We start from the raw sequence: 72,089 nt of genomic DNA, 5'->3' as shown, positions 1-72,089 counted from the left end.
TATATTCATTTTGTCTTTTTTTTTTAATTTAATTATAATGTTTATTTGGATTTTAATTAATTTTTAAGATTTTTATAAATCATTTTAGTGTTTTTATAATATATAATTATTTTTTATTTTTTTATATTCAAATAATATTTTATAATAAATAATTAATATTAAAATAATATATTCCAATATTTTAAAAAAAATATTATTATTATTATTATTTATCTAGTGATTACATTCACAATTTTTATAATTTATCTCATTAATTTTGTCAGTGATATATAATTTCATTTTTTATATTTTTTTAGTTCATTCCAATTTTTTTTTTTTTTTTTACAAATCTAATTTAATTCTTACATGAATGAACAATTGGTATTCTATAAAAACATATATAAAAAAATACCTTCAATAAAAAATAATAACTATTCTTTTTATTAATCAATTGTTATTTTATCAATTAATATTTAATAATAAATGTCTTCTTATAATCATGTCTCAAATTTGATAGCGGTAATTACTTATTTGGTTGGACTATTAATTATTTGATGGGTCATAAATTGAATTTAAAATATTTTTATTATATTTAATTGTATAAAAACTTACTAAATTTATTTTATTCAACCCTACCAAAATAATATTAAACTTATTTAAAATAATTCCAAGCCCACCCGAACCCGAACCGAAATTCCTAGGTCCATCCCTAATTCTAGCATCGAATTTTCTCAAGTGGTGATTACATAATTCAAAAGAGAATTTTGTGATACCCAAAGATAGGAGGGAGCCGAAACTAATGGCCTTGACTAAGGATGACAATTTGAAACTGTCCCGCGAAAACCGAACTGAATTGCCCCGTTTGAGATGGTTTTTCCCCGAAATCGAACGAGGATGGGACGGGATGATATTTGTATCCCCGCCCCACACTGATTTCACCCCGATTCTACCCCGAACACCATAAACATAATTAAATATATTAAATTACCAATATATTTATTTATTCACTATATTTTATAAGGGTAGTAAAGTTATTTCTTTATAATAATATAAGATTTTAATATATTATAATATATATTATATTAAAAAATTGTTTATATAATTTTATTTTATAATATTTATTTTTTTATTTTTTTATTAACGGTGCCCCGCAGGATTCCCCGAAACCGAAAAAAACCAAACGGGATGGGGACGGTAGTAAAAAATCCCCGAAATTAAAACGGGGCGGGGATGGTAAATCATTCCCCGCCCCGAACCTCTCCATTGCCATCTCTAGCTTGACAACCTCTTTCGAAATGTCCAAGAATTTTCGAACGAGTTTGTAAAGGCCATTTGAAAAAGTCCGAATATTTAAAATAGGTGATTTCCTTGCACGAATATAAGAAGTGAGGTGGATAAAGCTTCTTTTTAGATACCTTCACACGGTAAAAGAAAGACGATGAAAATTTATTTTTAAAAATTATTACTGAATAAACTTTTAAAGGATATTATTTTGAAAAGATGACAATCCAATTTTGAGAGCATGACAATTATTACCTTTCAACTTTTTAGACAAATTCTTCTTCACTTTCTTCCTCTTATATACCTTCAAATTAAAAAATAATAATTTTAATAAAGATGACAATGCAGATTAAGGCCATCTCCAACCCTTAATCTCATTCTCACACCCAAAATGCAGTAAACGTCACATTAAACGGTATTTCATCTCCAACCCAAAAACTCATTTTTAAACTCAAAAAAATATTCTTAGAATATTTATTTTCTTACCAACTTTTTAACATTTTTAATACTATCTACATATTTATAAATTTTACAAATTAAACTCTAACATTTTTTCCATTTAATTAAAAGAAATTATAATAAAATTAATTATACATTAATAATTTATATATATTAAAAATAAAATTAAACATCATTACTTAAACGAAAATTATAATCACTTGAACAAGAAAATTACATCAAAATAAACATTACTAAAAATTAAAAAAGTACTTTGTACACATAAAATAGACAATGTATCAATTCTTGGAATTGGTGTACTCCTCCAATAGATGATCAATTAATGCATTACGAAGTGCAATATGAGCTTCTTTATCTCTTATTTTTTCGTACTGAGATTTGAAATCTTGAAATCGACTATTTTCCTCTTGAAATCTTTATCAATTAATGTAGTCTAAAATGTCTTTTATTTTTAATTTGTAGTTTGTAATGTTATTTTCCTACTTTGTAATTTATTTTAATGTATTTTTAATCTTCTTTTTTTGTTAATTTTATTAATTATTATAAATTTAGGATACATAAAAAAATATATATAAGAAAAAAATAATTAAATATATTTAAAAATATAAAACTAATATATAAATATATTATATAAATATATTAAAAAACAAAATTAATATATTAAAAAATTATATAAAAAATAAAATAAATTATACAAACAAAATTAATATATAAATAAATTATATAAAAAAATAAAATTAAACCTATAACTTTAAACTAAGTTTATAAATATTAAAATACATCAAGAACTGAAATATATATAAAATAACATTTTGGTGGATGAACATTGGAAACGCATATATGCGTTTTCCATGAGAGAAAAATGGATAAAAACCCATTATGCGTATGAGTTTGATGGTGAGTTGAAGTTTCCAAACTCAAAATGGGTATGCATATATACCGTTGAATTGGAGACGGTTTAAGAAACATGAACTATAAAACTTTCCAACCGAAAAATTTATGTTGGTGTAAATGTCACATCAAACAGTAATTCTTTTTCAACCGAAAAACTCATTCTCAAACCCAAAAAAATATTCTTATAATATTATTCTTTACATCAACTTTTATAACTTTTTAATATCACCCCATATATTTTACAATGTTATAAATTACACCACGATATTTTAATATAACCCCATTATTTTAAATTTGATTGTAAATTAATTATAAAAATTCATTAAAAATTCAAAAATTATAATACCCAAATTAAATAAAAAATTATTCTTACAAATAAAAAGAAGATAAATTTTCGAATGTTATATTATAATTTTTGAACATTATTATAATATTTTTTAATATTATTATAAATTTTTGTTATATAAAAAATATTATATAAATGAATTAAATTATATAAATAAGTTTAATGTATAAAATGAACCTACATTAAGCTTAGGAGTTAAATTTTTAAAAAAAGTTTAGAGTTTCATGAACAATGCTAACACAATTATGCGTTTGTAGGTGGAAGGTAATGCAACCAATGCAATTGCTTAGACCCTCCACTTTTTAAAGCCCCAAATTTTAAATTTTGAGTATATAATATTATTAATTATATATTATAAAATATTATATAATATTATATTTTTTATATATTTATTTCCTTATAATAGGATTAAGTTTTTCTCTTATATATATAATAATATTTTTTTTCTCTCTCAATATTATATAATAATATATTACTTATTTTTCTCTCTATATTATATATAATATAATAATATATCTCGCATTTTTATTTAATTATATTTTAATCCCTTTTCATCTCTAATTTTAAAATTTTATTATTATAAATTCAACCCTAACCTAATTGTGAAAATCATCTTTGAAATTACATTTTAATACTTTTAAATTTATTTATTTTTATTCCTATTTTATCTTCATAAATTATCATATTTTTTTAATTATAGAAACATTATACATAATATATCACAAATATTATCAAAGGAGACTTCAAAATTACCAAAAACATATCAATACGATCAAAAATATTTTTTTCTTTGTTGAAATCAATGTTCTAGTTATATATTTAATTTGCATATCAATATGTTTTTGTAATAAACTATTATATTTATTTTAATTTTGGGGGCAACAAAATTTGAATTTGCATTGTGCCTCCTAACTATCCCGGCCGATCATGTTTGTAGGAGAGGGAAATGGGGGAAATCCCATTTTGGATTTGAGTATTGGTATCGGTTGGAGGAAAAGGAGGTTTTGGATTTGGGTATTAGCATCGGTCGGAGATGCTCTAATGTGTTTTAAACTGAATGTAATATTTTGTGTTGAAAAAAAAATGTAGTAAAGAATTAATTAACTTAGAATAAATTATTGGGGAAAATGAAGTAAAGAGTTAATTAACTTAGAAATAAACGGAAATTATAAAATATTAAACAATTGAATTTTGATTATGTTTAAATATGAATGAAGCTAAGTTTGTCTAATTGTTTCTATGCAGGTGCATCAGACTTTGGTAACTTAGATGTGGTCTAATTAGGCTAATTAGACGTGTTGCGAAGTTAGACATTGAGGTCTAACTCCATTAGACATAGTAGTCTAATAGGAAACGTAGTTAGACATTGGTGTCTAACTCCTTCAGACAAGTATGAAGTGATACGTAGTTAGATGATGCAGTCTAACAGATATGTAGTTAGATGTTGCAGTCTAACTGAAAAAATGCGCAATTAGACGTTGCAGTCTAACTCCATTAGACTTGGTGGTCTAATGGAACACGCTATTAGACGTTGACGTCTAACTCCCTTAGACTAGGCAGTCTAATAGAGAACGTCTAATGCATCGCTTTAGAAGCCATTTGAAGTTAGCATACGTCTACCCACGATCAACTAGCTATTTGCTACTCTACTCCACTCACTCCTGTGCAGTCTGACAACTAATTACATCCAATGAACGAACGCCACGTACGCAAATGTCCTTCCAACGATTTGTCCAGTACAAGACAATATCAGAGAGGATATTCGGCGCACTACTAGTTCTGTACGACCATGATCCATCTGCTCAGAGTCTGTTGTACTCTTGTCCTATGGGTGGCCTTCCAATGGACGATTGCCACGTGTCCGTGAAGAAGATTCGACTGTTGGTGTCCTTTACTACAAATAGATGCTCAAGGTCAATGGTCGAATCACTGGTCAACTTACTGAATCACTCTTGCCTTACTGATTTCTTACATCATTCAAGTTCAAGAGAGAAAGAATCAAAGCACTATCTAGCTATGAGAATATTGTTCATAATATTGTAAGTTGAACAAAGGTTGTTCTGTTCAATAGAGTATTAGATAGTTTAGTAAACTGTATTTGATTCAAAGATTTTACTGAAATCCTTCCGGTTGTGGAAGAAGGGGTGATATAGGAGGATTTGCTCTGAACATCCATAAGCAACCCCCCATGTTCTTTACTTTCTGTCATTCATCTTTCATTGGTTCAAAACTTCAAATTCGATAAATACTTCCGCACTTAAAACCGTTTCAAGAGTTCGAAGAATTTGTGAAGAATATAAACAGATTTTAACTTCTAATAGAGTTAAAATCGAATTGTTTGTCATAAGCTGTTATCAATAGTCAGACCTTAGTCTCTATTGTTAGCAGCGATCCTATCAAGTGGTATCAGAGAAAGGTCTTCTATTCTCAAGCCTCTAAAGAACCTAAATCATGTTGAAAGATGCTAGCTCCTCCAAGATCCCCATGTTTTCGAAAGAGTTCGTGCTCATCTTGCTTCCTTACATGAGGACATGTGGAGTGTTGTTACCGAAAGACCTATCAATATTGAGAAAGACAAATCGTAATGGACAAGTGAAGATAAGAGGAAGAACAACCTCAACAACTTGGCCATGGATATCTTGTATAGATCCCTTGACGACAACATGTTCAACTATATCATATCTTGTGAGTCTGCCAAAGAAATTTAGGATAGACTCACTCAACTCTGTGAAGGCAACGAGTAAACAAAAGAGAACAAGATTACAGTTGCCACACAACAGTTTGATAACTTTAAGATGCATCTTAGAGAGACGATGACTGAGTTACCACCCTATCCTTTCTGGGCAAGACCTACAACAACAAAGAGGTTTCTCTAAAGGTCAAGCGAGCTTGTCCAAGGGAGTGAGACATCAAGACTATGGCGATGAGGGAGTCTAAAGACCTCAATAAGATGGAGCTCTTCGACTTGCTTGTCGATCTAAAGACTTATGATTTCGAGTTGAACTCTAAGAATGAAGAGGAGCACCCCACATCCGCCATCATAACCAAGGCTTTGGTGACTACCGAGGAGTCACCAGTTACCACTGAAGTAAAGACAGCTGCTCAACAACGATGCAATGGCTCTTCTCGTGAAGAAATTCGGCAAATTCATGAAGAAGAGCAATCATATCTCAAGCTCTTCAAATAATACCAATAATGATAAATCTAAAGCTAAAGCTAACGTTAAATGTTTTAACTGTGGTATTTTAGGTCATTACAAATCAGAGTGCAAAAAGCCAAAGCATGATGAGAAGAAGAAATACAATGAAAATGAGTTAAAAGCCCTCATGGCAGCTGAAAGCAAGGCCAAGTGGATACAAAGCGACTCAAATTATTCATCATCCAGCGACAGTGATGATGAAGAGATTGCTTGTTTTATGGCAAGAGAAGAGGAAGATTCTGAGGAATTTGAGGTATTAGATTTCTCTTCTGAAAAATTTTCACGAGATGAATTAGTGGCTGCACTAAATGACATGGTCTCGGAGTACAAAAAGTTATCAGAATCTCAAAATAAAACAAGTTCAAAATCCGAAACTGATGAATATATTTTTTTCTCAAACCTCTGAGACAAAAGTTTTTGAAAACATGAATGAGATATCATCTGAGAATGAGACGCTCAAGGAAAAGATTCAAACTCTTTCTTCTGAGAACCAACGTTTAACCTATATTGTCAGTTCTTTGACAAGGTCTGAAGAAGCTGTCAAGTTTCAGATTAGTCTATTGAGGTCTTTGGATGCAAATCCGGTCTTGGATTTGACAACAATGACTCAGACAAGACCTATAAGAAGTTAAACTCAGCAAATGACAAGCTTAAGCCAATAAACTTTGTCAAAGGGAGTTTAACTAATACTAGAATTGATCCAAGCTGTGAGGATCAAACTTTAAATGATGAATTAATTTATGTTCCTCCAACTATGAGCTGGCTGAAACCTAGGTTAGAAGTAGCCAGCAAGTCTGGTACATCAAAATGACAAAAAGTCAATGAGTTTTAAACAAAAATCATCCTTTAAGGTTAAGGGATCGGCTTCTAGCAGGAAGACATCTGCTAAGCCTAAATCATACGCATTAATCACAACACAAAATGAGAAATCCATCAAGATAACTCAAATATGGATTCCTAAGGGACTGATTGACCGAGGACCCAATTGAATATGGGTACCAAAAGATGTAAATATATTTTTATGTAGGTGATACAGAGTAACTGCATGGAGGAAGCGTGGAGCACACTCTTTTGAGAACATGCTCCAGAAGATCAAAAATTGGCACATTTGTCATTTCCACAGCTAAGTGTTTCTTCCTTAAAATATATTTTGGTCTTTAGGACCTCAAAACATTTATTTATTCATTCTATAAATATGCATAAATTGAGGGGGTAAATTTAATGTTTAAAATGTTTAAACTATATGCACACAGACGAAAGTTTTAATCGGTCTATTAGACGAGGATGTCTAAAAGAAAAGCAAGTACTTAGACATACATTTGCTTACACAATCCGTGCTTCTAAGGTGGATTGTCTTGGTTTAAACCTACGCGGTTAGACGATGAAGTGTAATAGACGCTTAAACGTTTATAAGACTAGCGTAGTTAGACGCTAACGTCTAAACAGACACACGCCTAATACGTGATGTGCATGCGTAATTAGACGTCTACGTCTAATAGACGCCTAGACATCTATAAGACAAGCGTGATTAGACGTCTGTGTCAAATAGACTCATGCGTCTAATAGACGTCTATTCATCTTAAATGCCAGAATGTAGAAGCAAATGACACGTCTAACTACGTGTGCAGTTAGACGCTTCATCTTCAGACAAATTAAGGATAGTTGTCTTTATGCGCTGTCATCTAATTTTCCCGCTCAAACATTAAAACAGTCATTTATTAATGACTTGAAGACGCGTGTATTTCAATGTCAAGGAAAATAACTAATATATCCTTAAATATTAAATTATCATTGGTTTAAACCTAGTTAATGATGACTACCTTTGGAAAAGACGTCTAATATTAATTCGTGGGTCCTTTGTGTCAAAAGTGACGGTTAAGACATGTGACTTTTCAGATTCTTTTTAAGGACATCGTGCATGTGTTTGAAGATTTTACGCTCACAAGTTTCTTAAGAACACTAGTTTTTCTCTAACTTTTCTCTAAGAAATTGTATTCATCTTCTTCATCTATTCGCAAATGGCTAACAAGAAACCTATCACTCTTGGTCACAACACCTTGTAGGTGGATTTCGCATCGGTTTACACCATTGATCAATATGATATTGTTTATATGTTCCGTTCTCTAGAGTATCCCGGTCTCAGAAAGTACCTTGGCGGACCGTTCATCTTCTACAAGAAGAAAGTCCGGGAGTTCTTGAAGACGGGGAATGTGGTCGGAGAACTGATTACGGCGACAATACACAAAACTTCTATCTCCTTCAATGAATCTTCCTATGCTGAGTTTCTAGAACTTCCTTCGGAGGGTCATACCTTCAATTTAGCGCTTCCAGCAAAAACCATCTCCGAAATGCATATTGCTTTTTTCAACGATGGCTCTTTTATCAGGCTAAACAAGAAGATGAAGGCCTTAAAGCCACATTTTATTATGTTGAACAATATCATGGAGAAGGCTCTTCAAGGTGGAGCAGGCTCATTCGACCTATACAGCCAGGATCACTTCGACTACATGACGGTCATTTCTAAAGGTATGCAAATCAACTAGGCATCTACCTTATTCTCTAATCTATGCCAGTTGATTTACTCAAGGAACAAGGAGAGTGTGGGCTTCTCAGCCCAACTCGGATAGTTTATGAAACATTTGGGTGTGTCTATGGGCGAGGGTGAGACTATTAACCCGAGTCGCATATTCACCAATTTTTATGTGAAGAGCACTCTTGCGAGAATGAAGCTCTCGAAGGACATGGCTTTTGGCTCATCCAGCCAACAAACAGGTTGTTAGTCGGTCACTCGATCTAAGCGACAGGTTACTTCCGTTTAGTGTACGGGGGCTAAAAGAACCAAATCTATAACGGAGTTTGCGGCTAGCACGAATAGCCAAAAGAGCTCTCTAAAGAAGGATTCTGGAGTAGTTGACTCTAGTGCAAGACAAGGTCTTCCTCCCCTTGCTACTATCCCTATTCAATCCCTTTCTCCATCACACAGCCCGTTGAAGAAGCCGACTAAGTCTTCTAGTCCTGACGCTGATTAGTCTAAGGCGTCTAAAGCATCTAAGGCGTATAAGGCGTCTAAGCCGTCGAAGAAGTCTACTAAGGTAACTTCTTCCTCTCCTCTGGCCTCAGTGCCTATTTTTGATGTTCATGTAATGGAACAAGCTAAGGCCAACTGTTGAGCTAGTTGGTTCAAATAGTGAAATTATTGACAGGGTTGTGTCGCCTCTCCTCCCCGAAGAATCAGTAGCGATTGAGGCTATTGGTAATGCTGTGATTTTTACTAAAATAGAGCAGGCTATTGCTCCAACTCCTGCTGCGTCCAAGGATCTTTCTTCTCATTCCAAAGATAAAGAACCAGAACGCTCTTTATAAGTTATTGTGCATGTCAGCCCAATTCATACTGCTCTAGCTTACTCTCGGGCTGTATCCTCTACTGCTCACTCTTCAGAAGAAGCTTCTACTGGAGGAGCAAACTTCTGCAACTCCATGTTGGATGCAATGCATTCTTTACATCAGAATATGTTGGACATGCAGTCCAGACTATCTAATATTGAGAAGGGATCAATATATAGCAAAGAAGAAGTGTCTTCTATTCTGGCTACTCAAAAGGTATTGGAGAAGACTATGAAGAGAAATACTTATGAAGTCAACGTCGTTAACTCTACGTACAAGAAGTTTGAGAAGAATTTCTTCCATAGACAATCGGAGCAGTATGCTGAATCAAAGACTTTCACCCTAGAGCTTCATCAAAATGTTTTATCTACAATAGATCTTTTGCGAGAACAAATGATGGAGGTGTTCAATGCAATTAATAGAGCTGAAGCCAAGCGAATGGAGCAAGCTGACTCATTTGCAAGGTCTATTCAAGTTGTTGAAGTGGCTGAGGCCGCTGCTGCTAAAGAAAGAGATGTTATTGTATCTTATAATGTTAAAAAGGGGGAAGGTAGCTCAAGAGGTGGATCTACTAGAGGAACCCGATTGAAATCAAAACGCAAAGCTTCTGAAGAGAACGTAGAAGAGAACGAAGAACATTGCAAACCAGCAAAGAGAGGTGGTCCAGGTCGTGGAAGCGACAGAGGTGGTGGAAGTGGAGGCGGACGAGGTTCTATCACTTGATTCCATGACCTCCTAACGGGCAACTCTCTACTAGAAGGCAAAGTTGATCCAAACGTAAAAAGGGAAGGACCATAAATCTCTTTCTTTGTTTTTCATATTTTAAAACTTATGTTGGAATATTTTGGTGAACTACAATGATTTCTATCGTATTTGATGGGTGTTTACATTGCTTTATTAAGATTGCATGGTTTTAACATCATCAAAAAGGGAAATTTTTAGATTAAATCATGAATTCATCTGATTTTGATAATTTAGCTTAAATAATCAAAAAGGAGAAATTGTTGGGAAAAATGAAGTAAAAAGTTAATTAACTTAGAATAAATTGTTGGGAAAATGAAGTAAAGTTTTAATTAACTTAAAAATAAACGGAATTTATGAAATATTAAACAACTGAATTTTGATGATGTTTAAATATGAATGAACCTAAGTTTGTCTAATTGTTTCTATGCAGGTGCATCAGACTTTGCTAACTTAGACGTGGTCTAAGCATGCTAATTAGACGTGTTGCGAAGTTAGACGTTGAGGTCTAACTCCATTAGACGTGGTAGTCTAATGTGAAATGTAGTTAGACATTGACGTCTAACTTCTTTAGACAAGTCTGAAGTGATACGTAGTTAGATGGTGTAGTCTAATAGATACGTAGTTTTTTTTTTGGGGAAAACGACTTAGCGTCATTTCATTAAAAATTCCCAAAAACGGGAAAAAAAACCACGAGTTTAAGAGATCATTCTAGACAGGCCTAGAATGATTTTGAAGTCGTAACATTCTGAATAAAAGCTAAAAACGTAAATGAATTATCTGTTTACAATGCTTTCAATTCTAGTGAGTTTAAAAAACGGTAAATTCCAGTTCCTGCAGATATTCCAGTTCTGCTCCGTGCTTGGAATTCCTCTCCACGTTCCCGCGAGGGCGCTGCAATCCGATACAATATCTTTCCATAACTCGTCAATGCTCCTGCGGGTTCTGTCATATACCCTTGCATTCCGTTCTTGCCAAATGTTATACACCACTGCTCCAAAGCCGCACTTGAACACGCTTGTTGCAAATCTATTTCCCTTGGCTTTGAGTAGTGCCTCTTCTTTGATTTCATTCCATTCGCTCGGGAAACTGATCAGCTTCAGGCTTTTATAGAATCTGTCCCAAAGCTCCGAAGCAATACAACAGCTCCCGAATAGGTGATCTATGGTTTCTTCATTTCCTATGCATAGAAGACAGCTCGCGTCCGGGATGCTCATATACTTACTGATACAATCACGTGTGTTGAGTCTTTCCCAGAAGGCGAGCCATAGGATGAACTGGTGTCGAGGGATAATCTTCGTTGACCATACAAGAGGAGCCCATTCTACTTTCTGCGCTTTTTCCCGGATTACCTCCCATATTTTCTTCAATATCAGCTTCCCATTGTCCTCAGCTTTCCATTCATGAATATCCGGTCTGTCGTGTAGTTGTATGTTACTTATATGATCAAGTATCCTCTTTCCTTCTGGAATTCTTCTCAAGAGCAAGTTCCAATTCCCGTATTTGATGTCTCTGATTTTCGCTTTTGCGCAGTCCCTTCTGATACGAGTATTTTGAAACTGCTCCTTGTCGATGATGGGCTGGTTTTCAAACCAAGGGTCGTGCCAGAATAGAGTGCCTTTCCCGTCCCCTAGTCGGATGTCATAAAGATCTGCAATATCGCTTCTTAGTTTAAGAATCATTTTTAGAGACCAGCTCATACCTTCGTGAATTTTGCAGGTCCAGATGCTGGTTTCGTGTTTCATAAATCTCGTATGCACCCATTTGATCCATAGTGACTCCTGATTGCGCTCCAAATCCCACAGATGCTTGAAGGTTAGAGCCTTGTTCCACTCGATACAGTTCTTCAAGTCGACGCCTCCTTCGTCCTTCGGTTTGCATAGAGCGGTCCATTTGACTTTCTTTCCTCCTCTTCCACTATTACCCCAGATAAAGTTTCTCATCAGTGTGTCGAGTTCCTTCATTACCTTCTTCGGAATGACCATTTGTTGCGCCCAATAGCCAGCTATGCCCATAACCACGGTTTTGATAAGTTCGATCCTCCCTGCATAAGAAAGTTTTTTCGCTGCCCAGCCAGATATCGTGTTTTTTACCTTTTCAATCAGCGGCTTGCAGTGTGAGATCTCGATCTGCTTTGCAGTTAACGGAATTCCTAAGTACCTTATGGGAAATCTGCCTTCCTTGATGCCCATGATGTTGAAGATGTCCTGTTTTGTTTCGTCCTTTACGCCTCCATAAAATGCCACACTTTTGCTTTCATTAATAGTTAAACCTGTTACCTCAGAAAAGAACGTTAGTGCAGCCCTAATAGTTTTAATGGAATTAACGTCCGCGTGCGCTAGAATGAACAAATCGTCAGCAAAGCATAAATGTGTTACCTCCTCTACCTCACAGAATGGGTGAAAGATGTATGGACGATTCTTTCGGAACATCGCGAAGATGCTCTCAAAGATCGCCATGATAGCTACGAAAAGGTAAGAAGAGGGGGGTCCCCTTGCCTTACCCCGTTTTCACCCTTGAAATAGCCTCTGTGGACTCCATTGACACTAACAACAAAGCAGGATGATGAAACGCATTGCATAATCCAATCGATAAAAATCATAGGAAAAGCAGAAACAACCAGAAAGTCTCGAATGGCTTCCCATCTAACAGAGTCAAAAGCTTTCTTGATATCTATTTTGAAAGCCACTCTCGGGGATATTTTCTTTTTCCCGTAGCCTTTTAATAGGCTCTGCATGAGAAGAATATTATGAGAGATTGTCCTACCGGGGATGAATGCAGATTGATTAAGATTTATTATTTTTCCTATAACATTTTTAAAACGTTTAGAAATGATTTTGGAAATTATTTTATAAATCACATTGCAACAGGAAATTGGTCTGAAATCTTGTACTTTCTCAGGTACCGCAGTTTTGGGGATCAAGGTTAGGACCGCTGTATTCCATTGCTTTAACATCTTCCTGTTTTTGAAAAACTCCAGAACCCCATCAGTAACATCTTTACCCACAACCGACCAATTATCTTTGAAGAACTGTGCATTAAACCCATCAGGAACCGGACTTTTATTCCCATCAATACTAAACAGAGCTTCTTTAACCTCAACCTTCGTGACCACCCTTATCAACTCGCGACTATCTTCTGCAGAGATTTTCTTATCAATAATTTGATACAAGGTATTCAGGTGACTTTGATGCTGCTTTCTTGTACCCATAAGCTGCTTATAGAAATCAATAGCCAGATCTTGGACACCCTTTTGACCCTGAACATATTCACCATCATCATTCTTCAGCCTGTACACATTGTTTCTCATGTTTCTAGCCTTGCATTTTCTGTAGAAGAAAGCTGTGTTTTTGTCACCCAACGAAAGCCAGCTCTGTCTTGATTTCTGTCTAACAAAATTCTCTTCAAGCAGACTCAGCTTCCTGAAGTTTTCAAGCGCACATATTTTCTGTTTCATTGAGTTGTTCATCACTATCATCCCTTAATAACTTTTTCTGAACCTCTTCTAGTTCTTCTCTAGCAGCCAGAACTCTATTGGAGATATTACTGAACTTCTTCTTGTCAAAGTTTTGGAGATGATTCTTCAGGAGCTTAAGCTTCTCAGAAACCCTGTACATGTTGGAACCTCTGACATCTGTTGACCATACACTTTCGAGGATACCCTTGAATTTATCGTTATCCATCCAAAAATTGAAAAATTTAAAGGGCCTTTTGAACCTTTCTTCCTTTTCCCAAAACAATTTAATCGGGCAGTGATCAGATATACCCGGATTCAAAACATGAAGTTGACTTCTCGGAAATTGGTTAATCCAGTTCTCATTTACCAGACATCTGTCAATTCTACTTTTTCTAATTTGTTCATTCCCTCTCGTAGAAGACCAAGTGAAGAAGTTCCCAGAATTGGTAGGCTCGATACAACCCATATCTCTAATGCAGTCATTAAATTCAATCATATCCCGAGTAATTTCAGATTCTGGGCTACGATCAGATTCGTTTCTAGTTACGTTGTAATCACCGAGGACAGCCCAAGATTTATCAATACCGATCCAGTTTCTAAGACAATTCCAGAGGAGTCTTCTTTCCGTGCTTGAGTTTCTACCATAGATAATAGCAAGATTAAACACGATTCTTGTGATTCTGTCTTTGACCTCCACCAGGATTGCTTGATCATTCAAAAAAAGAGTCATCACCTCAACAACTTTGTTATCCCAAATAACCCAGATTCTGCCCGTTTTGTCATTTGAGTTATGAATTATTTCCCAGCTACTATCAATACACAGTTTGCTAACCTTCTCAACGTTCCGACTTTTGACTTTTGTCTCAAGAATACCCATAATAGTGATCTTCTGATTCTCAATGATCCTCCTGATTTCTTTACATTTTAGAGGGTCATTGAGTCCCCTTATGTTCTATGTCACTATATTCATGAATGAATATAAGTGTTGGGTTCCTGACTTTCCAGACTGTCCTGGACCTCTTCATCAGAGAAATCATAAGCATCACTTGCCTCACTATCCTCAATGGCTACAGTTTGATTACATGGAATACTATTGCCATTGAGTGAGGGTTGCCTCATGTAGATCTCATCTTCTCCCGTGATAGATTTAGTAGCTTCTGGATCCAGAATCTTTCTGCTTTGTCTTCGATTTTCATCTTGTTCTGCTTTAGTAGATCTTTTCTGACTTTGAACCTCTTCACTACTAGATTCATGTTTGTTATCGGTTTTTATTCGCCCTACTTCAGAATTAAGGCTCACTGCCTTATTCAAGACCAAATTGTCTTCTTCTGCACTTGATCTTTTGATTTCACAAAAGCCAAGATTTCCCAGTCCATTTTCAAGAGCTTCTTTATTACTTATTCCAAGATTCTCCTGTTCATCATCTCGAAAGGTGGCTCTAAGCCCAAGGGTCAGGTCATTTCGAACTTTGATGACATTGTTTTTTAGGTTCCTGCTTTCATTCCTAAAACTGTGAAGAGTAGACTCACGACCTATTGGAGTGCCTTCAGATCCAATTTTGCTTGTTTCATATGGGCCAAGTATTCCCCGTCCCATAGATCTTTGAATTTCAGAAACTTTGGAACTAGGACATGTAGTTACATCAAGACCAGTTCTTTGATCAGTATTGGGATCGGTGGAGTTAGGACCAACAATAGTATCATCCACAATAATAGGACTTGTGCCAGTATTAGGACCAATATAGCCGGGATCAGCAATGGTTGCACATTTTTCATCAGGACCTGTAGTAGCAAGTCCGGTAGCTTGAGTAGTTTCATGATCAACAAGTCCAAGACCAGACTTAATATGGTCAATATGGCTAGGAACAGTAGCTTTATGAGAAACTCTAGGACCGGTGTGTCTATGTCCAGCTTTATCAGGACCGATACCCTGACCAGGACTGACATTTTGAATAGGACCTATTCTTGAGAAAACAGAATCTCTAGGACCGGTGCCCTAAACATGACCAATATGATCAACGTTAGTAGGGCCAGCTTGTACCCTTACCCACTTCATTCTTTTTCCTATCTTCTTCCTTACCCTTATCTGTTCTTGCTTTTGGTTGCCCATCTTATCATCCTTAGTGCGTTCATTGCTGTTAAGTTCAGACCTGTTCACATTTCTCTCAACCTGAGCCTGGTTAGAGTCATTGATATCGCTTACTTGAGTGTTGTTATTGGCCTTCGATTTTAGATTATTATTGACTGGACATTTATTCGTAGCGTGTGTGAAAGTGCTACACCATATACATCAATTTGGTTTCCATTCGTATTGTACTCCAATGTTAAATAAATTTCCCAATCTATCTTTAAGTTCAAGCTTGATTGGAAGAGAGCTACTTGGATGGATTTCGCCACGTGGTAGTCTAATGGGTAACGTAGTTAGACATTGGCGTCTAACACCTTCAGACAAGTCTGAAGTAATACGTAGTTAGACGTTGCAGTCTAATAACAGATACGTAGTTAGACGTTGCAGTTTAACAGATACGTAGTTAGACGTTGAGGTCTAACTACATTAGACGTGGCAGTCTAATGGGTAACGTAGTTAGACCTTGACGTTTAACTCCTTCAGAAAAGTCTGAAATGATACGTAGTTAGACAGTACAGTCTAACAGATACGTAGTTAGACGTTGAAGTCTAACTCCATTAGACGTGATAGTCTAATGGGTAACGTGGTTAGACGTTGGCGTCTAAATTTTTCAGACAAGTCTGAAGTGATACGTAGTTAGACGTTGCAGTCTAACAGATACGTAACTAGACGTTGCAGTCTAACAGATACGTAGTTAGACGTTGTGGTCTAACTCCATTAGACGGATAGTCTAATGGGTAACGTAGTTAGATATTGGCGTCTAACTCCTTCAGACAAGTCTGAAGTGATACGTAGTTAGACGTTGCAGTCTAATATATACATAATTAGACGTTGCAGTCTAACAGATACGTAGTTAGACGTTGCAGTCTAACAGATACGTAGTTAGACGTTGAGATCTAACTATAGTAGACGTGGTAGTCTAATGGATAACGTAGTTAGACGTTGGCGTCTAACTCCTTTAGACAAGTCTGAAGGAATGCGCAGTTAGATGTTGCAGTCTAACTCCATTAGACTTGGTGGTCTAATGGAACACGCTATTAGACGTTGACGCCTAACTCCCTTAGATTAGGCAATCTAATGGAGCACGTCTAATGCCTCGCTTCAGCAGCCGTTTGAAGTTAGCATACGTCTACCCACAATCAACTAGTTGTCTGCTACTCTGCTCCACTCACTCTTGTGCAGTCTGACAAGCCAGCTAATTGCATCCAATGAACGAATTTCATGTACGCAAATGTCCTTCCAACGGTTTGTCTAGTATAAGACAATATCAGAGAGTATATTCGGCGCACTACTAGTTCGGTACGGCCAAGATTCATTTTCTTAGAGTCTGTTGTACTATTGTTCTATGGGCGTCCTTCCAATGGACGCTTGCCACGTGTCCATGAAGAAAATTCGATCGTTGGTGTCCTTCTACTACAAATAGATGCTCAAGGACAACGGTCGAATCACTAGTCAACTTACTGAATTACTCTTGCTTTACTGATTTCTTACTTCATTCAAGTTCAAGAGAGAAAGAATCAAAACACTGTCTAATTGTGAGAATATTGTTCATAATATTGTAAGTTGAACAGAGATTGTTCTTTTCAACAGAGTGTTAGCTAGTTCAGTAAACTGTATTTGATTCAAAGATTTTAGTGAAATCCTTCCGGCTGTGGAAGAAGGAGTGACGTAGGAGGGTTTGCTCCGAACATCCATAAACAACCCCTGTGTTCTTTACTTTCTGTCATTCATCTTTCATTGGTTAAAAACTTCAAATCCGACGAATACTTCCGCACTTAAAACCGTTTCAAGAGTTCGAATGATTTGTGAAGAATAAAAACAGATTTTAACTTCTAACAGAGTTAAATTCAAATCGTTTGTCATAAGCTGTTATCCATAGTCAGACCCTAGTCTCTATTTTTAGCACCGATCCTATCCTTTTGTTAAAATGTAATATAATATTTTTTAAAATTTAACTATAATGTAATATTTTTTTTAAAATTATACAGTATAGTCTTATAAACTAAAATGTAATGTTTTAAAAAATGTATTGTAATATTTTATAAGCTAAAATGTAACGTGTTATAAATTAAACTATAATGTCTTTTAACTAAAGTTTAATATTTTTAAAATTAGACTTTAATGTATTTTAATATATTCTTTTAAACAAAAATATCTTACATAACACCAAAAACATACAAATACAAAATGAATTAAAAAAAGGTTTGAGTTTAAAATTGAAATAAATAATTATTAAAGTCAAAAGGTAAAATAACAGTTTTCTCTTTGCAATTATCATTTGAAAATATGGCGAATAGTCAAATGTTCCTGATATTTGGACTCAAGTGAAAATATATGTACTTAGAGGACCAGACTGAAAGATCCATGAAAAGTTAGAGGCGCAATCAGAAAATAGTGACTCCAACGTCTAGTAGATTTGTTTATTTTTCATTTGAAAACAAGTACTTGTATATTCCCCCTCTCTCTCTCTCTCTCTCTCTCTCTCTCTCTCTCTCTTTCTCTATCTCATCTTACCTTACTTTCTGCAGATGCAACGCTCTTCACTAGAGATTGATGTTCTTGTTCTGATATTCCTTTAAATTATCAAAATCGAATCGTTATTAGAACTAGAGAACGCGCCGATGCAAGACTTTATTGGTTCAGTTCGTCGATCTCTGGTGTTCAAACAAACTAACGGCGAAGATGGAGGTCGTTTTGGAGGATTCGTCGAGAAAATTGGATCCAGCATTCGAAAATCGAGAATCGGACTCTTCTCTAAGACGCAACTTCCTGCACTTCCGGCTTCAGGGATGGTTGATGCGTATAAGATGAAGAAAGACGATACACCCTCGATCCGTTGGAGGAAAGGTGAGTTGATTGGTTGCGGTGCTTTTGGTAGGGTTTATATGGGAATGAATCTCGATTCCGGGGAGCTCATTGCTGTTAAACAGGTTAATTTATTGTTTTATTATAACTCTACAATAGGTTGTATCTAGTTAAGGATTTACAAGATTTTGATGCTTAATCATTCAAATTTTTGGTGTAATTCCTTTAGGTTCTTATTGCAACAAACCATGCTTCAAAGGAAAAGACACAGGTGAATTTTGATGCTTTGATTGGTTTATTTATTAATGTAGGATAATCCACCATTGGAAATTGCCATGTAGAATCTCATATTAAGATAATTTTATAAAATTTGTTTCAAAAGTCCCACATTAGAGAACTCGAGGAAGAAGTGAAGCTGCTTAAGAATCTCAAGCATCCTAACATTGTGGTACGTGTGTTCCCTCAATTTGTACTGAACTGGTAAATATTGCTGAGAGTGGTCATTGACAATATATTTGGCTTGATCTCTGAAGAGATACCTGGGAACAGGCAGGGAGGATGAATCGTTGAATATCTTGTTGGAATTCGTTCCGGGTGGATCTATCTCTTCACTTCTTGGAAATTTTGGTTCATTCCCAGAATCTGTAAGCATGGTTTCTTTGTCAGATTATCTTACTGTTTGGTATACTTTATTAATTCAATATAGGCTTTTCCAAAACATACTAGAAGAAAGATACATGCATATTAGTTCCACAGCATTCAACTCCCACAAAACTTTCTGTACTGTATGCTATACAATATTAGTCCTTATAGTGTATGGAGGTCATAAATCTGAGAAGTCCCACTGTTTTTTTTACAATATAGGTATGAAGTTACTTTTGTGATGAATATCACATTGCTTCTTCTCCTTTTATACGATAGAAGACAAATGCAAATTATTTTTAGACTAGTATAGCTTTATTGTTTATGTAAATGCAAATATGTACTTGTGTACACTAGCACAGCTTATGAACATTATTTCTATATGATAGGAGATAAGTTACCAAACCAAGTAAGAAAAGTTGTCTAACAGTTACATAATTCTTCTGATTACCCTTATATTTAAAAACTCTTATTCATTTGTTCTCATTGAATTGGCATGATAAACAGGTCATAAGAATGTACACGAAGCAACTGTTGCTGGGACTTGAATACCTTCATGACAATGAAATTATGCACAGGGATATCAAGGTATTTCCAGATTTCTTCATATTGTTGATCTCTTTGTGTGTGATCCACTCATCCAGATTTCATATAATGTGCTTACTTGAATAACCTTGCATCATTGTATACATATATCAAAAATCCTGAGGTGCATTGATTACTTACAAATAGAATTTTCTTGTTTTTTCAGGGGGCCAACATTCTTGTAGATAACAAGGGTTGCATTAAACTTGCAGATTTTGGTGCATCCAAAAAAGTCGTTGAATTGGTGAAGAAGTTTATCTAATTCTCATTTCCTTGTTTCCTTTGCTCTCTCATAGGTTTAATCCGGATCATATCTGATCAAGTTTCCTGTGTTATCATAGGCTACCATGACAGGTGCGAAATCAATGAAGGGTACTCCTTACTGGATGGCCCCCGAGGTTATTCTTCAGACTGGCCATAGCTAGTAAGTTAAAAATGCATCTTCTATTTTGGAGTATTGGTGCTATCTAAAGCTGAGGCACTTTAACATTTTTGGGCTTTCAAGTGCTGCCAGAGATCACTATAAGCTCTTGTTATTTTAGTAGTTAAAGAATCACTATAAGCACAATATATTGTGTCCAGATTACACAGGTTCCTGAAAAGAGTTGTGTTAGAAAAAAGATATTGACCCTATTTGGTATAATTGAGGTTGACTTTTATTTTTGAAAGTTTATATATATGAGTTTATCTAAATTTGAGAATAAGATGCATATAACAGCTTTAGATAAAAAAAATAGAGAACCATCCAAATTGTCTCATGTTGTGCAAATCTTGCAAAGGTAGCATATGATAAATTCATGTTACAATTTTATTTACTTAAGATTCTTTTTCATTGATCCACAAAAAGATGCGAAGGTCACAAGGTCGCATCCGACTGTGGGAAAACCAAAATCATTACAAAACAAGTCATGACAACTATTGTGAAAGTAAATTACCAAAATGGAAAATAAACATTAACAATGTTGACAACTCAACCGTGAATAAAATTGGTATGAATGCTTTTAAAGTCTAGAAATATGAATAAAACTGATATGTGACATGGACTATTTTCTTAACACCCCCCGTGGTTCTCAACATTAGTTGATTGAACTCAAATTTTTGTTGTTGTAATAATGTTGCAGCTCAGCCGATATATGGAGTGTAGGATGCACTGTTATAGAAATGGCTACCGGAGAGCCTCCATGGAGCCAGCAGTTTAAGGAGGTGACTTAACTACTACTAAGATACTCTTACTCCACTTTCAGTTCATAATACACATTTTGGGACTTATGGTGCAATCCAGTTTCCAGTGACTCACATTGTCTATCTTTCAGGTTGCTGCTCTTTTCCATATTGGAACAACTAAATCCCATCCACCCATCCCTGAACATTTATCTCCCGATGCAAAAGATTTTCTGTTAAAATGTCTGCAGAAGTATGTTTTCTTTATCTTCGTCTTTTCCTTCTTTTGTCCCACCTTGAAATCTAATTGTGGCAACACATTGATACCTAATAGAAACATGGAATATTAAAAAGAAGGATTCGGGTTTCTTCAACCTAAGCTTTAGTCACTTGCATTTTGTAACATTTGATCATTTAATTTGTGTGCTTGCAGGGAACCAAACTTGAGATCCACTGCACTCGAGCTGCTACAGGTTTAACACTTATCACTTCTAAATTGACCTGTTTGTCATTTTATTCATCTTGATCACTATCTGAAAATTTTGCATTTGTTACGTTTGTGAAAATTCACAATGATCTATAAAATGATTGTGAAAAAATATCTTTACCAGATAAAACAAAAAATTACACTATAATTTAGATCAGTGTCTAAAAAATAATTTGTATAACAAATGAAGCAACAAAAAACACAATATAATTTGGATCATGAACAAAAAATAATCTCATCATCATCAAGAAAAAATCTTATACAAAACGAAAAAAAAATTACTCTCTACTTTATCTTGGCGATTTTCCAATGGGATCTTTATTATGACAAAATATCAGTTTCCAAATAGGCTTATTTGCTTTTTATGTTTGTGATATGACGATAAAAGTTCTTACAAAGCTGTTCTTTTGTCTCGGTACAGCATCCATTTGTCAAAAGGGAGCATCAGGAAACTCCCTTAATTTTACATTCAGCAGTTATGGTTAGTATATCTAAACAAGTTTTTCGTTTGGTTTAAATGCTCATCTTTACAATGATTTAATGTCTGACCAACTATAATTATACAATCAATAGCAAAATAATGGAAAACAGATGGCAACAGCCAGAATCAGCCTTAAGAACTCGTAAGCACAATTCTTTATTGTCAATTGTAGCTATTTATTCCCAAGCACACAGCCCATAATCTTCATCATTTTCTGTTGCATCAGTTTAACCTGTATGGGGCTCGATGCTGCTCAGAATAGTATGAGATGCTCATCCATATATCCAGAGAAGTTTACAGGAAATGAAAGCATCTGGAAATCAAGCAACCGTGATGATGACATGTGCCGGATAGATGACGATGACCTTCTTCTACCTGGAGCTTCATCAAATTTCAGTTCTGCTTTAATTTCGGAGGATTGCAACATGGTATGTGATCGTCAATGGTTCTAGACACCTTTATTGTTGCTGGATTGTAATTTTATCATTGTACTGATATCTTATTTCATTTAATCTAGAGTTTCAACCCCATTTTGGAGCCTAATGATGATTTCCCATCAGAGTTTGATGGAAGTCCAGAGCTGGGAAAAAGTCGGATGGACTTATTGGCGAGTCAAACTTATAATAATAGCCCTGGAACACATGATTTCACCTTTCCCAACGGGTCATTAGTCACTGAGGACGACGATGATGAAGTAACTGAATCCAAAATTAAAGATTTTCTTGATGCAAAGGTAATTTTGCGTTCTTTGACCTTCACTTTGTATATGCATTTAACCGTAGAGGAAAGATATAGTTGTTAGGATAGTATGGTAATTAGTAGAATATTTACTTTTGATAAAACTAAAATTATGTATTGAATGTTGAATAAGAATTTTAAGTGTTAAATAGTTAAGTGGCTGAAAATAAAGATTGAATAAACCAAATGAAAATATCTAAACTTTAAAGTATTTAGTAAGTTGGTTTTGATAAAAATGTGGAACTAATGTCGGGATAGTACTCTTAAAGAAGACTATTTTACCCTTAAGTTACAAAAGTGATTAATTTTTTAAATCTGTCTTTGTACGCTCTTATTATATTATTGAGATTATCGAGTTAAATCATTCGTAAATTAAATTAAACAAGATTTTCTATCCTAACTTTTTAAACTATGTTTGAGTTGACTTTAAATAACAATCATCAAATGCACTCAATTATATAGATAGATAAGTTATGTTATCAAGCATTGCCTAAGTTAGTGGGATAGTAGCTTATTAATATGTATTCTTCCGAGTAATAAATGAAATAGTAAATTTGGTTTATCTCCTCAAAAAGCTTATTCTTCATCTCATCTACATTTCTTCAACAAATTATAGATCTCTAGGATAGCAAGTAGGACACGACATGTGACTCTTTTGTTCACTCCAATACTGCAGGTTATAGATCTGAAAAAGCTGCAGACACCATTATACAAAGAGTTCTACAACTCACTGAATGCAGCTTACTCTCCAAGTATTGTTAAGGAAATTGAAAACAAAGAAAATATTATGAAGAACAACTTGAACCTACCTCCTAAAAGCAGGTCTCCAAAGCAAATGCCTAGCAGAAGATTGTCTACAGCTGTTGTTCATTCAAAAAATGAGATGACTGATAGTGTCATGCATGGTCAAGTTCTAGAGCAAGCTCAGAGAACTCTGGAGCCAATTAGTCCAAGGTAATTAATTAATTGCTAGTATGTGTAGTATCTTATTTGTTTACTCAAATGACCATATTCATCTTGTGTTAATTTTGGTGGTAAAATTGCTTCATTTGCAGTATAAGCTTTTCTGAAAGACAAAGAAGATGGAAAGAAGAGCTTGATGAAGAGCTTAAGAGAACAAGAGGTAAGTTTGTCTTTTTTTACTCTGAAGAAAAATCATAATAATAATTTCTATTCTTTTTAAATATTAAAGTTTGTGTTATTAGAGTTGTCTTCCACCCCTAATAATACAAACAATGTTTATACAAAGAGTTAACAATTGGTAATAAAATTACATCTTTCCTTCTCATGTAAATTATAATCTTGAAACCTCAAAACTGGTACTGGTTTCTGAATATGTTTTGACAATAGAGAAGGGAAAAAGATAGTCACAAAATGGGACTTGCATGTTTCCAGAAATAACCCTATTTTTAGGACACATAAGAATTTATTGTTAATTTTCACTTACAGTTGACACTTTTAAGAAAATGGGTGATTTCAAAGTTCTTGACACTTAAAGGAGCCCATAAATAAATAACAAATAGTTGAAAGACTTAATTATGAGTTTTAAACCCCTAAGAAAGCTAAAGTTACGAGCTTATCACTAAAAACACCTTAAGTTGAAATGGAATTAGTATCGTGGGGTTGTGTTTACTTCCTAAATTAATAATTATGAGTTTTATCTTTAAATTTCAATAAATACAATTTTTTTTTAAAATATTTTGAAATTATAGACTGAAACTCATGACCTCAAGACATAAGTTCATGTGCTCTACTAATGTTTTATGAGTCTCAACAAGTACCATTTATGGAAAATGAATTATTTAACTACTAAACTATCTTTTGAGCCACAATAACTTTAAATGTTTGAGTTATTGATGGATTTCAGAGAATAATTAGTTATTCACTTTTCATTCCATAAAGTGTATTCACACACTTTCTAGAGATTAATATCCAAACCAAACAAATAGAGGGTAGAAATTACGAGAGTTTTAGGATTCTTTGACGAAACAAGATGATATCAATGACACGCCCATTTGCTTATATACATGCAGAGATAATGCGGAGCACACCAAAGACTTCATCATCTCCAAAGGAGCATTCTTCTATAAATGGAATAAAGGGTGGCAGGTCAAGATTTGGACTTGCATTGGAGAAATGAGTTTTTATTTTATGTATATACAACATAAGTATAATACTCCCATTGGCAGCAGAAACAATGAATTATTTTACAGATTTACGTGTGATCCACATTCACATTTTATGTGAGGTTTTTTTTCTCAATTTGAAGAAGGGCACACTTGGGGACAGAGGATCGGAAACAGCAGATCCGCCCCCCTTCATCCTCCTCCACTATAAGGTCGCCATGTGAAGAAAGGCCACAAGGAGTTGTGTTGCTTTTTGTTTCACATTAGTATTGTTATACAGATTATAGACTGGTATTATTATTTATTGGCAGTGTGTACACATCCAATAATTGTTCTTTCTGTAACATATATTGTTATTATGGATCTTCCTGGCTTGAATATTTATGTATTATTGTGCCTAATCATGTTTGGTTTTCCCACTTTTGTGTAATATATTTCATTTTTATAATGCTTTTTAGATTTTATTTTTGTAAGAGATGCAAAATTTTTATTAATATCTTGGTTGGTAGGATGAGAACCAAGGTTTTGATTGAAAAGTCTTCTAGAAGCTAAGATTTCATAAAAAAAAAGTTTAAAATCTTCTTATGGAAAATTCTTATCTGAAAAATCATCATCACACACTTTTATTCAATGTCCTTGAGAATAATTGGTGACAGACAGACTTGTTTGATGATTTTCATTACAATCCTCCATTCAGCTTTCTAAGGTTAGATATGAATTAGGTGATCTTTGAAACTGATAACAGAATGGAAGAATATAGTTTTGTAAAAATATCATGCTTTGGTAAAAGAAAAGATGTTTGATCCTACTCACACACTTTATCACAAATTATGACCAATCAAAGATCCAAAATGTTTTCTCTATTGAATTTGTATAGAATTTCTTGGCCCTATGTGCGGAAGGTGACTATGATGGGACTATATTTCACCGAAACATCAAGGGATTAATGATCCAAGGTGGAGATTCGACAGGAACAGGCAAAGGAGGTAACAGTATATGGGGCAAAGAGTTCAATGATGAGATAAGAGAGTCGCTCAAGGTAAATAAATCTTTGTGGCAAAATCATTGAAATTGTTGTTCTACTGCATTTGCATTCAGTTGAGTGATTTCTGAAAATAATAAACAACAGCTCTTTTCTTTTCTTTAACTGGTTTTGTACAGCATAATGCACGAGGTATATTGGCAATGGCGAATAGCGAATAGCGGACCCAATACTAATGCAAGCCAGTTCTTCATAACTTATGCAAAACAGCCTCATCTCAATGGATTATATACTATATTTGGCAAAGTTATTCATCGGATTTGAAGTTCTTGATATCATGGAGAAGGTAATCTCTTTTGTATTTATGCTGCTGTATCGATCTTTAAGTTGCTATAATACTGGGCATGGTGTATTTTGTTTTTTTTTTTCTTTTTTCTTTCTCATATTGGTCAAATGAATGAACATATGAGGTATCTTCTTGTTTACATTTCATCTGAAAACTTTGATTATTGCAGACACCAACCGGGCCAGGAGATCCGCCGCTTGCAATAAATAAATGGTTTACATATTTGATTGTGTTTGTAGACACCTTATTTTTACACCTTAAATATCCAATGAAAAAAAATCTGATTTAATACGATACTAATGTTTGTTATTGGACTGAGAAAGAAAAAATATATATATCTTTTGAAAACCGACCCAGAAAAGCTTAAAAGATAACGATTCAAAGGTCGAATTATATAACGACTATGTTTTCCCAACCCGTGACACATTTATGATGTACGTTTTGGAAAATCTTGAATTTTGAGTATAATATTGTTGTTTATAAATTTGGGCAGAAGACGCTCAAAAGATGAGAAAACGAAAGAACGTGTCAAACCCCAGTCAACTCGCCAATCAACGAGTCAACCCGGATCAAATACCAGTCAACCCCATGGAGGGAGTAGTTGACCGGTCTTCTGAAGTTGAAAATTGGCTCATTTGAAAAATGAGTAAAAAAAAATTCATCTTTGGAACATTCTCAATTTACTAATGGATCTAGGAACTTTATAAATTCATTCCGACTCCAATACTGGACGGATTTCGATGATCTTAGACGTTTTGGAAAGGGAAATGAGTCCCTTTTTATGAGGTGTATCCCGATCTCCCGTTGGTGCCCGCTATCTAGACGAAATCCAGTCATAAGTGAAAGGTATCCCTGAGAAGTTTAATCTGAACACTCTTTCACTAAAAAATTATAACTTGAGCTGTGGTTGATGGTTTTGGGTGATTCAAGTTGGGTTGGAAATCTGACTCACGTACCTTTCCAATGGAACCGGCCCAAACCGTGATTCGATCATCAAGACCCTCACCCGACCAGTACAAGTGAGACAACCCATGGCTGCAAATCCCATTGATTTTTTAAGTTGTATTTCCAATCACGAAATCGGATATGCTATCTCAAAAATAATGTCCCACTTACTATTTCATAGAAGAGAAGGGAGTGGAGAGAGGAAAGAGAAAATTGAATATTAAAATAAAATGTCATAGATATAATTTTTTAAAATTTAGAATTTAAAGTTTATGATTTAAAATTTAGGATTTAGAATTTATAAATTTATGATTTAAAATTTATTTCGTATATATAATTTTTTATTTATCTAATTTATCAAAATTACTTTGATAAATAAGATAGTAAGGCCTTTTCCATTTTCCATTCAACCCTGAAGTTAAAAGGGGCAAAAAGATAAAAAGGGGATAGAGTGATCAGTTCTTGGAGAGCAGTTACAAAATCCAGGTTCCATCGCGAGGAAAAGCAGTTCCGATTCCGTCCAGAGAGAGAAGAACTCCATTTTCGGTTTTGGTCAAAGGAAACGAATACAGCACGACAACAGAACTAGAAGGAGCATTCACGCGGAAGATCCAGGAGAGCTCCGATCCGTTATCTATTCTGTCGATTTCTTCACTTCAGGTAATTGTCTATTCAATGTAGATCGTAGTACTATGTTTGAGGCATCGGTTTTGTACACCAATGCCAGTCATTATTGAAGCTTGAACCTGCAGTTCACTTGAGTTCTTATTGGATTGTTTACTTTGCTTGATTAACGTACTGTATTGGTTAAGCTTTAGCTGTTAATCGCATTGATTGAGAATAGCTTAGGTCTAGATTAGGATTAGAATTCTTCTGTTTTAAGATTCCAGTCCATTTTTGCTATTTTTGCTGGAATTCCGAAATCTGTGTTCGCCAAAAGGAAAAAAGAGGTGCAGGTGCTGTGTTCTGGTTATTCTACAGCGTCTTCTTCAGCTGTGGAAGATTAGGTGCGACTCCAACCTCAGGCGGCTAGACGAAGGAGAAGATTCAGGTTGCGTCCGGAGATCTTGCGGCTTGAAGAAACGACATCAAGCTCTCTCTCTTTGAGATTGAGATTCGTCTGGATCAACATACGAACTACAGTGGGAAGAAGATGGAACTCAGACGTGATGAACGGACCAGTGGAAGATTCGCCTTCAGAATGATCTTCGATCGCAGGGTTGCCGGAAATCGCCATCGCCGGAGGGGTTGTCGGAGACTGGGAATATTTCTTTTATATCCGCATCCCTCAACTTCGGTTGAAGTTGCAAAGTGGTCCATAGGTCTCTTTTATTTTTAAATATGCCTAACAACTTTAATTTCGAATTAATTATTTAATTCGAAATTAAAGTAGTCCCTAAATTTCTTCCTTTCTTTTAATTGACCCCTGGGTTTTCTTTTCCTTTTATTTTAATTTAAAACTTAAAATCAAAAATAAAATAAACCTAAGGTCTTGTTTGTTTCCAGTTTTAGCAAACAACTTTAAAATGAAGATTCAAACATCCAAATCACTTTCAAATTTCCCCAAAATTTCCAAAATATTATTTTCTTCAAAACGAATTTTCCCGATTTCTTTAGCCCGATTGAAAAAATGTCTATCTTCGTAGTGTCATGGCGAGAATTTTATAACTCCGAAAATTCTAAACTTGATTCATGTGAGCTTATAATAATATTTTTGACTATCATATTAAATTTTTAGAAAATTTTTGGAATTATTTTTTAAAAATGACGATGTACTCTGAGTTTTTCTTAACTCTGAAAAATTTAAAAAGGGAAAAACTTGGGACATTAGGTTAGTTCATTCTTTTCTCTCCTTTGTCCAAAGAGAATGAGACTTCCAATCTTCAATCCGAACATTTGTCCTTGTTGTTCGCACTTGTATGTCTTCCCTCGGGAATCATGACTCTTGTTTTCCCTAAGAGTTTTGCTCATTGTTTTTCAATAATTTTCAATGTTTTATCTTTGTCGAGCACCTCATGAATAGGACTAGCTCCTTGCAAAACGATTAAGATTTTCTCACACAAGTAAAAGGGTTCTGAACTCAGAACAAAAACGTAACAATCCTTCAAAAATTAACTGGCCAATTACTTAGGAGTAGAGACTGTCTGTAAAGACAAACGTATATGACATAGCGTCGTATGCCATTTCCTAATACATAACCAAACACCGAACTCTTAAAATGAATCTCTGGTTTTCTTTTTCTTTAGTTTTTTTGAAAAGTAAACTAAAGTGACGACTCTCAAGTCAATTAGATCGATACATTCGCGAGTGTATCGATTTAAAACCTGTACGGGCCAATTCAAAGAGGCCTATGCCAATTCAAAAGGCATGTGCACAAAAAGTAAGCGGAACGAGGAAAAATGCGTAGAGTGTTATCGTTTTCAATTATTAATATTCAAAAAAAATCTTTTATTTATAGTTATCTTTAATAATTTGTTTAAAAAAATAGTTAAGATACAACAAAATCTTACTAAATAAATTTAAAATATTGTTATTATATAAATAAAATAAAACCGTGGACCGAAAAGGTATATAAGTATTGTTTTGTTCTTCTTCTAGCGAAAACATTCTTCTTTTTCATGGTGAAAAAGCGAAAAAAAAAATACATAGAGTTTCTTATTCTTTCTTCTTGTTCGTCTTTTGTTAGGGAACTAGGGTTTGGTGAATGGATAATTTATGGTCAAGGGTTTGGCATAATCTTATTTCAACCATGCATGTTTGGGGTGTCCTTCCGAAAAAAACGTCAATTACATAAGATATGTTCTCAGTTTAAAAAAGATCCAAGTGAATTTTCATCCCACATATACGATCCCGACACCCTATATTATGATAGTTGAAGATTTATACGGAGATTCTTTTGAGGAAATCTTAGCCTACATTGAGGGTAGGTTTTCGCTCCCGGAGCTGCTGCCTATGAACCCACCTTGCGATCGCAACGAAGGAGAATGACAGTTGATTTTGAAAATAACTGTAATGCAACATATGAGTATTACATGCCTTTTACACTTCATCATTATCTGGACATGCGAGTTGCTAAGGCATGTAGGTGACCAACAGAGGAGGGGAATTCCCTCTATGGAAGTTAAAAAACTTAGTATTTCTTACAAATCTCTACTTCAAATACTCCAGGAGTATGCGACCATGGAAGATTCCATCATCTTTCCACTTCTGCATTGCCTCGATCCTAGTAAGACATCTCTTTTTCCCTTATTAAAAAAATTCGGTATTATATCTCAAACATTTTTTTTTATTTTCAATAGAGATTACAGAATTAACAATCCAATAACACGTGTCTCATTTCCCTCTAGGCTATGGAATTGATAGAGATATAGACTCCTTTAAAAATCATGAATCTGAGTTCGGTCACTTACGTGGAATCTGTAACTTGGATTTGTGCTAGACTTAAGACATTACAACTATCCATGGATTTAGTTAATCATGCTGTTTTTTTTGTTTCCATTATTACAGGTATCATTCACTGGTTCTTTTTGACCCAATCTGGCATATCTAGTTATAGGGATAGATGATGTTTTAGCAATAATCAATGTTTGTATAATTTTAAGGTCTAAGAAAAAAATATTTAGACTTGTAGGACACTTCGAGAAGCACTTTAGAGAGGAAGATAAGAGGTTACTTACTTTGACGGAGTCTGTAGAGAAGATGTGTAAGGAGGAGAATTGTGGAAGGGTCTCGACAATGGAAAATTGTCTGAATATAATGGTTCATACCCATTCAAACTCCTTTACTTTTTTCCTGCAGAGCTTAAGTCCTTGACAAAGAATAGAATATTGATCGATGAAGATCTTGCGATATTGATCTTCGGTTCCTTGTATCCTTATACCAAATTGGGTAAAAAACGAGTAAATGATACCTGTAATAATGAAAAAAAACAGCCTAATCAACTAAATCAATGGATATCTGTAATGTCTTGAGTCTAACACAAATCAAAGTTACAGAATCTACATAAGTGATCGAACCCAGATTTATGGATTTAAGGGAGTCTATATCTCTATCAATTCAATAGCCTAGAGGCAAATGAGACACATGTTGTTGGATTGCCAATTCAGTAATTTCTGTTGGAAATAAAAAAAATTAGAGATATAATACCAGATTTTCTTAATAATGGGAAAAAGGAATGCCTTACAAGAATCGAGGCAATGCATAAGTGGAAAGATGATAAAATCTCCTATGGTCGTATACTCATGGAGTATTTGTAGTAGAGATTTGTAAGACATACCAAGTTTTTTAATTTTCATAGAGGGAATTCCCCTCCTCTGTTGGTCACCTACATGCCTCAGCAGCTCGCATGTCCAGGCAATGATAAATTGTAAAAGGCATGTAATACTCATATGTTACATTGCAGTTATTTTCAAAATCAACTGACATTCTCCTTCGTTGCGATCGCAAGGTGGGTTCCTAGGAAGCAGCTCTGTGAGCGGAAACCTACCCTCAATGTAGGCTAAGATTTCCTCGAGAGAACCTCCGTGTAAATCTTCACCTATCATAATACAAGGTGTCGGAATCGTATATATTCACTTGGATCTTTTTAAAACTGAGAACATATATTTAGGACACCCATGCACTATTGTTGGAGTAGGATTATGCAAACCTTTGATTATAAATTCTCCCATCCACCAAACCTTAGTTCCCAAACAAAAGAACAAGAAAACAGAAGAAGAAACCTTGTTTATTATTTTTTTCGTTTTTTCACTACGAAGAAGAATGTTTTCAGACAAAACAATATTTATTATCTTTTTTTTTTTGTTCCACAGTTTTGTTTTTATTTTATGTATATAATAATAATATTTTAAATTTATTTGGTAAGTATTTGTTATATTTTAGCTAATTTTTTAAAACAAATTATTAAAGATAATTATAGATAAGAGATTTTTTTTTTTAATATTAACAATTAAAAACGATAACACATCAAATATGCAACCATTTATTTATTGACAAAGATTATTTAAATTTCTTTTATATATATATATAGTAATATATATATATATATTAAAGAACCAAACAAATGTATTAAGGCATGTTAATAATCTCTGTAATTGGTATATATATATATATATATATATATATATATAAATCACAACAAACAAAACAAGCAAAATATATATATATTTATGAATAAATAAACAAAATCACAAAATCTAGTATAAATGAAAATTTTATCAAGCAAAAAATAAGGAAAATTGTATTGAGAATAGATTCTAATATTAAAACATTTCTTCCCCGGCCACAACAAACAAGCAAAAGAAAGAACCCAACAAAACTAAAGTATCGTTTTTGTTTGTATTCGAGTTCAAGACTGAAACTTCTTGTTCTTCCCCTTCCACTTCTTCCTAGCCTTCGGATGAAGGCTTAACATACTTTCTAATCGTCTTCTGTCTATGTTTCCTTCTCATTCTTTCTAACTTATCCCTGCTCAGTTTCCTTCTCTTCTCTTTCTCTACATTCTTCAGATTCCTTTCCTTTTCATACATTCCCTGCCAAAAAACCTCACCTGTTGAGATGGTCATAACCACCTTCTAGAAGAAGGCCCTTCTGAATCTGCTTCTTCGGCTAGATCCTCATCCATGCCCTTGAGTGTCGTGTACGAGAACCACTTCACCCACATATGACCCCTCCGGTTCTTAAGTGCGTGTTGTTCTTGCATCACACCAGTTTTCAGATTCACATACACCATTCGCCACACACTATGATATGCCCACACATTCACAACTAGCTCCATCATCCGTGAGTAGCAATGCTTATCCTGCGATAAACACCAGGAGATTTTTGAGACCAAGGTTTATTTTCATATTTAAGAAATTAGTCAAGTTCAAAAGATTATAACAGTAAGAAATTGACAAATAAGAAAACTAATCTAATCACCTTCCATAGACTTAAGTAACAATGGCCGGTTTTCGGGTGCCCATCGTAAACATGTTCGTCAAGAGCATTGAAGAGAATGAATTAATGCAAGAATTCCATGAATATATAATATATATGTCAATCGAGGACCCCATTCCTAGTTCCTACCCTTTCCTTAAAAGAATCGGCTCGGTAGGGACTTCCAAATCATGACATCACAACTTACAACAAACAACTTGACATAGACTACGAGGTTATAATTAATGTTTTATGCGATACACAAACGGTCCTAAACAGTTTCATGATATTATGATAATAGAAAGGACTATCAAGGAAATATGTTTTACAGAAAAAAACAATGCAAACTATACGCATAATCCAAGAAGAGAATTAGTAGGAAAAAAAAAACATTTAATACCTCTAGGATAGATTTGGAGTGATATCAGGCTGCAAAGCTTCCTCTTTGCCATCTGGTGCAAGGTCAAACATCTTTAACAAGTTATCTGCAGCCTCATGCTGCTGCTCATTTGGAAGCAATGATTGAGGAAAACTACCAAAAGAAGGAAATTGAAACTCACGAACATCCTCAGCAAAAGGAAGCACATTGAAATAAAACGAGTCAGGCTGAAAAGCAAATCCAACCGAATTTAAGCTTATTAGACCAAGATTCAATTTGCAAATAGATCTTCCAATTCAACAAGGTGAAAATAAGAGTTGAAAGACATACAACATTATCCTTCTCAGAAACATTTGGAGTCAATACTCCTAAGACAACATTTCCTTGTCCTTGTCTCCAAACACACCTTAGAATTGCCACTTTCTTCATTTCCTTCATTGCTCTAGCTAGGGAAGAAACTGCAAGGATCGCCTTGGTATTGCCCGGCTCAGCAATAAAGATGGATACATCTTTCATATAATAGTGTCTATTGTCAAATTACACACAGAGATAGTCAGTCATCTTGGTTGCCAAGGAAAGAACATGTGAATAAACTATGTTTGAACATATAAAAATACCGCATTATATTTGAACCGTCCGTAAATCCAAGAAGTTTTACACTCTTCTCAGGTTTGAACTTCACAGCATCCCATTCTGCAGTAGAAATAGGAACTACTTGTGGCCCATACCGGTACCCCTTAATTCTTTGTTCTGGAGGTACAATTCTGGCAGGATCTTGAACACTTCGGTACTGATAATCAACCTTGATTTCAAGTGTAGCAAACTTATCTGTTTGTGGTTCTTTGTCAGAATACTTTTTCAGCATGGGAAATTTTTCTTCTGCTGTTTTCTTGTAAACCCACACCTAATGTCACAAAAAATAAGGGGAAAAAATAAATATTTGAGCTGCCTTGGGTGGGTAACACCTCACTGCAGCTGAAGATGGATAAAATGCTATGAAGATTGTAAAACAAGTACTTATCATAATTAATGTAAATTTATTAATAAATTTTATACACTAGCACCACTTTAAACAGTGGAGAATCCATAAAAATGCTATAATGTTCTAAAAATTAACTATTAGCATATGCATGCAACAGTGAACATTTAACACAAAAAGACATAGTAAACCTCTTGATGACTCACCTTTATTTTTAAACTAGAGCTCATTTCAAGATCGCCCCTATATAAGAGCACCCAATAACGAAATGGAGTTATCCACATATAGTATCTTTGAGGAAGTTTTTGAAAATATACCCAACAATTTGTTGTTCTCCTCAAGAAATTTTCTATCTCCATCTAAGTTTAGATTCTGCCTCACAATTACACAGTCCATTTTCATTCCATGACTAGCCATCTGAGCAGCAATCGTGCTGGCTTGATCCTCTTTGGTACCTTTGTAGGGATCCTTACTAGGATGATGAGGCAAAGTCTTTTTCTTTTTTTTTCCCTTGTCTGTTTGTCCATATTTTTTAATTAGCATATCCATCCCAACGACAATTGCATCAATAACTAACAGAAGTCAAGGATTCAGAAGTATCAAACAGCAAGCAGAGTGCTGAATTACCAAAAAGGACAACAACTAATCATATTAAGGACTATAACGATTTTTCAGGAATTTATTAAAACTGGTCATAATTCCTTTGTGTTAAGAAAACATGCTTTGTGAATTCCAATATCTAAATGTGAATACTGGGCTCCAAAAGGCTATGCATGAAGATTGACAATTCCTAAGGTGAAGATATAGATGTAAATACAAAGAGCCTGAGCCATTTTAGAGAGCTGTTGTGCTGTGCTCACTGGTGGTGTCCAGATATCATCGTGATTAAAAGAAGTGAAGTTCTTATGTTCCATATGTTCATTTTGTTTTGAGAAAAGTGACTTATAGAAGTCCTTTCATTAAACATATGTTCCATATTAGTGCCAGCAATAATCTGGAACATGACAAGGATACAATCACCAGCAACAGTTTCACGTGGAAGCTGCTGAAGAACATCTACAAGGTCTCCATCAACAACCTTGATATTTTGTAGCACAACTATGTTCCCATATCCACCTATTTCCCTCGTTAAATCATTGTCCGTATCTGAAAATTTCAAGAGTAGCATTACTGTGAAATGTGAATAATTTATAAGTAGTCATCAAATTACAAGACTGAGGTGTTATGAGGTGAAAACTTAAAACCTTCTACCACCAAAATGCAAACTGATAGCAATAAACCAAGCAACCAAACTCACTTAGCAACCTACTAGGAAATCGCAGTGAAGAATATGTTCTATTCAGGAGGATGAAATTGATAAACATCCTGATGATTATTTCACGTGACTTCTTAGAGCTGGTTTGATGTACGGTTATTTTGAATTTTTTTTTTTTGGGTAATCTTATTGGAAGTAAGAGTAGTTAAATGATTAAAATATCTTTTGTATTAAATATTTAAAATGTTATAAGGTAATTTGGTTTATGGTTTGAATTATTTGATTGATGATAGGAAAAGGGTTATACGAATTAAATAGGTGAATTTAGTAATAGAACATTTATTAAAAACGAGATCAAAACCGGACGATATCAGAGAACGGGACTTCATTGGAGTACATATCTGAAGATAGGATTTTGAACAGGACATTGTTGGTTTACCTATCGGAAGATAGGATTTGAACAGGGTTATGTACAAATAATCGTTGTGCTTGTTGACAAACATAGCTTGAGTACCTATCGAGTGATAGGGTTTCTTATATTTATTTGGACGATAGGGTTTTTGTCTAAGTACCTATAAAGTGATAGAGTTTGCTTGAGTATGCGATCAGGAGATGGGGTTTGGTTACTTATAGAGTGATAGGGTTTTGTTCGAGGACTTATTGAGGGATAGAGTTTGATCAGGATCATGTATGAATGATTGTTGAACTTGGTTGAGACACTAAATGCAAGGCCATCCTATCAAGTTGGTATCTAGATTGGAACATATCCACCTCTTGTTCCAACGAACACTAGGGTCACATAGAATGACCAAATGAATGATGATGATATTCGAATATGACATAACATATACAATACAAAAATCTATAAAAGGAAGTGTTGTTATAGACTTCCTAGCTGATCAGCCTATCAATGTTGAGTTAGAAGACGAACTTGACTTTTCTGATGATGGAATTATGGTCGTCACGTTAGACACATGAAAATTGATGTTTGATGGAGCCTCGAGCAAACAAGGATATATAATCGAAATCTTATTGGCTGATCCTAAAGGTACCTACAATCCGATATCTATAAACTCGAATATCTCATTACCAATAATGAGGCCGAATACGAGGCATGTCTCTGAGACCTCAAATTGGTCTATGAACGAGGGAAAACCAAATTAGAAGTAATTGGTGACTCTAATTTAGTTATATTCCATGCCAACGATGTTTGACAGGTAAAAGGAGAAAACCTAAAACTCTACCATGTTATCTAATTAAGCTTAAATTTGATCAAGTATCATTTATTCATTTTTCAAGAAGTCAAAACTGCTTTACAGATGCATTGGCCACTCTCGCAGCCATGACTCAAATTTCTGAGGAATTAAAGTTAAGCCACTCAAAATCCGATAAAAGAAAAAACCTGCTTTTGAAAAAGGAAACGTAGAGAATATGGAGAATATCCATCGCATTTCCGAGCAAAGGAATGACAATCGTTAAGCCAATATTTCATTAATGATGCTTAGATAGCAAACAAACTCTAGACGATCCTTCGATAGTCAAAACATGCTTTGTGTAGATGGTCCTGAATCGAAAAAAATCATAGAAAAAGTACGTGTAGGATTATGTGGTCCACACAAGAATAGAATGACTTTAGCCAAGAAAATACTCTAACTTTGATATTACTAGCAAAACCTAGAACAAGAATGTGTGAATTATGTGAAGAGTTGTCATAAATACCAAATCTATGTTAATCTAAAGCATACCCCGATATCAATGCTCTACAACATGACATTTCCCTAGCCTTTTTATACTTAGGGTATTGATGTCATTGAAAAAATATATATCCACATGCTTCTAATAGACATGAGTTTATAGTTATGGTCATCGACTGCTTCACCATAGGTTTATAAGCAGTCTCTTACAAAATCTTGAAATCATCCCATCCCATATGGCAAAATTCATATTCAACAACATAATTTCTAGGTACGGAATTCCTCATATCTACTTTTCGAGAATGGACGACACTTCCAAGAAAAAGTATTATAACTGCTCGACGAATTCAAAATTGATCACCGTAAAGTATTATAAAAATGTGATTAAAATTATCCAAAAATTTACAAACACATATGAGGATTGACACTAAAAATTTTCATATAATACCTTAGGGGTATCATACAACCGCTCGAGTTTAGATCGGTGAAACTCCTTACTTATTGATCGGCATAAATTCTTCGTGATTAAAAGATTTTTAATAATAATAAAATAATAGTATTTTTATAAAGTAAATATGTATATTAATTTAGTTACATATTAATTTCATTAAATTAATTTAAGTGGTAAGAATGATTAATAAAAGATTAAAAATTATTAATTCAATTTTTTTTTTGTCTTAAATAGTTGGAAAATCTTTGTACATTAACAAAGAAATATAAGATAGTTTTAAAACACTGAAATTTTGTATTAATTATTTTGTGTGGATGACGATTCTGCCCTTGTGCATAACCAAACAAATGGTGCTTACTATGCAACCAAATGTACAATATACTACATGAACATTGACGTTACAAAAGCCATACAATAATCAACAAGACAAAATTCAATAACTTCTGAAAACTCTCTCTTTCTCTCTGATCATACGCAAGTTTCCGTTCAAGCGATCGGATTCATTCGACCGTGGAGACGCCCGCAGCTTTAAGTTACAGGCAAACAGGTCAAGCAGCTGCCCGACGGAGGAAATCGCGGATTATTCCATCCCGAGATTTCCCGGTGGTAAAGCAATTCTTTCTCTAAATCATTTTTTGGGTTTTCTAATTACTGTTGATCAGATCTGGTAATGTTCGATCTTGGGGAAGAGGGTCTCCTAACGGGGTTGGATTGGGTTTAAATTTCACATTTTATTGATTGAGAAATATCTAAGGGGGTGTGTCTGCCGCTAATGCATGGGATGGACGAGAGGTTGAGATCCGGTGGATGTTTAGTGAAGAAGAAGAATTCTTCAGGATGCTTGATCATCAAGAAGAAAGGGGACGGGTCTTCTTCAGGACAGAAGAGATTCCTAGAGCCAAGCAAGGAGAAGAAGAATTCATATCCTGTTCTGAGTGATTCTGAGTCGAGTGATGAGTTTATAGAGGAGCATTACCATAGTAGAGTTTCTTCTTCCCACGATAAATTTCGCAATGGTTCAGTCCTGCATAGCAATAGTTTCACAGAAGACAACGATTTTAGGTGGAGCAGCGGCGGTGTGACAGAAAGTGAACGGAAGAGAAAGCATAAAGTGTTTGATTTCGATGAATATGACAGGATTAACACAAAAAAGACAAGGAAAGACCACAACATTCATAGTAGGTTTAGGCTTCCAGGAAATGAAGCGGAGTCCAGTAAATATTCCATGGAAGATAAGAGGGAGAGGTCCTACTTTAATGGCGAGAGACAGAAGTTTCGCATGCATTCTGAAGAGGCAATCAGGTTGCAGGGTAAAAATGGTGTTTTGAAAGTGATGGTGAACAGGAATAATAAGATGGATCTTCCTAATAGAAGCTACAATTTGTTACCATGTGATAATGGACGGAGGGGATCCAATTTTCGAGATGCTATCAACATGTCAAATGGACCTTCTCTTTACAAGGATTCTAGGAGTCCTGAAAAAGTTCATTTGATTAAGAAAGAAAAGAAACTTCTTAAATTGCAGGAATCTAAGATAACCAAGAGAACAATCGGAGAGAACAATATATCATTGAAGTTGGGATCGAAAGGCTTACCAAAGAGTGAAGGGAATGCTTTAACCTCGGAAAAGAGTCAACCACCAAGTGGAGGTGGTAAAACTAAACGAGGTACCGGCACAGAGAAACAATTATTGCGTGTGAAGATAAGGCAAATGCTTGTTGAAGCTGGCTGGACAATTGATTATAGGCCAAGAAAGAACAGAGACTATTTAGATGCTGTTTATATTAATCCTTCTGGAACAGCTTACTGGTCTATTATCAAGGCATATGATGCACTTCAAAAACAACTTGAGGAAGATAACATTAAGGTAAAACAAACTGGAAAAACCTCTGGTTTTGCTCCTTTACCTGAAGAATTACTCAACAAATTAACTAGGCAAACACGAAAGAAGATGGAAAAAGAGTTGAAGATGAAAAGGAAATACGATGACGGGCATGAAAAGAAAGCTGAAGAAGAAGAGTCTGCAGAGGACACAGACGATGATAAAGTGGTGGAAAAGTGTAGACAGTTCAAGAAAAAACATGGGAAAGACTCAGAAACTAACTTATATGTAAGTGGAGACGACTCAAGTGATGTCCTCTATAAGAATTCTAATGCTGATGGTACTCATGGAAGAAAAGGTCATAAAATTGGCAGGCGTACTTTGTTGGTCCGTGGTTCAAATAAGGGGGTGGTAAATTCAGAAACTGATGACTACATACCTTATGCAGGAAAAAGAACCTTATTATCATGGCTAATTGACTCAGAAACTGTGCATTTAAGTGAAAAGGTGCAATATGTGAACAGAAAACGAACAAAGCCAATGCTGGAAGGTTGGATCACAAGAGATGGTATACATTGTGGTTGTTGTAGCAAAATCCTTTCTGTTTCCAAGTTTGAGATTCATGCTGGAAGCAAACTGCGTCAACCTTTTCAAAACATGTTTCTGGATTCTGGAATTTCACTTTTGCAATGTCAAGTAGATGCATGGAACAAACAAGAGGAGACTGAGCGTTGTGGTTTCTACAAGGTTGATACAAACGGTGATGATCCAAATGATGATACATGTGGCCTTTGTGGGGACGGTGGGGATTTAATATGCTGTGATGGTTGCCCGTCCACATTTCACCAGAATTGCTTGGGAATAAAGGTATGTTTATGTTATTAAAATGTTTTTTTTCCCTAAACAAATTTTCCCCAAACTGCAAACAAGCTATTTCTGGTTTTTTCTACATTATGGTTTTGAACATAAACATGTACTCCCTATGCTTTAATGATTATTTTCACTTATCAATAATTTCTAGGGTAGATATTGATTATCACTATCATGGTCATCATCATGGGAGAAACATTTTCTAAGTTAGCTTTACCTTGGGGCTTGTTTGATCCAGGATTAGATCAAAATAATCTGGAATTTAAAAAAAAAAAAACTCGTTTGATGGAAAAAATAGGTTATTTGGGTCAAATGAAGATGTCACATTCCGTTGTATGTAAAAATGGTCTAAAAAAACCCCTTTTGTAACATTTTGATGATTGATTTGTGATGCTTAAGTTTTCCAAGTCAAAAAGTTTTATCATTATGGTCTATTTGGATCCAAAATGTAATGCTAATGTGAGGTAGGAATATTTTGTGTTCCTTACCCCATTCCGCCTGTATTTCTCAGCATTTTAAGTGCATTATGTGCATATGTGGGGTTTTGGGGTTTGATACTATTATATATCAAGATGTCTAGCCATTGTTTATATCAGTAGGTTCTATATGTCTAGCTTACAAAACATAAATATTTATGATAAATTGTGTCAATCGCAAGTAATGTGTCAAAATATCTTAAATTTGAACGTTGGTCGTGATCCACATAGGGTTGGAACCTTTTGTTGTGAGAGTACCCCCATTAGCCTTGTCATAGTAGGCTGATTTGATGGTTATGCTCAATAAGTTATCTTTAGTCAAGATTGGCGCTTGCAGTTTTTTTTTCTCCTGCGGACTTGGAGTACTCTTACATGTTAGGAAAATGTCTTTCCATTAAATGATGGACAATGAAAATGTTATATGATATCAACAATGACATAACCAAACATGAACCAAGTATAATATATATCTTTTCATGTCAGAGTGTTTTACACCCAGGTTAGTGATAATATAGTAATTGTCAAGTTTTTATCTCACGGTTCTGTTTATTTCTTTCTTCTTTCAGATTCTTCCTGCAGGTGATTGGCATTGTCAAACTTGCACATGCAAATATTGTGGGGTAGCTGACGATATTTTGGTTCAAGCAAATGGATCATCCTCGAGACAGAAACCTCTAATATGCAGTCTGTGCGAGAAAAAATGTGTGAACTTTGTGCATTAAATGCCAGGATGCTTTTTTACCCCTTTCCTTCTACAACTAGTTAAGTTTCTCCATTATGTAGGACATAATCTCACTCTTTATAGTATTTTCTTAGGTCATGCCTCATGCGCTGAACTAGTGAATAATACTTTAGATGTGGATTCCAACACTGAATCGGAAACTTCCTTCTGCAGTCAGAAGTGTGGAGAGGTAATTTACGGTTGGGCAATATCAAGAGTTTACTGTGATTTCTCATTTGGAGAGTAATATTGCTTATTTTTACGTTCGTTCAAATACGATACAGAGATTAGGGATTTAAAGGGCCAACCACACGATGACATGTGGCCCTCTAAGTATTAGATAATTATGTTAGTGTATGAGTTATATCTTATTTGTTACTGTTTTATTCCCATTAAGATTATGTTTTAGTTCTATAAATTGGGTCATAGTCCCTTGATGAAATTATTCAATGCGTTTATCCATGTCTCGTCTCAAATTCTCTAATTCTACAAACCCAGTTTATTGTTCGTAATAGCCTCTGTTAAGAATTGTTGTATCATCAAACAATATCATTTCTCAGACTGGATTTTAGGTTTCTTTAATCCAATGATGGTAGATGGTGAGACTTAATGATTTAGAGGAGAAGAATTAAGTCAAGATCTTTCATCTTCTTGTTGGTTTATATATCCATGAGAACTTTCTGATTTATTTTTGTCTTCCATTAATCCAAATGAGAAAAAATTGCATACTGGAACTGCATGATGTGATAACAAAAAGTGGTTAACATACTTATATATGCCCTTTGCAGCTCTTTGACCATTTGCAGAAGCTTGTTGGCAAGCATGAGCTAGAAGGAGGATTCTCATGGTCTCTGATCCATAGATCAGATTTGGACACAGATACTTCACAGAGTAGTTTCCCACAGAAAGTTGAAAACAATTCGAAACTAGCAGTTGCACTCTCTGTTCTGGATGAGTGCTTTTTGCCCGTTTTTGACAGAAGGAGCGGCTGCAATATGATTCACAATGCTGTTTATAATTGTGGGTATGCAGCTGACCAATATTGAACAGAAAACTATATTTCATGCTAAATATTGTACTTTTTATCTATATCACATCTATAGTTGACGAACATCCTTCTTTTGTTGAGGTATCTCAAATAATGTGCAAAATGATTGAAGTTGAGGCCAAATGATTATCACATGCTCTATCTTATTCTCTTTTTTCTTTTTTCTTTTTCTGAGTGATCATGGAAGACTGTTCCAGGAGTATAGAAGGGTCAGCCTCTTCTTTGTGGGGTCCTTAGATTAAAGTATATATTGCACATTTCATTAGAGGGAAATCCCCATTTTTTTGATTCCTGTGCATATTACATACCAAAGCATTAAACTTTACATGCTAATTATCTTGTCTTCTCTATTTGTATACAAGTTTTACATTATTTACTTCTTTATGATCTATTCTTCTTGCTCTTTTCAGTTCAAATTTCAGCCGTCTAAACTACAGTGGCTTCTATACTGCCATCTTGGAGAAGGGTGATGAAATCATTGCAGCTGCATCATTGAGGTAAATTTGTCTGCAGTGACTGTTGTTGCATGTGCAATTCAATATTTTGTCCATTCATCTGTTTTTAGACTCATTTTATCATTATTATTATTATTATTATTATAATGGTTAAGTGTGTTTGCGAGCTACATACTTAATCCGTTGTGCCAATTTTTATGTCCCATTTTTTTTTTTATTATTATCTTTTCCAAATAATAGATATGGGAAATATTAATTTTCATCGAACTTGCTGTATGGTGTTATTCATTTTCATTAGGATCCATGGGACTCAACTAGCTGAAATGCCATTTATTGGGACAAGACAGATTTATAGAAGGCAAGGAATGTGCCGGAGGCTCTTAAACGCTATTGAATCGGTACAATTTTAGAGAGAAAATTCATTTTTTAGTAATAGGAGGTTGTGAATTTGAAGCGTCAGTTTTCATTATATTTTTCAGTTTTACCAGAAATTTCAACTGAAACATTCGTTTTCCAGGTCCTCCGGTTTCTCGATGTTCAGAAATTGGTTATTCCTGCCATTGCCGAGTATACCCATACTTGGGCAGTTATTTTTGGTTTCAGTCCACTTGAAGAATCTTACAAACGCGAGATGAGGTCCTTGAGCATGTTAGTTTTTCCTGGTACAGATATGTTACAGAAGCCACTGCTGGAGCCAGAAACTTCCAATCTAAATATAACAATTAGCAGAGGTTACAAATGACTTTGTAGTTTTTTCTATATCTTTTTCTTTCTCAAAATCAATTTGTTTTTTTAATATTTCTCTACTTTCTTAAACTCTGCAGACCCTACCAGTTTGGGCGATGATGTTGAGATTAATGATACTGCTTCAGATTCTAACGATGAATTTGGATCCACTAGATCCTCTTCTGAATCTAGACGCCTAGTCATTAAGGAAGAAGAGTCTGTTCCTTTGCTTCAGCTAACTGACAATATTATTGCAGGCTCAAATTCTGCAGCAATTGATGTTCTCCCTAATTCGAAGGACCCAGATTCAAGAAATGTTAATGATACAGATTTCCATGTTGGTGCGGATGATTCTTTCTCGGCTGAGTCTGATGCTGATGCAAACATTGATCAGTTAGACCCGGGTTTGAGTCTTCTATCAACATCTGTCATGGAACATAAGACCCATATGAAGGATAATGTTTTATCTCAACCAGTGGCTGCTGATCTTCATTACGAGACTGATTCTGTACCAATTAAAGATGTGAGGGGTGTGGAACACGAACACGAATTAAGTATTGATTCTGCGGATTTGTGGTTGGATCTGAATCCTCTTAATGAAAACAACTTGCTTGCAGCTCCAAGAGCAAATTCTTGATGAAGATTGAGGCATTTTCTACAAAAAAAAACTGCAGTTTGTTTCATCGGTGTATGTCTCTCTGCTCTGTTGTTTATGCACAGCTAGAAGTCATAAACATGGAGCTTGCTCTGAAATGACAGATTGATTCCCTAGTCCCAATCCTATTCTATTCATATGAAGAAACAGATGGTTACATCTGGTCCAGTATAAGTTTCGCGATTTTATTCTTTTTCTTTTGTCTTCTTTTTTGGTGCTGCAGAAATTATTGTTTTGTTATGTACATTTTGATATTCGTTCTATAAGTTGTAGTATATGTGTATTTACCATAAAATAGGAGGGACGAATTGTTGTCAATCTTGAGTAAGACTATCTAATGCTGCTGATTTTCAGCTGGATGAAATGAAACAAACTAGGAAATTGGAAATATATATATGATATCAGTCTATTGAAGAAATGAGTTATATCTTTTGTCAAAAATTATCTTCTTTGTATTAATAGACAGCTTTGTTACAGTCAATGGATAAGAGAAATTTCATTAAAACTTCTTTTAACTCATTAATAAAGTTCATTGTTGGATTTTCATGAGTTGAATTTAGGGTTATTACGGTGACTAATTGGATTAGAATAGTTTTTGTATATCGAGATTTTAGTATGATATAAATAATATATCGAAATTTCGGTACAATATTTGTGGTATACTTTTTATTGAAGAAAATAATTATAATTTAATTTCAGAAATTAAAATTATGATTTCATTATTATAATTTTATTAATTATTATTTGTTTCCTTCTAATTATTATATATATTTATTTAATTTATAAATATTATTTTTATATTTAGTTGTATATCAAAAATTTGAAAAAATTAATATTGCTAATTTTGGTATAGTATCATAAAATGTTCGTAATTTTATTTTAGTGACAAGAGGGTGATAAATAGGGGTGTCAATTCAGGTGGGTCGGGTGAGTTCGAGTCGAGTTGAAGGAGGTGCATTATAACAAAATTTTCAACCCGAATCCAGACCAACCCGACTAACTCAAAATAAGTTTTAGGAAATCGCAAATCTTCTCCCTCTATTTTAGGAAGCATATCAAAATACTGTCACCACTTTGATTTTAATGATCTCTTTCGTTTATCAATACCAGTTTTGGAGGCTTGATCTTAGGAATCACGTTTCTTTATTTGCATCTAAATTTGCCATAGGTGAACCCCCCACACTATCCTCCTCAAGATCAAGATTAATTTGTGAACTCATTTTATTACTAGATACTAGCGGAGTTCAAGAGATTAAAAAAGATGAAAATTAGATAAGGAATGTATATTGAAGAGAAATGAGAAAGATGGAAGAAAAGGAATAGTGAGAAAGACGGAAGGAAGAAAAAGAATAGAAATTAAGGATATATTTTTTTAATTCAGGTCAACTTGGTTTGACCCGAACCCAACCCAACACAATTTTCTTTTTCAGGTTATATTTTGGGTCTGACCCGAAATGATTCAAACCCGAAAACTCCCAACCCTAACCCAATATTCTTCGGGTCGACTCGTGTCGGGTTGACGGGTCGAGTTCATTTTTGACACATAATATATATTACCATTATTTTAAAATGTTAACTCAATTTTTTAATATTACATGTAATTTATATTTATAATTTTAAATAATCAACCAAATAAATCATTTGAAATTGAACTCCAATTTTATCATAACCAAATTTATATATTGCTTATACCAATTCAAACATATAACTTAATTTTATAAGATGAATAATTTGATTTAAATTCAATGCTAAAATGGAAACTAAAAGGTATGATCTTAGATTTAAATATTATACAAATTTAAATGGCTAGTTTAACTTTATAAAGTGTAAAAAAAAAAAGAGAGTTCATCATTTCCATTTTCCGGCTAGCAGGTTACGGCTGAAATCTGACCGATCTTCCCGTTGTCCTCTGTCGGCGACTTCTTTGCGCTCCACCTGGTATTCTCCCTCTTCTTCTGCATTTGATCTCTTAGATTTCATGAAATTGGATTATATATATATGAACCTTGTTTAGAATCAATCTCCTTTTGAGTTGCGTCTTCAAATTCTTCGTCTAGGCTTTCGAGTCTTTTGTACTCTTCTTTCAGATAGGAATCACAGTACTTACACGCTCATAAAAAAGATAAAATGCATTTATCGTGAATTTATTATGAGTAGTAGTTTTCATCTCTTCTGCAACGTGTTTGATGAAATGTCTGAGAGGAAATCGACCTTCTATAGTTGAGGCATATTATGTTAATTGAATTTATGCAGGGTCTTAATTTCATTTTATCAAACTTATGGTGCAGCCTAAGAGATTGAAACACAATCAAACCAATCATGGCGTCTCATTTCTTACAAGGTGTATGCTGCTGATTTCTTTGAGGAACTCTTTGCAGAAATGGTCCTCAAATTCATTTTCCCAAAAAGATGTCTTTTGGGTGTCACGGCCAACTCCTCTTCAATCTACCATCTCCATCTTTTTCGAAGCTTTGCTCTCTGGTCAATGAAGAAGGACCCTGATCTTGAGTCTGCTCTGTCAAGAAAACATCGTTGGATAATAAATAATCAGATCAAGAACATAATCCTCCGAAGTCCTAACCAGGTCTGTTCGATCAATTTCCTGCAGAAAAAGTTTAAGACTCTCGATCTTCAAGGTAAGGCTCTCAACTGGCTCAAAAAGTACCCCTGCTGTTTTGATATTTATCTTGATGGTGACGATTATCATTGCCGATTATCGAAAAGAGTGATGGCATTAGTAACCGAGGAAGAATCGGTCAAAGAAGAGCAAGAGCCAGTATTCGCCAACCGTTTGGCTAAATTGTTGATGATGAGCTCGAATCACAGTCTCAATGTTACGAAAATCAACGAACTGAGGAGGAATTTTGGTTTTCCCGATGATTATTTGATCAGAATCATACCCAAGTATCCAGAGTTGTTTAGGCTTGTTAATTATAGTGGTAGAAAAAATTCAATGGAAATCGAGCTTCTAACATGGAATCATGATTTAGCAGTCTCTGCCATTGAAGTTGCTGCTCAAAAACAGGAAACCCTTCCATGCTTTTCATGTCACTTGCCTTCCACTTGGGTGAAATCTCTGGAACGATTTAATGAATTCAATTCAACTCCTTATATCTCTCCTTATTCAGATCCTAAAGGTTTGACAGAAGAAAAATCAAATGAAATGGACAAGAGAGCAGTAGGTTTGGTACATGAACTACTGTCACTGACTCTGTGGAAGAAAGCTTCAATCCTAAAATTGTGTCATTTTAGAAAGGAGTTTTGTTTGCCCGAAAGATTGAATGTTCTGTTGCTTAAGCATCCAGGCATATTCTATGTCTCAAACAAATACCAGATTTATACTGTTCTTCTTAGAGAAGGGTATAAAGGGTCTGAATTGATCGATAAGGATCCACTTGTTCTTGTGAAGGATAAATTTGGAGAATTGATGCAGGAAGGGCTTCATGAGTATAACAGGAGGCATTATTTGATGAATTTGGAGAAGAAGAGAAAGAAATGTCTTATTTCGGAGGCGAAGCCACAGATGGAGATGAGAACTGAGACTTTTATTCAAGAAGATCAAGAACGACAAGAAGGTGGCCTTACCAGTATATTGGATCCAGAAGAACGAAAAAGGTTTTATAAGATTCTCTTTGATGACAATCTTACATAGCTTCTTTTTAAAACTAGGCAAATGTTAGTACTGCTTTGCTTTGAGCCATTTTTCTTCACAATAAAAAGATTTTCACCTGCAAAAGAATGCAATAAAATAGATGCACAAAATGTTAAAGTAATGAATAAAATAATACAGATGAATCAACTACACCTTTTATAATTTTTTATTTTATTTTTATTATTGTTGAGTTACATTTTGTGTTGCATTGAATGTTTTAATTATTTTAGTTGCAAAGTGTGATGCAATTTGCAATCATTTATGTTCTTGTTGAAATTTTAATTGAAATTTGCAACATTTTTATTGGATAAGATTTGTGGTGGTCATATTTCTTACCATATATATATTTTTATTTAAATAAGAAATTATTAAAAATGATGTTTTAAAAAAAAAAATCAGTTAAACTATATATTATTCTATAAAGAAATTTTTTATTTTTAAGAGGTATAATATTTTCTTGTATGCAACATTTTAAAAAAGAATTAATCAAATAAAAGATCCTAATTACTAGGAGAAGTTATTTAATTTGATGAAATATAAGTATATTTCTCTTTTTATAACTTATCAAACAAGTTTTAGTTTTATTAAAATAAATTTAAATTTTTAATTTTTATTGTTACAACAATCATTTCTACTCCTATTTAATACATTATAAATGAAAATCTAATTATGATTTTAGTCTCTTAGATCATTCTTATCATTTAAACTAGTTAAGTATGGTTAAATTTTTTTAAAATAACTAGAAAACACTAAATTATTATGAGCTTCTATGCTCTTATCTATACAAGATAAGATATGTTTTTGTTCACACTATATTTTTCTTGTCATATATATGATAAAAATAAATTGTATTGCTATTATAATTTTTTTATATATACTTTTTATTTTTGAAAAAAATGATAAATATAATAAAAATGAGAGTGATTTAGCCTAAACACAAAATGGCCGGACACAAAGTTTGGGTTGTCTTTGCGATTTTTTTTTTAACTTGTTATATTTTGTTTTGAAAGACGACATAGCGTCAATATAATAAAAACTATAAAAAGGCAAATGAGTTAAAAAAAATATCTGAGTAAAAACAAACTGAATGAGGTAAAAAAAAGAGATAAAAGATGACAAATAAAAATTGAGAATTAAAGTGTAATGAAATCAGTGGTTAGAGTGACTTTCTCGTAAGCGATGTTCCAATTTTTACATATTAACCAATTCTTCTCGCATGTGGGAATACGTCTATACGTTTGGATGAGGGAGTTGCCGTCAGTGATAATATTGTTCAAGACTGTATCCGCATTTTGCGGACACCTGAGAAGGCTCTAACATTCATCTCCATCCAAATGTGATAAACTTGTTATATTTTATGTTATATTGAAAATATATAATAGTTTTGTATTGTAATTAACCAATATAATCTAGTTTAGTTGGTTATATATATATTTTTTAAAAGTCCATGCAATATGATATAAAATATAATCGTATTTAAAAATTAACTTATTAGTGAAACAAACAAATTTTTTTATTCTTACCAAAAGAATAACAAATTGTTTTTTTATTCTTACCAAAAGAATAACAAATTGTTGCAAGGCTGTCAATATTTTGTTTAATAATTTGATCTGAATATTTTGAAAATTAACTTATTAGTGAAAAAATAAGTTCTTATTCTCAAATATTAATAATAAGTCGTTGTAGTATAGTGATATATATCACTGCATTATATGTGGTTTACACGGGTTCTAACCTCCTTGGAAAACATGACTTATTTGAATAACTCGATGATGGAAAGATTGTTGTAGAAAAATGAAACAGCGGAGAGATCCGAATCAGACCCAAATGAGAATGACACGGAAGTTATTTTAAAGGTGAAAGTAGGGTGAGACGGCGAGATCTTCTCACATCTTACAATTTTGTCCTTATCATGTAGATTTTTGATTCCGTTTTTAAAATACTATTAAAAAGTCTACCATTCATCTTTCACCCACATTGCAGGGATGCAATTATCACACACATATATTTTGCGGATGATCTATTTAATGTGTCTAAAATAGATGTGGAATATGTCAATACCACTAAGGAAACACTCATTCCTTTTTCTAGCAAAATAAGACATCTTCCATGAAAGGCATTAATAAAAATGGCTAGAAAAAATAAAGAAAATCAACAACTAGAAAACACACAATTATAATGGTCTCTTCGCTCTCGTCCATACAAGATAAGATATTTTCTTGTTCATCCTACATTATTCCTTACTAGTCATATATATGAGAAAAATAAATTGTATTGCTATTCTCACTTTTTTATACATTTTTTCTTTTTGAAAAAAAATGATAAATATCAGAGTGGTTTAGCCTAAACACAAACATGGCCGAACACAAAGTTTGGATTGCCCTTGCGAAAAAACAATTGTTCTTATTTTTTATTTAAATTATTATATTTTATGTTATATCAAAAACATATAATAATTTTGTATTGTAATTAACCAATATATTCTAGTTTAGTTCATTATATTATTTTTTAAAAAAAAGTCAATGCAATATGATATAGAATATAATCGTATTTGAAAATTAACTTATTAGTAAAAAAATAAAAAATTTATTATCACCAAAATAATAACAAATTGTTGCAACGGTATTAATATTTTGGTTAATAATTTGGTCCGAGTATTTTGAAAATTAACTTATTAGTGAAAGAACAAGTTTTTATTCTCACCAAATTAATAACAAGTCGTTGTAGTATATTGACAAGTATTTCTGTCTGTCACATGAGTGACCTGAGTTTGATCCCTAACAACGGTGTGATGGCGAGATCTTCTCTCATCTTACAGTTTTGTCCTTATCATGGAGATTTTTGATTGCGTTTTCAAAATACTTTGAAAAAGTCTACCATTCATCTTTCACCCACATTGCATGAATGCAATTATCACACACATATATTTTGTGGATGATTTATTTAACGTGTCTAAAGAAGATGTGAAATATGTCAATAGTCAATACCACTAAGGAAGCACTCATTCATTTTTCTAGCAATACAACCCGTCTTCCCTGAAAGGCATTAATGAAAATGGCTAAAAAAATAAAGAGAATACTAGGGAACGTTCAATTATGATTATCGTCTTCGCTCTCGTCCATACAAGATAAAATATGCTCTTGTTCACCCTACATTATTCTTTTCTAATCATATATATGAGAAAAATAAATTGTATTGATATTCTCACTTTTTTATATATTTTTTCTTTTTGAAAAAAATGACAAATATGAGATTGGTTTAGCCTAAACACAAACATGGCCAAACACAAAGTTTGGATTACCCTTGCAAAATAAAACAATTGTTCTTATTTTTTATTTCACTTGTTATATTTTATGTTGGATTGAAAACATATAATAGTTTTGTATTGTAATTAACCAATATAATTTAGTTTAGTTGATTATATTATTTTTTTTAAAAAGTCCATGCAATATGATATAAAATATAATCATATTTGAAAATTAACTTAGTAGTGAAACAAACAAACTTTTTTTATTCTCACCAAAAGAATAAAAAATTGTTGCAACGGTGTGAATATTTTGGTTAATAATTTGATCCGAGTATTTTAATAATTAACTTATTAGTGAAAACAAGCTCTTATTCTCACCAAATTAATAACAAGTCGTTGTAGTATAGTGGTAAGTATTCCCGCCTGTCACGCGGGTGACCCGGGTTCGATCCCCGGCAACGGCGTTAACATTTTGATTTAACACGGTAAGCTGAGATTTATGAAAATCAATTTATTAGTGAAACAATTTTTTTTTTGATTTTTGATTCTGACAAGAAGCATAACAAGTCGTTGTAGTATAGTGGTATGTATCACTGCATGACATGTGGTTGACCCAGGTTCTCAATTCCCTGGAAAATATGACTTATTTGAATAACTTGGTGAAGGAAAAATAGTTGTAGAAAAAGGAAACAATAGAGAGATCCGAATCAGACCCAAATGAGAATGACATGAAAAGTTATTTTAAAGGTGAAAGGGGGTGAGACAGCGAGATCTTCTCTCATCTTACAATTTTGTCCTTATCATGGAGATTTTTGATTGCGTCTTAAAAATACTATTAAAAAGTCTACCATTCATCTTTCACCCACATTGCAAGGATGCAATTATCACACACATATATTTTGCGAATGATCTACTTAATGTGTCTAAAATAGATGTGGAATATGTCAATACCACTAAGGAAACACTCATTCCCACAAAAAGACTAACAAGTCGTTGCAACAGAGTATTTTGAAAATCAACTTATTAATTAAAAAACAAGCTCTTATTCTCACCAAATAAATAACAAGTTATTGTAGTATATTGGTAAGTATTCCCGCGCGCGTGATTTGGGCTCGAACCCCGGTAATAACATTAACATTTTGGTTTAACACGGTAAGTCGGGATTTATGAAAATCAATTTATTAGTGAAACAAACAAGTTTGGATTCTCATACAAAAGTATAATATGTCTTTGTAGCATAATGGTAAGTATCACTACATGATACTAGGAAAATTCCCGTGCGATGCACATAGACAAAAATATAAATAAAATAAATTTAATAAAATAATAATAATATTTATATAATGTTTAAAGTTCTTAATAAATCAGTCATGAATAATATATTAAAATAAAAAATAGAACACTCTCATTCCATATTTTATTTACTTGGTAAAACAACTTATCTTCTCACATATTTTTTCCGAATGAATCTCTCATTTCATGATCTTACACTTTTACTTTGGTCAATCAAATATTTGATTTATATTTTTTTAAAATTCAGCATTTTGACCTCACACTTCGGACAATCAAATATTTGATACATATTTTTTAACCACTTTTAATTGATACCGACCTATTATCTATCGACAAACCATATCCCAATCATACTTGGTTAAAGGATTGTACTTATTTTGTTAGGTTGTAAGTTCGAAATATATACATAATATTTTTAATTTTATTTTTAACCGTTTTAAGTTTATGGGCGGGTCAGCCCACAATCCGACTCAAGTATCCATTTACTCTCATATATATATCCAAATTAACCACAAGTCTCGACCAGACAATCCGGACACTTTGAAATTAACTTCATTATATATATATATTTTGAATAAATGAGAGCTAGCATGACACCCCACAGCCATGACTCCCCGCTTAAACTCAAAGCGCTTCTAGATGGAATCGAACCCGCGACCTTTTGGTCTCTTAAGCCGACTCTTATCACTGGGCTACCTTGGTGGGATATCTTCATTATATATATATTAGTTAGTTAAAAAGTTGAACTTATATTGTTCAAATTTCCCGCATTCATCAAATTTGGTGTTGAATTTAAAATATAAAGTCTTATTAGTCTAGTTGGTTAAACAGTAGTACTTGTTTTATTAGGTTGCAAGTTTGAAACATGCATATATCATTTTTAATTTTATTTTTAAATATTTTAAGTTTATGGGCGGGTCAACCCACAATCCGATCCAAGTATCCATTTACTCTCACATATATGTACAAATTAACCACAACTCTCGACCCAGAAATCCGGACACTTTGAAATTAAACATCATTATAGATATATAAATTAGTTAGTTAAAAAATTGAACTTATATTGTTAAAATATTCCACATTCATCAAATTTGGTGTTAAATTTAAAATTTAAAGTCTTATTAGCCTAGTTAGTTAAATGGTAGTACTAGCTTTGTTAGGTTGCAAGTTCGAAACATAGATATAATATTTTTAATATTATTTTTAACCGTTTTAAGTTTATGATCGGGTTAACGCACAATCCGACCAAAATATCCATTTACTCTTATATATATATCCAAATTAATCATAGCTCTAACCCGGCAATCCGGACACTTTGAAATTAAGTATCATATTATATATATATAGATTTAAAGATTTAAACAAAAAAATCCTATTATATATTTATGCGAATTTTTATTAGGGGATTCGCCTTATATGCAATATAACACATGAGTCTCTCGTTATAACATTCAGTTTGAAAAGATAAGACGATTTCTTATCTAGGATTTTTTATGAATTGATTCCTCATATATTAAATCTAACTTATTGATGTTCTACTTCTATAAATATTTTGCTTATAATTTTCTCATTATATCAAAACCTATAACTAATAAAAACATCAACCAAGAAAGCGATCAAGAAGAGATAAATATTTTGCATATAATTTTCTCATTATATAAAATCCTAGAACTAATAAAAATATTAATGAAGAAAGCAATTAAGAAGAGAGTAGTGAAACGCGACGATCTGCGATTAAAAGTTTCGAGATAAGAGAAGTAAAAGTTTCAATTTCATCTTCAAATGACACAGTCAATTACTCTCATAAGTCATACCACAACTATCTCTTCAACGAAAATTTTTTAGATAGCAGAAACACAGAAACGTGATCGAACAGATCCACTTTACCTACATGGAGGAGGAGCGGATCCAACTAGTTCTAATGGCCAAGATTAAGACAAATTTTGTTGACGACATATTTAAAGTGTCGAGTGATCCAAATGAGGCCATACTATTGAGGAATTGAACTTTGAATAACTAACATTATCCTCACTTTGTCGTTAATAATTTCTCATAACCCCGAATCATAGTTCACATCTCTAATAACACGTTCATCCTCATAATCTTCATCTTCCTCCTCATTTTCTTTATCAATACAGTCTTCTTTTTTCTCATTTTCTTCATTAACTGAAACTTTTTTTATTATCACTTTCATATCGAATGACATTATTTTCTTCCTCATTTGTTTCTTTACTTATAATAATATAATTTATAATATAATTTTCGGTCCTTATTTCTTCCAAACATAATTTTAGTCAATTTTTTTTTATCAATTTTGAATTTGTGCACAAAAAAATATCTTTAAGACTCGAACTCAAATGGATTACTTTGATTTGTTTTGCATTAAATAGTTTAACAATCGAGCTCACTAGTGACTTTGTTATTGCATCATTTCGGCGCATGAATTTTCTATTATAATATCAAAGTTTGTTTTCGAAATGGACAAAACCTCACTTTATTTTTATTTTTATTTTTAATCTTCGTCATAATTCACTAGTGACTTTGATTTTTTTGCATTAAATAGTTTAACAAATGAATTATTTCATAACAGTTAACATTTAGTAAACATATGACTTTGTTTATACATAACATAATTCTAAATCCTAATTTCTAAACTAAAAATCTAACATAAATATAAACTATCTTATTAATTACTAAATTTACTATAGCCTAAACGACTAAAATAATTTTTTTTAGAAATGAGGTATCATACTCAATTTGTAAGTGACAATTAACAATTTTGCAAGGAATGATATGATATTATTTAGTATATATTAATTACTAAATCTATTAACCTAACATGCTAACATAATTGGTTTTTGTAAAATCAAATAAGGTTGATGAAAGGATCGGTGTTACCAATAGAGACAGGGGTCTAACTATTGATGACAACTTCTGGAAAACAGTTTGATAGAAATCCTGTTAGGGATTTATATCGCTTTCTATTCTTCACAAACCTTTGCAAACTCATGAAGCGATTCAAGTGCGGAAACGTTTGCTTGGGTTTGAAGCTAAGAATGAATGAAAGAATGAAGGACAGAATGTAAAAGACACAAAGAGTTGTTTATGGATGTTCAGAGCAAAACTCTCCTACGTCACCCCTTCTTCCAACTACCGGAAGGATTCACTATTCTTTTCTTTGAATCAAATACAGTTTCAGTGCTAGCTAACTGTTGAACAGAACATACTCTGTTCAACTTATAGAAGGTTTAAAAATATTACTCAGCTAGACAGGGTTTTGATTCTATCTCTCTCTTGATGTACAAACTCAGTCAGCAAACAAGTGATCAATTCGTAAGATAAATTGTAAGTCCCGCAACTCGTCTGTTGTCCCTGACGATCTTTAAATAGAGAACATGTACCAACGGTCGAATCTTCTACATTGAAACGTGGAAAGCACCCATTGGAAAACCTCCATAGTACTCAAGTACATCATACACTGTGCACAAAGATCGTGGTCGTACCAATCTGGTAGTGCGCCAAATATTCTTCTAGGATTGTCCTGCAAGGAACAATTAGTGGAAAAAATATTTACTTACGTGACATTCATTCATTGGATGCAACTGGCTGTCGTACTGATCTGCACAGATTAGTGGAGCAAGAGTAGCGTACAACTAGTTGATCGTGGGTAGATAAATGCTGACTTCAAACAACTGCTGAAGCAAGGCATTAGACGTGCTCCATTAGACTTCTAAGTCTAATGAAGTTACACGCCCCCGTCTAATTGCATGATCTATTAGACCACCAAGTCTAATGGAGTTAGAGGCACGTCTAACTACTTGTCCCTTTAGATTAGTTTGAAGGAGTTAGACTCCCTGCGTCTAACTTTCATCTATTAGAATGCACGTTTAACCACGTATCTATTAGATTACACGTCTAACTACGTGTCTGTTAGACTATACGTCTAACCACATATCTGTTAGACTTCATGTCTAACCACGTATCCGTTAGACTGTACGTCTAACTACGTGTTTGTTAGACTACATGTCTAACTACGTGTCTGTTAGAATGCACTTCTAACCATATATTTGTTAGACTTCACGTCTAATCACGCATCTATTAGACTGCACGTCTAACTACGTGTCTGTTAGACTGTACGTCTAACCACGTATCTGTTAAACTACACACCTAACTACGTGTCTGTTAGACTGCACATCTAACCACATATCTATTAGACTTCACGTCTAACTACGTGTCTGTTAGACTACACGTCTAACTATGTGTCTGTTAGACTACACGTCTAACAACGTATCTGTTAGACTTCACGTCTAACGACATGTCTGTTAGACTGCACGTCTAACCATGTATCTGTTAGACTACACGTCTAACTTCGTGTCTGTTAGACTGCACATCTAACCACGTATTTGTTAGACTGTATGTCTAACTATGTGTCTGTTAAACTACACACCTAACTAGCCGTACGTCTAACAACCAATACGTCTAATGAACTTGACTCAAGCTAAGTCTGATTTAGCACGTTTTGATGCACCTTCACAAAATAATTAGACGACTTAGATTCATTCTGATTTAAGTTTTACACAAGTTCATCATCAAAATATCGTTAGTCAAAATAATTTGATCTAACAATTTCCCCCTTTTTGATGATGTTAAAACTTAAATAAAAGATTAGAATAGTGTAAAAATATTCAATAATGCAATATATAGCAACAAACTGTTCATATTTCATAGCAAAAGAGAACTTGATCCTTAACATCAGGAATAATTTTCAAAATCAACAATATCAACAAAAAAAAATTTCTTCCCCCTAAATCTGATGCTAATCTTTTCCCTTTCCCCTTTTTAACATCATTTGGAAACAAAATCTTAATATGTCCTTTCAGCTAAGTAGGTAGCCCTATTTCTTCTCTTCAACCTGAGCCTACCTACCCTAAGAACATAGTCGAGAACCTTTTGGCTGTTCAGGACTTTGGAAGGGTTGAAGTGAAAGCCGTTACCGACTTCAAAGAGGAGACAACAAAGGAACATGATGAGAGGAGCATCGTATCCATATTATTGAAGAGGAATTTCGACCAGTTGATGACTACACCTCTTGTGATGGCCACCATTATTTCAAAAACTTTGTTGTAGTAGATGTAGGACGAATCTTTAACAAGAATGGATTTTGAGATTAGGTCATTGAGTAGGGCATACTCAACCTTCAGACAGTTACTCTTTCCGTGAGAGGCGACCGAAAAGAAATGCCCTTCAAAAGATCGATCCGAGAAGGCGAGTTTCATCTTGGACAAGATTTCATCAGAAGAAGGAGGGAACTCATGGATCCCTTCAGTTGGGATCCGGAAGAACATGACAAATGTTTCCTCCGAAAAACAGATGCTTTTGCCAAGGATGGTTGCACGAATGTACTTGTTATGATGAAATTTGGCAGTTTCAAAGAATTCACAAACCGCCTGTTCGTGAAAGATGTAGTGGGTACGAAGAAATGACTTTAGCCCGAAAGCTTTTAGGGACTCAAACATCGAAACCATTTTAGGAATCACCAAGGTGGATACAGACTTAAAATCTATTTGTAGAGATTTTGGAGAAAGAGAAGACATTTTAGAAAGATGAACAAAAGACCTTAGGGATTCGAATGCTAGAGAGAGAATTAGGAATTCAAAAATGAGATACTCAAACCTTTGAGTATGACCGTTTATTAAATACAGGAAAGCTAACGTGTTACTATTAACTTCATGATTATATGAACCGTCAAAAACTTAAGAAACCTATTCCCAAGAGACGCAACTATCATTTAATATTAATCATGAAAAAGTATTATTAATATTAGACGTGTAGTGGAAAGTTATCAGAAATTTTAGTCACTCTTTAAACATTAAAAGACACATGTCTTCAATCCATTTGAGATGTGACTGCTTTATTTTTGACGGGAAAAGTACATGGACAGATATAGTGGCAGTGGACAACTGTCCCAATAGCCAGAAGATGAGCAGTCTAATCACATAAGTAGTTAGACATTTAATTTTATTTCCACATTCTTTACTTCTAATTTGGATATGCCGATCTTCATAAACTATTGGATACGCTTTGCAAAATGCCGATCTTCATAAAATATCGGCTACGCTTAGCAAAATGCCGATCTTCATAAACTACCGTCTTGCAGATAATACCGAAGTCCCTTTTTGTATAATATCGAACTTTGATCATATACCGATTTAATAAAATGTCAGGCATCTTTCCGGTTTTCTTTGATCTGCACAAGATTATATTAAGTGATTAAGTTCTTTATTTAATAGTTAATTAATACTTATACTTAATTAACTATTTTTACTTAATAACCATCATTCATATTGGCTTGACTTTCTCTAAGTGTTATGCAGGTACTAAGATGGTTGGTTATGTGGATTCAAATTATGCCAATGATAGGGATAATAGAAAGTCTACTACTTCCTATGTATTTACTTTGTGTGGCTCTTACGTAAGTTGAAAGTCTCAACTTCAACTCATTGTTGCTTTATCTACTACAAAATTTGAGTATGTAGCTGTCACTAAAGCTTTTAAGGAAGTAATTTGGCTTAGGGCTGTTTTGTCTGAAATTGGTTTTTTTAACAAAAATATGGTTGTGTTTTCTAATAGTCAATTCTATTCAACTGTGTAAAATCTTGTTTTTCATGATAGAAAGGTACATATCATTACATTCGGGATATTATTGAAAAAGGCATTGCTAAGTTAGACAAAATTCCTTGGGAATTTAATCCTGCTGATATGGGTACTAAGTGTTTACCTACTGAAAAATTTATTTCATGTCAACGAATTTTAAACTTTGACTTAGGGAAAACTCTTTGAGGTTCGTCCTTTGGACATGACATTATTTGTGATCTTGCCTTCAATCTATGTGATTTTTCCATTCTTTGTGCTCTTGCATTTAATCTTTGTGATTTTTGCATGCTTTGTGCTCTTGCATTTGATCTTTATGATTTTCGCATGCTTTGTGCTCTTGCGTTTGATCTTTGTGATTTTTGCATGCTTTGTGCTCTTACCCCTGGTCTTTGTGACACGAGTTTACCTTGGGTATTCTCTTTGTTGTCTCAGTGGTAATAAATTGGAGATGATGTGTCTTGTGATTCCGTGATTGTGTTTTGCACTATTTTGTGGCACAATCTCTAGTAACCCACTTACTAGACTTTACCTAAGAATATAAATAGATATTAATCTCTTGGTGGATAAAAGGGGTCAAATTCCTTTGTGGTGTTTGGAGACTAAAGAATGTTGGGTTTTGGGCTCATATTTGATTAGAGTTTATATATTGTAATGGGCTTTAAGCCTTTTATTGAGCTTAGGAATAGTAGTTTAGTCTTTTGACTTTTGATGTACTCCTATAAATAGAGACATTGTAACCTAGGGTTACTTGGACCATTATTCTATGAAATAATATCAATAAGATGGACGACTCCCTGAGGATGTATGCGTTGTTGGCCGAATCTCGTTATATTTTGTGTTCTTTATTATTCTTTACCACTTTATCTCTGTATCTTCTTTTATCGTGTGTTTAGATTAGATCTTTTCTCAACAAGTGGTATCAGAGCATGTTTTGAAAATGTTTACATAATTTTTGTGTGAAGATATGATGGAAACCATAACCACCATTGAAGAAGTTGTTGGATATTTGTGCTTTTGTTGACGATTGTTGGTTATTTGAGAAAACGACATTGGTTACAGAAGATTTAGCCGCTGTGAAGATTTGAGTCGAAATCTTCAATTGCTAAAGATATGTCAACGGTCGTTAAAATATTTCTTAGTTTTGGATGATGATGTTTTGAGAAGAAGAGAGAAGAAGACAATGGGTCTTCGAAGACGCCAATGGGTGCAGGTGACGAAAATTCGTCGTGTAGGCAGCGACACCAGAATGAAAAAGATGAGGTATATTCTTTTGACTTATTTTAGTTTGGGACATATGGTCTATTAAAATATAAAAAGAAAAAAAAAATATATCTCTATATATATTCCATATAAATAGATATTATATTATGATATAATATAATATATAGAGAGGAGCTAGAAATCTTTGAAGCGGTCAACAACTAAGACTTTTTCTTTAAGTCTTGTTTGATTTCATAAAATAGGTTTAAGACCTATTTGATTCCAATTTTCACAAGTAAAGCCTGTTTGATTTTAATCAAATTCTCAAAACTTTGTATGCTTTGATCTTGGATTTGTATTGAGGCTTGTTTGACTTGAATTTCACAAAGATTGAGATTTGTGATTTATTTGCTAAGAGATTTGATATTCGTCAATATGGAGATTGAAAGTTGGAGTTGAAAAAGAAGGTGGAGTGCTTATTCGATGTTGCAGGTTATGGAAGATAGTTGATGCAACATGTAAAGGGTTTTCTGATTAAAGTGGGTGACTTTAATGTTTGTTTGCAAGAGTGTAGTTTGATATGTGTGCATAAAGGCCGAATTTGGATTTGCATCAAACCTTGTGAGTAAGTTTTGATTGGCAATCTTCGGTAAGTGCTGGTGCAAAGTTGTCAAGTGGGTGTTGATGCATCAAGGATTCTACCAAGAATGATAATTTCTAAGGTATGAGTTGAGGGTGCACTAATCATATACAAGGTTTGTTAGATTCTTTCTATGCAAAATTTGGCTAAAAGAATGGGGAGAACAAACGATACATCTTTATGCTTGTTGAAAATTAGTTGAAGGTTGTATTATAACCGATTGTTGTCTTGGCATACATGAGTGACATTATTTCACTATGTTGAGGGCTATGACTTAAAGAAATTCTTGGCTAAAATAAGTTTGGAAAAATTTTTTTTTGGAAAATTATTATTGAAGAAGTCAAAATTAAAAAGAGAGGTAGAGAGAAAATGTAGTAGCAGATTTTCGCCTACAGCCGCGTAGGGTTCATCAAACTGACGATCAAAGATTCAAACAATGTTCGATTGCGCTTAGATTTTGTCAAGAGGGTTGGTAAGTCATTCCTCTACATTTTCAACAGTCGGATCAAGGTTTGGACGTCTCGAAGTTTGTTTTTCTAGGGTTTAAAGTGTCTACCTAATTTTAGTTTTATTTGACTTGTTTCGGACCAAAAAGTTTGTATTTTTTTGGTTATGACCTTATCTTATTGGATGAGATAATCAAGATGAAGATGGTGGTGAAATTATGTGCTTTACACTTGACAAAAACATAATCGAGTATGGAAAAGTTGTTATCAAAATGGTGTTTACCGATGATAACATTGTCGACATGTTGACAGGGAAATCCTTCAGGCAAAATTGCAAGATTGCATTGAGTTGGCGGGTGATTAAGGAATGACACAATTCTAGTTAACACACAATATGAATGAAATACCAAGAACAGGAAGACTAGTGAAAGAAACTTATAAGTTGAGGTGGAGACATCTTGAGAGCAACTTTCAAACGAACCAAGAAGAAATCATTGCATTATCTTATAATGCGAGAAGATAAATAAAACCTTGAGTGAGATTCCCAGTCATGGAAAAGGGACTAGATGGGAGACTCGGTTAATTCGAAGGTGATGATTTTGTTATTTCTTTTGTTCTATCTTAATTGTCCATACCTTGTGGATCATAGTTTAGATGAATGAGATGTTTGATTTGTCATTTATTGATGAGATGATTGAGACCTTGAATGAGATTCCTAGTCATGAAAAAGGGGCTAGATGAGAGGTTCGATCAATTCAAATGGAAGGATATTCGATTTCTTTTAGAGAAACTATAGATGATCATTTGAAGCATTGATGAAGACAATTGAAGAGAGCTAGTAAAACTTGAAATAATATTCTTGGATTGCTAGGCATTTTTGGATTCAAGAAACTAGCAGATTGCAAGTTAATGTGTTCAAGGAGAAGTATGAGGTTCAAGTTGGTTGTGTATGCAACGTTCAAGACATTATGGGTGATAAAGACTTTATCAGATCTTGAGCTAGAGAAAAGAGATGTCGTGATAGCCTAATTTATTTGTTATGAAGTAGACGATAAAAGTTCATCTTGGGTCTTCTCGATTTCGATCGATAACGTATTTTAAGGAAGTAGACGATGGAAGTTCGTTTTGGGTGTTCTTAGTTTTTGATTGATATCTGATTTTGAAAAAGTAGATGATGAAAGTTCGTCTTTGGGCCTATTCGGTATTTTGGTTTCAATCGATTGTTGAACTTGAAAAATAAGACACTCGGTTTGTGACAAACAAGGTAAAGATTATTTTGACATAATAAAGAATTGTTAATTCTAGTTTCCGCATATGTCAACGGGTATGAACAATGATTGGGAAGAGTTTTTAAATGTCTCTCGTCGTTGAAATAACGTGGTTAAACAAATTTATTTGGTGTTATAAACTTTATGATTTTATCTTCTAAGGGATTTTGAGTGGAGTGGAGGTATAATGATTTATCTCGTGAATGTCTCGAGCAATGAAGACTGATGTGTGGCTCATAACATTTTGATGGCGCGATATACATGATGGTGGAGATTGTTATTCTTCTAAGGGCTCTTGAGTGAAGGTGCAAGTACGAAAAGTTATTTGATGAACGGCTCAAGCAAATGTGAAGATTGAAGAGTTGAACCCACTTATTTCTTGATGGCTTGATTTTTGTGAAGATGGAGATTGATGGGTATAGATCGTGTATTTCCTAAGGGGCGTGAAATTCGTCAAGGTAGAGATTGTTGAATTTTTAATTTATTCATTATATCTCAATAAACGCGATATTCACCCAAGGTGGAGATTGTTGGGTTTTGGGCTCATATTTTATTAGAGTTTATATATTGTAATGGTCTTTAAGCCTTTTATTGGGCTTACGAGTAGTCGTTTAGTCTTTTAGCTTTTGATGTACTCTTATAAATAGAGACATTGTAACCTAGGGTTACTTGGACCATTATTCTATGGAATATCAATAAGATGGACGACTCCCCGAGGATGTAGGCATTGTTGGCCGAACCTCGTTATATCTTGTGTTCTTTATTATTCTTTACCACTTTATCTCTATATCTTCTTTTATCATGTGTTTAGATTAGATCTTTTCTCAACAAAGAAAGGGTTGCCGCCTTTGGTGAGGTAGTGGTGCAATGAAATTGATAAACAAGCGCATTCACACCCAACATCCGTTTCTTCATTTAACTAATACAACATTAATCACTTCAAAGATTTGAAATTCCATTGTTATCTCTAATGATTTTTTATTCTTATATACAAAAAATATTTTATATCAACAAGGTCTCTCACTAGAAGTCACAGACCAAATATTGAGAGCAAGTTTTATATCCATATGTTAGATAAAATTAGATCGGTTAAATAGAACTTAATAAAAACAAACTTCTTGTGCAATAACGGTTAAAGAGTTCAACCGGTCAAGTTACTCAGCCGGTCAAGCAACCCAACCGACCAAAAACCTGACCGAACAAGAAGATAAGACCGGTCAAATCAGAAGGCCAAAATCGTTGGACATTCGGTCAATCTAAAGTTATGGAAAAACCGGAAGTCATCCGGTTAACCTAAACAACCGACCGGTGCAGATAGATACTTTGAGTATCTGTTGAGGATGATACCAAAGGGACAGACCTTAGTATTGCCATATTCATACAAGTCTGAGGACAATCTGCAGGCTGCAGAAGATCGTTCGACAAGATCTTTCCACTTCGGGATAAATCAGAGGCGCAATACTCCAGGTGCAGGCAACTGTCCAACCGACAGTTGCCATACTAAGTAAAAGACAAACCTAGCCGGTTTGACCTATATACTGGAAGCCTAGACCGCCAGGTCTGAATCACTGAACCTCTGCTCAACCAATCAGATTCAAGGAAATGAAATGTGACCGTTGACACATTTCACCTATAAAAGAAGGAGCTGAAGAGGAGTAAATGCAGTTACAAAAACGGTTACCAGTTCTACCAACTACAAGCTCTAAGAATTATTAATTGAAAGTTTATCTCTCTACAAGGTTTGGAGCTTAAGTGTTTATTTGAAGCGTGATTACAATTTCGGTGAGAATTGTACGAGTGTTATCGAGCAGAAAATAAGTCTCGATCGGATTGTGTTTGTGTATTCCTTAGTGAATATCCTTCTCGTGGTTTCGAGAGGAAGGGGTGACGTAGAAGTTTTATCTCCGAACATCCATAAAAATCTGCCTTGTTATTTACTTTCTGTCGGCCTTGTACTCTAACCAATTCTACCTAACCTGACTTACTAAATCCCAAACCAACCCACTATATTCCAAACCGACCTTATCTAAATCCTGTTCTGTCCATCCAGTGTGTGTGCTGCTTCAACCTGAAACAAACCACTTCCGCGCTTAAACTCGGTTCAAGGGTTTGTGACAGTTTATGTAGTATTGAAACCCCAGTGCTAATCTCTAACAGGATTAACCACCAACCGTTGAGTGAAACGAGCCAACCGGCCAGACCCCGGTCCCCCAGCCGCGACCTAGATCCTAACAATTGGTATCAGAGCAATTAGTTTCAATACTCAAGCAAGCATGTCTCTTGATCGGCCCCCAATGCTAGAAGGTGACGATTTTGCCAACTGGAAGGCACGCATGCACCTGCATTTAATCACTATGGATGATGAGATGCAGTTCATTCTAACTGAAGGACCGATAAAGATTGATAAAGACAGAAAGGACTGGACAACTGAGGACAGGAGAAGAAACAATCTGGATAACCATGCCAGAAACTGCATCACTAACGGTTTGGACATGAATACGTTCTGTAAGGTCAGAGATTGCAAAACCGCAAAGGAAATATGGGAAGCGGTGATTCAAATTCATGAGGGAAATGAAAGAACCAAGGAAAACAAGATAATGGTGGCTACCCAGAAGTTTGAAAATAACAAGATGAAACCGGGAGAAACAATGAGAGAATATAGTGACCGGTTCACAGATGTGATAGACGAGCTATGAACTCTTGGCAAAAAGTATGACAACAAGGAAATCATCATGAAAGCGCTAAGATCTCTTCCAAGTGCATGGGATATAAAGACAATGGTGATGAGGGAATCAAACTGTCTAAGCAAGATGAAGCTACACGATGTGTTCGAAGATCTTAAGGCATATGAGTTTGAAATGAGATCTAGGACTGAAGATGAAGTCTCAGCCTCAACCTCAACCAAAGCATTGGTCACATCCATAGAACCGGTTGCTCCTACACCGATCAGAACCGCTGAACAGTTTACCGAGGATGCCATGGAAATGCTTGCACAGAAATTTGGCAAATTCATGAAGAGAAGCCAACCGACAAACAACAACAACTATAACTACAGTGACAAATCTAATATTAGATGTTATAACTGCAATTGTTTGGGACATTTCAGGTGGGAATGTAGAAAACTGAGGCGGGATGACCAGAAACCGGACGATTAGAATCACCAAAATAACTATCAACAAACCGGTGAAGGAAGTGAAGTTCAGAAAGCACTGATAGCCGATGACGGAGGAAGCTTATGGGCTCACAGTGACAGTGATGATGAACTCACATGCCTCATGGCAAATGAGGAACATGTATTTGACTCTCCCTGTGAAGAATTTACTAAAGATGAGTTATTCAATGCACTGAATGATATGGTAGCAGAATATAAGAACCTATTAACATTAATACCAACCCAACTCAACTTTAGAACTGACCCCATAACACCTACCTTGACCGAACCAAAAATCATTCAACCTGATAAAATCCTGGAAATCGAGACAACGCCGGAACTATCCTCTAAGACCAAACAGTTTAAGGAGTCAGTCCAAGAGCCGACCGAAGAGGATGATGCCCAAACCCAGTATCGAATAGCCGCATGGAAAAGATCCAAGGACATGGTGAACCAGATGTCTAAGTACAAAAGACATCCCAAATGCAAATTTGGTCTTGGGTACAAAGACAACGTATCCGCCAACCGGAACCATTCGGACAAAATGAAGCTTACAAAAGGCAACCTTCCCTTTGTAAAGTTTGTCAAGAGCTCTTTAACCGATGATGAGGAACAAAGTGCCTCATATCCGGAAGACGAACTAATCTATGTAAGTCCAACTAGCTTTGAAAAATGGCTTCACCCTGAGAAAAGGATAGCCAACCGGCCCAAAGGTAAGAAAGCCGATTCACATAGGAGAAACCAAAGACCACCTCCGAATAAGGCATTCTTAGGAAAACAAAAGGATCTCAAACCAAGTACAGGAAAACTAGTTAAAACCATAACCGGGAAAGTTGTCCGACTTATTAAATTCTGGATACCTAAGGGACTAATCGCTTGTGGACCCAAGTAAATGTGGGTACCAAATAGTTGTAAATATGTATATTTTGCAGGATATGAAGAAACGACTAGGAAACTCCGAGTGGTACCTGAATAGCGGTTGCTCCAGACACATGACTGGAAACAACAATCTTCTAACCGACATCAAAATAGAAACCGATGCAATGATTACCTTCGGCGATAACTCAAAAGGTAGAACTGTGGGCAAGGGTAAGATTGTCCATGATAACTTAACAATTGATAATGTACTTTTAGTTGAAAACCCGCATTTTAACCTGCTAAGCATTAGCCAAATGTGTGATGTTGGATACACTGTAGAATTCCTTAAACATGCATGCTTAGTTAAAAATTCTCAAGGTATCATACTGCTAACCGAAAATAGGCTAGGAAATATATACAAGGTAGATTGGAAAAATAAAGTAGAACACCCTGTTTGCATGGTGGCTAAAACCGATCAAACCTGGCTGTGGCATAAAAGGTTAAACCACTTAAACCTGAAAACCTTAAACTATATCCGCGGTAAAAAGCTAGTTGAAGGAATTCCTGATATAGTATTTAATAAGGATAAGGTTTGTTCAGCATGTCAAATGAGTAAACAAACTAAGTCAACTTTTAAGAGTAAAGGACACATTCAGTCTAACCGATGCTTAAATCTTCTTCACATGGACCTATTTGGACCGATTAGGGTCGTCAGCCTAGGAGGTATGCTCTATACTATGGTAGTTGTTGATGATTATTCTAGATATACATGGGTAATATTTTTGGCATCTAAACGTGAAACCGCATCAAATTTAATTACACTACTTAAACAGTTACAAAATAAAAAATCAACACGCATCAACAACATTATGAGTGATAGAGGAACCGAATTTACAAATAGTACTCTAAATGCATTTCTTGATGAATCCGGTATTAGACACGAGTTGTCTAGTGCTAGGAATCCTCAACAGAACGGCCTGGCCGAGAGAAGAAACCGAACTCTCAAGGAAGCCGCAAGGTCTATGATAGCCGATTCGGGTGTTGCCTAGAAATTCTGGGCTGATGCTATCAATACTGCATGTCACACACAAAACCGGTCTCTAATTAACAAGTTTCACAACAAAACACCGTATGAAGTATACTTTGATAGGATTCCTAACTTTAGGTATCTTAAAATTTTCGGTTGTAAATGTTACATTCACATAAATGGCAAAAACTACCTATCTGCTTTTGCTGTAAAATACGACATTGGGATCATGTTAGGTTACTCAGTAGTCAGTAAAGCTTATAGAGTGTATAATACTAGAACTCTAACCGTGGAGGAATCTCTACATGTCGTTTTCGATGAATCGGTTGAAAGCAACACTACTTCATCCTTTAATCTACACAACAGATTGGAAAACAACAATATCTATTCTGATAGTGAAGATGAGGTTCTGGTTTTTAGACGGTTTGTCCATGACCAAATGGGTAATGATGAAACCCAGCCGGATCAAGCTGTCACACGGCAGGAAGCTGACACCTCGGTTCAAACTGAGGAAATCGGTCGGTCTGGCACTCTTGTTCAGCCTACCGATATGTCTAGCCTTGATCAAATAAACGGTGATTTTGTAGACACTCCTGAACCGAATCTCAAAAGAAACACAAATCATCCTCTTAAGCTAATTATAGGTGATCCTTCAAAACCCGTTCGAACTAGGCGACAAATCCTGGAGGAATACTTTAATTCCGCTTTCATATCCCAGATTGAGCCGAAAAGAGTGGATGAGGCATTGTCAGATCCGGATTGGATCTTGGGAATGCAAGAAGAGTTAAACCAGTTTGAGAGTAACAAAGTCTGGTACCTAGTCCTTAGACCGAAAGATCAATCGGTCATAGGAACAAGATGGGTATTTAGAAATAAACTCAATGAAGACGGTTTGGTCACGAGGAACAAAGCCAGATTAGTGGAACAAGGATACAAACAGGAAGAAGGCATTGATTTTGAAGAATCATTTGCCCCTGTAGCTAGGATTGAAGCCATTAGGATTTTTCTGGCCTTTGCTGCTTTCAAAAATTTTAAAGTTTTTCAAATGGATGTTAAAAGTGTATTCTTGAATGGTGAACTACGTGAGGAAGTATATGTTGAACAACCACCCGGTTTTAAAAATGCTGACCTGCCTAATCATGTATACCGCTTAAACAAAGACTTGTATGGTTTAAAACAAGCTCCTAGAGCTTGGTATGATACACTAACCGCATTTCTGTTAAAACATGATTTCACTATCGGTTCGGTGGACAAAACACTATTTAAATTTGAGAAAAAGTAACACATCCTACTTGTTCAAATATATGTGGATGATATCATCTTCGGCTCAACCGATCCTAAGCTATGTGATAAATTCTCAACCTTGACTAACAAATTTGAAATGAGTATGATGGAGGAGTTAAGCGTCTTCCTAGGCCTTCAGGTTAAGCAACTCGAAGGAGAAACTTTCATAAGTCAACCCAAATACACAAAGGAACTTCTAAAGAAATTTGGGATGGATACATGCTCCTCAGTCGCTACCCCAATGAGCTCATCAGTCAAATTGGACAAGAATGATGACGGTCAGGCAGTAGACCTGACAGCTTACCGAGGAATCATCGGTTCTCTTCTATATACCTGACAACAAGTAGACCGGATATACTATTTGCGGTCGGTGTGTGTGGAAGATTCCAGGCTAATCCAAAACAGTCTCACTACATAGCCGCAAAGCGAATCTTGAAATACCTAAAGGGAACCCCTGAAGTCGGTCTGTGGTATCCAAATGACTCATCTTTTAACCTCACAAGTTACTCAGATGCAGACTATGCAGGTTGCAAAGTTGACATAAAAAGTACCAGTGGAACATGCCAATTCCTAGGTGATCGGCTTGTTTTATGGCACAACAAGAAATAGACATCGGTTGCCACATCAACCGCAGAAGCTGAATATCTGGCAGCCGGAAGTTGTTGTTCACAACTTCTATGGATCCAACAACAACTGAAGGATTTCGGTATCACCGCCGAAGAGTCCCCAATATTCTGTGATAACACAAGTGCCATAGCAATCACATATAATCCGGTCTTACACTCTAGAACCAAGCACATCGACATAAGGCATCACTTCATCCGGGAACATGTCATGTTGAAGCACATCCGGCTGGAATACGTATCAAAAGAACAACAAGTAGCCGATATCTTCACAAATCCACTACAGGAAGCTAAGTTTTCTTACTTCAGAAACATACTCGGTTTAACCGATATTAATCAGCTCATCTCTTAGAAATGTCTAAAGGGAAAATCGGTTCGGACAGACAAAACCAGTAGTTCTTCATAAATTATCGGAATCCGAATTCACCAAGGTACCTATTGAAGAACCGCTTTGTCTATCAGTTACAGTAAACCAACCGGTTACTTAGTGCATGCACCAATTAACCGCATCGGAACAAATAACTAAAAACCGACCGGTTTGGAAATAATGTACTCCGGATTATTTGGTCTCCGAACAAAAGTGGAATAATTATCTGTGTTTAGAGTTATCTGTTCTGAAAAGATACCTTTTCAAAGCAAAATGGTCATACCTCAAAAGACGTGAAGATATGATATCTTTCACCGTCCAGGCCTATGACTCACATCCTAGGTTGTAGACATGCTTATTTCATGCAATATGTCTTATCCTATGGTTAATAGAATACATTAACTGGTACCTACTGGATAATACTATCATCCCTCTACTAATATATAACTTAAACAAACATCAGACAAAATATTCACAAGTATCAACTTATCCTCTCACTAAGACAAAAAATGTCTCAGTTTCCAAACATTCTTCAAGTTGATTTCGACTCAGCTCAAAGTACAAAGCATTATGAAATCTTCAAAATGATCAAGTCACTTGAAGATACCGGTCTAAAATCCTTTCTAGATGACAAACATGTCATCTTCCCTGAAACCGTCCTGGAGTTCTTCTATAACGCCAGGGTTTTCAGGGGTACCCTTCATTTCGACACCCTCATTCAATCTAGGGTCGGAGGGACTGTGTTTGATTTCTCGGAAAGTGACTTCGCCAGATGCTTCAATTTTCCGAAGCAAGGGATCACTGATCTGAACGTCCCGGCCGGACTAAAAGCCGAAATTTCCTTGAGCTTCTCTCGGTCTAATCATCCAGTTAGTGACAACGGTGCTAGGTCATCATTGAGGGCTGAATATCAGCTTCTCAATGATATCATTGGTAGGGGCATTCTAGGTAAGGATGTGACCAACACCTACTGTGCTACAGCTTTCAATATGATGACCGCTATCACAATAGATACGCCGGTCAACTGGTCCAGGGTGTTATTCGATGTCCTGATCTGGATGATCAACATTCGCCAAACCGGACTCATCCCCCAGATCAGCTGCCTACTCATGGAACTCGGGGTTCCACTATGTCCGGGTGAAGGACCGAATCAGGCCCAGGTCATAACCAAGGAAGTTGTCGACTCATTCTATGAGCGGTTCGAGAAGGCCTGGAAAAGGAAGAACCGACACCTCAACTCCTCCGGCAATTAAGTCACTCCTTCTTACAACCGGTCATTCTGCTGTACGCACCGATTGTATCATTATCCTACTCCATTATGATTTTCGGTTTAGATTATGTTTCTTTCGGCTTCAACTATGTCTCTTTCGGTTTCTTGTATTTCCCTTTCATTAATGAAAAGTAACTTTCAATTTCCAACTACATGGGAAATTACACAAACTTAGTTACTTTCTAACTAGATTCTCCACCTCGAGTTCCGCAACCGGTCAAAAGTAACTCCTTCCCAAGGAGTTTTGGAAACACAAATATTCCCATCATAAATAAGACAAAACTGAACTTCAGCATTAAATGCCCCTATTTTCCCTCAAATCTCAAATCTATACAAGGAACCCCATCTTATCAATTCAACATACCTCCAAACAAATCGGAATTTCTTAAACTCTCTCTCTCTTGACAAAATTTGAAAGAATGTCGAACCGCACACTAAGAAATTATCTATGCATCGATTTCAACTCCGTCCTCACGACTGAGGATATTGAAGTAAAG

General features: G+C 34.6%; 4 protein-coding genes and 1 non-coding gene across 5 annotated transcripts; 4 read left to right on the top strand and 1 right to left on the bottom strand.

Annotated features, from left to right (window-relative positions):
• The first annotated feature begins 18,347 nt into the window (after positions 1-18,347).
• On the top strand, positions 18,348-25,347 carry LOC124941617 (mitogen-activated protein kinase kinase kinase NPK1). Its single transcript, XM_047481960.1, has 17 exons — positions 18,348-18,797; positions 18,902-18,943; positions 19,055-19,120; positions 19,206-19,316; positions 19,822-19,902; positions 20,066-20,143; positions 20,241-20,323; positions 21,021-21,102; positions 21,213-21,313; positions 21,494-21,533; positions 21,969-22,028; positions 22,121-22,170; positions 22,255-22,456; positions 22,546-22,761; positions 23,443-23,720; positions 23,822-23,889; positions 24,800-25,347. The coding sequence occupies exons 1-17, from the start codon at positions 18,489-18,491 to the stop codon at positions 24,904-24,906; spliced, it is 1,974 nt and encodes a 657-aa protein (XP_047337916.1). The 5' UTR covers positions 18,348-18,488; the 3' UTR covers positions 24,907-25,347.
• An 8,136-nt stretch (positions 25,348-33,483) lies between these two features.
• On the bottom strand, positions 33,484-35,607 carry LOC124943499 (ATP-dependent DNA helicase 2 subunit KU80-like). Its single transcript, XM_047483996.1, is given in 6 exon segments — positions 33,484-33,687; positions 33,791-33,986; positions 34,078-34,364; positions 34,646-34,688; positions 34,690-35,011; positions 35,454-35,607. Coding segments are annotated over 6 exon segments (1,206 nt in total).
• A 2,624-nt stretch (positions 35,608-38,231) lies between these two features.
• On the top strand, positions 38,232-45,037 carry LOC124944126. Its single transcript, XM_047484600.1, has 8 exons — positions 38,232-40,528; positions 41,574-41,709; positions 41,824-41,918; positions 42,517-42,752; positions 43,187-43,273; positions 43,530-43,629; positions 43,749-43,962; positions 44,056-45,037. Exons 1-8 carry the CDS (start codon positions 38,612-38,614, stop codon positions 44,592-44,594), a joined length of 3,324 nt encoding a protein of 1,107 aa, XP_047340556.1. The 5' UTR covers positions 38,232-38,611; the 3' UTR covers positions 44,595-45,037.
• Positions 45,038-46,437: 1,400 nt separating this feature from the next.
• LOC124941526 (protein WHAT'S THIS FACTOR 1 homolog, chloroplastic) lies at positions 46,438-48,423 on the top strand. The gene is made up of 2 exons (XM_047481867.1): positions 46,438-46,550; positions 46,901-48,423. Exon 2 carries the CDS (start codon positions 46,993-46,995, stop codon positions 48,262-48,264), a length of 1,272 nt encoding a protein of 423 aa, XP_047337823.1. The 5' UTR covers positions 46,438-46,550; positions 46,901-46,992; the 3' UTR covers positions 48,265-48,423.
• A 3,480-nt stretch (positions 48,424-51,903) lies between these two features.
• Positions 51,904-51,975, top strand: TRNAD-GUC. The gene has a single exon. It is a non-coding gene; the product is annotated as a tRNA-Asp (tRNA).
• The last annotated feature ends 20,114 nt before the right edge of the window (positions 51,976-72,089 follow it).

Source organism: Impatiens glandulifera, chromosome 6 (genome assembly GCF_907164915.1).
Source record: "Impatiens glandulifera chromosome 6, dImpGla2.1, whole genome shotgun sequence".
In the NCBI taxonomy this organism is placed as follows: domain Eukaryota; kingdom Viridiplantae; phylum Streptophyta; class Magnoliopsida; order Ericales; family Balsaminaceae; genus Impatiens; species Impatiens glandulifera.
Note: the sequence above shows the minus strand (reverse complement) of the source record. Positions and strands in the feature narration are given on the sequence as shown.

Bases quoted from the DNA above. Each gene is read 5' to 3' on its own strand.
- LOC124941526 (XM_047481867.1), top strand. From the start codon at position 46,993: ATGGTCCTCAAATTCATTTTCCCAAAAAGATGTCTTTTGGGTGTCACG.
- LOC124944126 (XM_047484600.1), top strand. From the start codon at position 38,612: ATGCATGGGATGGACGAGAGGTTGAGATCCGGTGGATGTTTAGTGAAG. The intron at 41,919-42,516 runs GTAATTTACGGT...TGCCCTTTGCAG, and splicing joins GCAGTCAGAAGTGTGGAGAG to CTCTTTGACCATTTGCAGAA. The intron at 43,274-43,529 runs GTAAATTTGTCT...CATTTTCATTAG, and splicing joins ATTGCAGCTGCATCATTGAG to GATCCATGGGACTCAACTAG.
- LOC124941617 (XM_047481960.1), top strand. From the start codon at position 18,489: ATGCAAGACTTTATTGGTTCAGTTCGTCGATCTCTGGTGTTCAAACAA. The intron at 19,903-20,065 runs GTATTTCCAGAT...TTGTTTTTTCAG, and splicing joins TTATGCACAGGGATATCAAG to GGGGCCAACATTCTTGTAGA. The intron at 21,534-21,968 runs GTTTAACACTTA...GTCTCGGTACAG, and splicing joins CTGCACTCGAGCTGCTACAG to CATCCATTTGTCAAAAGGGA.